This window comes from Heterocephalus glaber, unplaced genomic scaffold (assembly GCF_053883595.1).
Source record: "Heterocephalus glaber isolate CG9 unplaced genomic scaffold, H.glaber_assembly_v1.0 deba00000281, whole genome shotgun sequence".
NCBI classification, from domain to species: Eukaryota; Metazoa; Chordata; class Mammalia; order Rodentia; family Bathyergidae; genus Heterocephalus; species Heterocephalus glaber.
Window position 1 is genome coordinate 29,105,868 of NW_028258139.1, and position 71,661 is coordinate 29,177,528.

Here is a 71,661-nt window from a genome sequence, read left to right on the forward strand (position 1 = left end):
GCAGCCTCAGAACCTTGGTGCCCCGGGTACCTAGTGGTTATCTGGAGCAGTGCCTTCGAGTGGCTGATACTGAAATGGCCCAGCGAGAAGCCACTCTCCTTGACAGGTGAAGGGACACAGGAGGACACGGTGTGCAGGCTCTGGGAGGAAGTGGGGCCCATGGGGTGCAGCCGTGGCAGAGAGCAGCCCCGTGGGGCCAGGGATCCATGCCGGACCTGGAGCCATCCACCCCCAAGTGTGTTGGGCGCTAACCCTGACCTCTGGATTTGAAGCAGACCTAACTTCTGGCAAGCAGCAAAGCAATTCCCCGCTGTTCCTCCATGTCTGGTCCCACTTCTCCTAAGGAGATGTCCGTGACCTCCCAAACTGCATGTACCCTCCAGGCTGAGGTCCACACCCCGGCAGGCAGAGTCACAGAGGATGGAAGGAGAAAAAGCCACCAGTTCATCCCAAGTCCAGCCCAGCTGCCGGAGCCATGTGTGTGCTGCGCATCAGGTGCACGTCTGACAATCTACGTCAGTCCTGATGTCCATCCAGGAACTCGGAGTTTCAGTTTCGCTTGGGAAAGGACAGGACCTCAGCCTGCAACAGTTCACTGTGTGCATTTTCTACTGTGGCTGTAAGGAATGAGCACAAACCTAGCAGGCTACACAACACAGATCTGTCATCTTAGCGCTCTGTGGTCCAGAAGCCTCACAGGGGTGTCTTGGGGCTAATGTTGAGGTGTCAGTGCAGCTGCATTCCTTTTCAGGGCTCCGAGGCAGGATCTGCTTCCTCACCCCTTCCAGACTCCAGTGGCCATCTGCACGCTTTGGCTCAGGGCTTTCTTCCTCTGTTTCCAAAACCTGCTCCGGGTGGGTGAGTCATTGCTATTGCACATCTCTCTCTTCTTTTATGACAGCCCTGCCTCTAACCATAGTTGGGAAAGGGTCTCGGTTTAAGAATCATGTGATCAGATTGGACCCATCATTTCAAGATGCACAACCCTAAGCCAGGCAGGGTGGCACACACCTACAACCCTGGCACTCAGGAGGCTGAGGCAGGAAGACTGCCATGAGTTTGAGGCCAACCTAGGCTACATAGTGAGTTTAAGGCCAGCTTGAACCCCGTCCCAAAAAACAACAACAACAAAAAAAAAACAATTCACAACCTTAATCATATCTTTGAAGTCCTTTTTGCTACATAAAACACTCGCTGGTTACAGGATTCTGGTGGGGATGTCTTTGGCAGACCTGCTCCTGACAGCCGCGTTCTCTGAGGTTGGCGTTTGCTGCTAACAGCTCCAGACCACCTGTGCTCCCCCCACAGCTACCTGATCGATCCGGGGCCTCTTCCTCCTGCACTCTGCTCTCCCATGGTCCCAGTCAGAGCCGTTTATCCACTCATGTGAGCAAATTAGCGGATTAACTGTTAGTCCGTGCATGAATGTTCTGAGCAAACCAGCGCTCGCGGGAGATTAGCGGAAAGAACAGGCTTGGGAGTTGTCAGTCCCAGATCTGGACCCGAGTTTCGCCCTGCGTGAGGGACGTGGCCTGGGCGAACCCCTCACCTTTCACACGGCTTCCCCCTCTGTAAGGCGGCTGGGAGTGCTCGTCTGGGCGCGGAGGGGCTAACGGCCTGGTACCAGCGCCAGGGACCCCGGGACCCTCGTGTCGGTGCGCGTGGGGACAGCGACAGCCCAGGAGCCAGGGAGGAGCAGCAGCCTGGAGCCCGGGCGAAGGCGACAACGCGGGTTTGGGGCTACACAGCCCCGGGGAAGCAGGCCGGGCCTGAGGCGCCTCGTGACGGCGCAGACTGAGGCAGCGCGCCGCGGGGTCCTCGCCCGGCGTGAAGAACAGGGAGGCGTCTGGCCCTGCGGAGACGGCGCCCGGGGAGGGCAGGGCTCGGCAGCGCGCACAGCGGCACCGCAGGCGGCAGGAGCAAAGCCCTGCTGGCTGCCGGGTGAAGGCAGCGCCTCGGACGGACCGAGAATGTGGGACGTCCCTGCGGACCTCTTGCCCCAGAGTTCCCGGTGGTGGCCGGAGAAGAGCCTCAGCCCTCGGCAACACTCTGCTCTGCTTTCCTGCTCCACGCTCGTCCCAGGCCTTCTCCACAGCAGCCTGCATGAGCCTTCGCCCCTACCATGCCCCTGCTTCCTGTTTCTCTCTGAGTGAGTTCAGATCCATGCCCATGGCCTTCGAGGCCTGGCCAGACCTGCTCTTCTGCCTCCCTACCTCAGAGCCAGCCAGCGCCTCCCTCATCCCCTCCTACCATGGGAATACTTGCACTCGCTCCTACCTCAGGACCTTTGCACATACTGCCCCTTGCCTTATGGGGCCTTCTCCTCATGCGCGGCCAGCCCCTGGTCAAATATCACCTTCTCCATATATTCTCCATGACCACTCTGGGTAAAATAACCCATGCACTCCACCTTCCTGCCGCTCATCATCCCCTCCTCCTGTCTCATTTCCACCTAAACATGCACCGCCACGGAGCCACTTGGGATTTGTTCAGCCTCTGTCTCTCCCCCTGAAAGCCCAAGCTGCCTTCTGCTTTGCTGGGCCCTTGCTCAGGGTGAGGCCGGTGGATAGCAGGCACCCTACGCACACCCCTGCCTATGCCGCGGGCCCCTCCGGAGCCCTGGCTGAGGAGGGGAGAGCAGAAGGCAGCCAGCGAGCCTGAGAGGCTGGGGGCCGAGCTCTGCAGGAGGAGCTGTGGGGCACAGCTGGACGCAGACGCTGGCCTTCCCTCCCTCCAGAGGCCAGGGCCCCAGAGCGCTGGAGCCAAGCGCCCCAGGGAGGCCGGCAGGGGAGGCCGGCAGGGGAGGCGGGGCTGGGGCTGCACCCGGGGAGAGAAGCAGGACGGAGAGCAGAGCTGGGCAGGTCACAGCCCACCCACGGTGCCCGGGAGGAGGGTGGTGCAGGCGTCTGCGGGGTGCGCGGCGTGTCGCACCCGGGGAGAGCCATGGGGGTCTCAGAAGGCAGCCCCCACAGCCAGCAGGGCACAGCTGCTCCCCCATCTCACCCTCTGCCCTCTGCCTCTGCCCTCCAGGCTCCAAGCGCAGATTAGGCTCACGTGCGTGTTTGTTGAATGACTTTAAGAGCGATGCTTCCAGGCACCCCCACCAGGGCAGCTGCCAGTCTCCTCTGCAAACCGCTTTGGCCCCACACTCAGCATTGGCACAGAGGAGCTCACAGGCCTTCGCACTCATACACACACACGCAGCTTGCTCAGCCCTCGCCCGCACATGCTGACACACAGGCACTCTGCCACTGCGGACCCTGCGTTCACACACTCATGCTGTCACTCCACTCCCTTCACATGACACATGCCTGCACACTCACACATACACCATGCACACTCAGCTCCCACACCCAAACTCACGATCACTCCACGCAGACACACCGCACTCAGACCCAAGTACACTGAACTCTTCTGTGCGTATTTACACACATCTGTGCTCACATGCACTCAACACACAAACGCACGCACCCACGAATCTGACAGTGAATTAGAAACCTTTTCCAGGTTTCCCGTGAGCAGCCTCTGTCCCCTGAGGACCTGAGAGCGGCCGTGCTGGCTGCGGTGAGCCCCGTTGTGTGTGGAGGGTGACAGGGGACACCTGTGGGGCTCTACCAGAGGCTCGGCCCTTTACCTCAGCATAGCGCTTACTCCTGTGAGGCCAGAGCTGCTGTCCGTCTTTCAGAAATGGAAACCAAGGCTGAAGAAGGCAACAAAACCAGTGAGGGGAGAGCCTTCTGCTCCACTGTGGACCTAACCCAAGGTCCAGCCCTGCCAGGTGAGGGACACTGAGAGCTCGGGTCTGAATGTCAGCTGTCTCCAGTCCAAAGTCACATGGAAGAAAATGCCCTCGCCCTGGGCTTATCGGAAATGGGCTCCACAGGCCTGAGGAGGCAGAGCAGGGAGGATGCATCCTGGGATGCCTGGGGAAGCGCTCTGCTCCCTCCTCCTTCCTGCAGATCCACAAGGACAAAGGACCCCTCCAGTGCTAGCCCAGGGCCTCACAAGCAGGCCAGCCAGAAGTTCAGTCCTGCAGCTGGACAGTGGGGGGTGGAAATGGGGAGCGGGATGTGAGCGCTGCAGAAACCAACCTATTCCAGACCCAGAAAATGACCCCAGGAAGAACACAGCATGATGGTGCAACACTTGTCTGCCTACCATTTGACTTCTACCAGGAAGCAGTTCTGAAGGGCATTTCCCCCTTGCTGGTCAGTTCCTCATTGAGAAATTCTCTTCTGTTGACTCTTGGACATCTCAGCTCCCAGAGTGATGATGAGACATTTTTTTAACATCCACTTCCAGGTTTGGATTCACTTCTCCATTCAGCTGGAAGAGCACAGAGAATTTCCAACCATCTCCTCTGGGTTCTGAAGACTGACCTTGTCCCCAGGCCCTCGTGGAGCCATGCACCCCAGGACAGGGCATCCGCCCACCTACTCAGCCCAGGATGGCCATCGGCCCCTTCAGGTCCCATCTCACATTAGGAAACAGCATGGTAAAATCGCCTGTGAGGTCTAGTGAGACCCCAAAAGGAGCCCAATGGTGAAGCCACAGTGGCTGCACAGCAGAACGGACCCGTGATTATGCCAGAATCTTCCTTACACCCTGCTCTCGCTGTGAGCCAAGATAGCAAAACCCATTGCCTGCTATGGTGGCCCGCAGGGAGGTCCCACAGATCCCCGCATCCCAGGCCCCTATGGCCTGGGCCTCCCCTCTGGACGCCGTGCAGCCCCTGCCCACTCTGCCAGCTTCCCTTGTCTTGCACTCTGGCTCCTTGCTCTTCGGCCCAAGTTCCCATCATGCCTTGCACAGGAGAGCTATCTCACCACTCTGCCTTTGCTCGCGCCCTCCGCCGGGGATGGCTCAACCACGTTTATCTGGCACCTCCTGCTTGTGCCGGGAGACTCCACTCACACGGCCCACGCATGTTCTGCACCCCAACAATGCTGTGCTCCTCCTGTGAGCTCTGTGCCTCCACGGCCTCCACATGCATCATCTGGGGTACAAGCAACTCACAGTTTACCTCCCACAGTGGACCCTGCTCTGGGAAAACACAGGGCCCGAGACTTGGGCATCCTTCCCCCGCAGCCCTACATGGCCATTCCTTCCCCAGTCCAGCTCTACACCTTGAGCTGATCCCCATGGCCTCAATGGGCGCAGGTCCAGCCAAGAGAGACAGAGCACAGAGACACGCGCCCATGGCCAAGTCCCTCAGGCAGAACTGAGCCAGCCACAGAGGCAGGGCTGGGACATGGGGGGTCAGCACTGGGTCCCCAAGAAGCTGTTGGTGCTGGGGATCCCCAACCAGCAGGGAAGCAGGGGCCCCCCGGAAACTCTAGCAGCAGCAGCAAAGTCCCCTACAGCTGAGCTCCCCCACCCTAGTTAAAACAGAAGCCCCGTGGCTAGCATCTCCATGACGCCTTTATCTGCTGTGCACCGGAGCTATCTCATCTAACTTCATAACAGTTTTATAAAATCCATAGTAGTTTCCTCAGTCTCTGCATGAAGGAACTGAGGAACAGAGAAACTAGATAAATTGCCCATAATCACAGGTCCCAGAAATGGCAGAGCTGGAATGCAAACTACCCCTGTCTGGCCCGTGGCCCTCTGTCTTCCTTGAAAGGTTAACTTGCCTACGGGAGCAGGGGGCAGTGTCACTGAACAGGGCCTGAGAAGCCTGCCACATGGCCTGGGTCTGATCACCCTGAACTTGACTTCTCCATCATTTCCCTCTGAGCCCAAGTTTACTCATGGCTGAAGACTCGGCTGGCATCATTTCCTCAGTGAGCCTGACCCAAGCACTCCAAGTCACAGTCTGCAGAGAGGCAGCCCATCCTGCCTTGACTCCTTGCCTGGCCCCTTAACTCTGGCCCCTGTGTATCTGTTGGTCATTGCTGTGTAACAACCCATTCCAAAACTCAATGGTTTCAAGTCAGGGTCAGCTGACATCTTAAAGGGTCAGATAGAAAATATTTTAGGTTCTGTGTGTCATGTGATCTCTGTTGCAACCACTCAGCTATGCCTTTTAACTCTGAAGAAACTGTAGACACTGTAAATAAGCAGGAATGGCAGTATTCCAATAAAACGCTGTGTATCAGCCAGGCACAGTGGCTCAGAAGGCTGAGACAGGAGGATCGCCTTGAGTTCAAAGCCACCTTGCACTATAATAGTGAGAGCTTGTCCTAGAAAACCTCTCTCTAGAAAAGAAGGTGTCTCTCTGGCCCCTGGGCCATGGTTTGCCAATAGCAGCATCAAGCAGTGAGCATTAACCACTTGCTCTGCTGAAATTGGTTGAACTCACTCATACATCTGTGCTCATCAGGTATCTCAGAGTCCACTCAGCTAAGGTGTTCGCTTGCATATGTGAGTCCTGCTCTCAGCTAAGGTGACAGGGATCACGGGGCTCTGTGTTTCTCACTGAGGAATCATTCCTGGGTTCACTCTCCCAGAAACTCTGCAAGTGTCTGAGGTACAATGGAAGCTCTAGGCTCGTAGAGGCCAGGACACCAGTCTGCACACCCCCACTTCTACCACATCTTCTTGACCAAAGCTCATCACAGGCTGGCCGAGGCCTGTGGCAGGTGGGGGACATCTCAGTCCATGGATGGAGAGAGCAGGAAGTCACTGCAGAGGAAACACATTGCATCCTCCCCACCGCCACGCATCGAGGCACGTGTTTGTTCACGTGTGCCTCCCGCTCTAGAGTGCGGACGCCTGAAGCAGGCTTTCCCTGTCTGAATGAAGATGTCTTTGTGTCTCCACTTCCTGTTGTAGCACCAGGAAGGGTCGTCGAATCTGGAGCAGTCCCAGACTGCACCAGCACCAGCCCACCATGGTCAGAGGCTTTGTCCCCTTGAACCTGGCCCAGATCCCTGGCCACAGGACTCATCACCATGGACCACCCTCGTTCCTCCCAGTCCAGTCTCAACTCAACAGCAAGAGGATCTTTTGTTTTGTTTTGTTTTGGTACTGGGGATCGAACTCTGGACCTTGCACTTGCGAGGCAGGTGGAGGAATCACTGAGCTAAATCCCCGGCCCAGCAAGGGGATCTTTTAAAACTACAGTCCAGTTACAGGAGCACCTCACCGACATCCACCAGATTAAAACTCTCCAGGGCTCCACATTTCCCATCGCTGAACTTCACCCCGAAGTGGAGTCAGGACCGTTTGTGCCAACACCTGCCCGCTCCTCCAGCCCTGCCTCTCACATCTTGCCGTTTGCCCTCCGTGTTCTCATGTCACCAGAGCCCCTCCCTCTGCAAGGGCCTTTACCGGCCACATTCCCGCTGCCCCATTTCACTCACTAATCCCCCTCTGCCTTGCACCCCACAGCTCTCTTGAGGAACCCTTCCCTGACTCCAAGTTGAGTCAGCTTTCTTTACGTCTCATTCTCCCAAAATCATGGCTCATTTCCCTCAGGTAATTGTCTCAGGTTTAGTAAAGGTACATTTATTAAAGGTGGGAAAAGAAACATGCTCTGCAGGGTGAGAGCAGGCCAAAGAGAGCACTCCCGGGGGCCGCAAGCTTAATGGCCATATCCCACACTCCTCAGGTGGACATCGGACCTAGGCAGTCCTATCGGCCTAATCTCCTGCCTCGGCGGGGGCTCCGCTGGCAAGGCCACGGAAGTGTTAGGGCATCTTATTTGCTAGGTGCCATCAGTTAGCACGGGAGAACAGGGAAGTGCTGGGGAAGGGTGGAGGTGGCCTCCACCAACTCAGGGACAGGAGCAGAGGGGGACCCTGGGGAGCCCGTGTCGTGTCAGGATTCAGCCCAGTGCTGGTCCTGATATAGTGCCTGACAAACACAGGGGGTCAACAGTGGGGGAAAATCCAAAACTCTGGCCCAGGAAACCAACATGTAACAGCCAGGAACGATCGAGGTTTGGCAACTAATGCCCAAGATCAAAGCCCAGCTCTGCTTCTTTACTGATTGAAGACAAAGATCCCCTCTGGGCCTCGTCGCATCGTCTGTAAGGTGGGAATGGATATGAGCATGCCCCGATTCTGTCTGGGATCAGTAAAGAAGCAGAGCTGGGGTTTGATCTTCTGCCCCTGGACAGAAGCTAACCTTCTGCTAACCTGGACATTCATGTTAAGGGAGAAGCTTGGGGAGAGGTTACCATGAGCACCGTCAGTCATCTGCACCAGAGAGTGAAGAACCGCTGCTTACTGTGATAAAAACAGCATGGTACTGGCAAAGAAACAGACTTGAGGACCAGTGGAACAGATTAGAAGACGCACAAACAACGCCAGACACACCCAGCCACCTCATCTTCAACAAAGGAGCCAAACTCCCTCACTGGAGGAAAGATAGCCTCTTTAATAAATGGTGCTGGAAAAATTGGGTTTCAACTTGCCAAAGATTAAAACTAGACCTATGTCTCTCACCATACACTAAACTAAAATCAAAATGGATTAAAGATCTAAATATTAAAATAGAAACTCTGAACCAGTTGGAACAGAGGTTATGTAGAACCCTTGAAGACATCGGTGTAGGGAAAGATTTTATGAACTAAACCTCAGTTGCCCGTGAACTAGCACAAACAATCAACAAGTGGGATCTCTTCTTATTAAAAAGCTTCTGCACAGCAAGAGAAACCACCAGCAGTGTGAAGAGACAACCCACAATGTGGGAAAAAATCTTCACCTGCTCTTCCTCAGACAAAGGTCTACTATCTTGAATCTATAAAGAACTTAAAAAGATCCCAAATTTAAAGACCCAATCCAAAAATGGGCATCTGAAATGAACAGACATTTCTCAGACAAAGAAGTAGAAATAGCAAATAAATACATGAAAAAATGTTCAACATCACTGGTCATTTGAGAGATGCAAAAGAAAACAATGCTGAGATTCCACTTCACTCCAGAAAGAATGGCTGCTATCATGAAATCAACCAATAACAAATGCTGGCGGGACTGTGGGGGAAGAGGAACCCTGCTCCACTGCTGGTGGGAGTGTAGACTGGTGCAACCACTGTGGAAGTCAGTATGGAGATACCTCAAAGAACTAGGACTGGAAGTCCCATTTGACCCCACTATTCCACTGCTGGGGATCTTCCCCAAAGAATTAAAAGTATCACACCACAGTGATATATGTGCACCCATGTTCATAGCAGCACAGTTTGTAATAGCTAAAACTTGGAAACAGCCCAAATGCCCATCTACTGGAGACTGGATAAAGAAAATGTGGTATTTTTATAAAATGGAGTACTACTCAGCCATAAAAAATGAGAAATTAGAGACATTTATAGCTAAGTGGATGCACATTGAGGCGATACTCTTAAGTGAAATAAATAGGACACACATGTGTAAATACTGAATCGTTTCTGTGGTGTGAGAAACTGAAAGTGTAAATATGGACTAAATGTATAATAGGTCATGTGAAATAGGAAGAAAAGGGGCAAAGGGGAAGGAAGTGGGAGGGCTAAGGGAAAGGATAGAAGGGAATGGGATTAATATGAGAAAATGGAAAAATAGGAACAAAATCTTTGTAAATAGGGAGGACTGGAGGGGTGGAAGGGAGGGCTGGGCAAAGATGAAAAATAAGAACCAAGAGAGACTATGTAAAGGTGCAAATTTCCAATGATGAATGTCATTATATTGTATACCTAAAATGTACCAATGATTAGAATGAATAATTGATAATGCAAAATAGGAAGAAAAGGTCCAAAGGGGTAGGGGTAGTGGGAGGGGCAGGGGAAAGGAAAGAAGGGAAAGGAAAAATGATGAGAAATGGAAAAAATGGAAATAAAGTCTTTGTAAATAGGGAAGGGTGGAGGGGGTGAAGGGAGGGCTAGGGATGGGGAAAAAATAAGAACCAAGATGCATCATGTAAAGGTACAATTCCCAATGAGAAATGTAATTGTGTTGTATACCTACAATGTACCAATAAAAGAATTTAATTTAAAAAAAAAGAACCACTGCATAGCAGATAGAAGAGAATTATTGTGAGATGGCGAAGGAGAAGAGAAAACTTTGCGTGACAAAACACCACAGAAGGTGGGAAGTGGGTAGGGACAGAGGACAGGCACACACCAACAATAAACTTTCCCTTTGTCTTGAGGTGCCCAAAGTCACGCAGTGGCTGAGTGGTGGGGCTGAGATTCAAATCCGGACAGCCTGGTTCGCAAGTCCACAATAGTGAACCCTACCCATAATACAGAAGAACACAATGCCATTTTATTCTGGCCTCTCTAGACCAGCAAATGAGAAAACTTCTGCAAGGAGTTGGTCACTCTCAACATTCAGCTAAAGAAGCACTGTCAAGACTGCCGGGCCGTCACCTGAGCCCGGCTGGACAGCCTCTTGACTCACTCCTGAAATATTCCAGGCGCCTCTCCATCAGGGGCCACGCTGAGCACAGTCATGAGCAAGGTAGTCATGGCCTTCCAGGCCACAGAGCACAGCCTGGGCAGATGGGAGCCCTGGCAGATCCTGGCTGAGGCATCCAAGTGACAGGTGACCGGTGGCAGGTGCAGGACAGTGCTCTGGGAGGACAAAGCTGTGCCTAACTGGGGCCTGGGGTGGGGCTGGGGACAGGCTCAGAGAAGGGACAGCTAAGCTGAGGCCTCACAGAGGAGCAGGGCGGCCAGGGGGTGACAAGGCAGGAAATGGAACAAACAGGTGCTGAGTCCCGGAGGCCCTGGAAAGCCCAGCTACGAGGACGGAGTGAGTAGGGGAGGCTGGGGTAAGGGAGCAAGAAAGGCCCAGAGCGACTCCCCATCCCAGAGCCCTAAGGCAGAGCTGGGTCTACACTGAGGTCAAAGGAGAACAGCCAGGGAGGGCCAGGGGGAACCAGGGAAGGTGGGGCAGAGACAAACATGCGAGGTCTTGAGCCCATGGGGTGCTCAGTGCTTCCAGGAGACAAAGGCCACCTCTCCCCTTGCCGGATCCCCAAATATATAGGATGGAGTAAGGGAGATAGCAGCTGACTGCCTTGCTGTGGATCAAATGCTTCTGTTCTCTGAACGTTCACACAGTGAGTCCCTAACCCCAGGGGGATGACACGGGGGGTCTCTGGGGTGTACTGGGGTCAGATGAGGTCATGAGGTGCCCCCTTCGTGACGGGATTCACACCCTTGTAAGAAGAGGAGACAGAGCTCCCCCTTCCCACCACGGGAGGGCAAGGCTGGAGGCGCCTTCTGCCAGCCAGGGGGGCCCCACCCCAGGACCCATCTCAGCCAGCCGGGGCCTTGACCTCGGACATCACAGGCTTAGAAAAACGGAACGTGCAAGTCTCTCGTTTCAGACACCCCACTGTGGATCTGTCACTGCGCCCCAAGCCGACAAAGACAAACTGAAGTTAGTCTGACAGTTTGCCTTGGCTGTCTGCGTTCAGGAAGCAGCCACTTTTCCTTGAAATGAGATGGAGTTTGTCATGAAAACACACCCCCAAAGAAATAACCCCAGGGACAGGGAAGTCCACGTGCAGTCTTCACAGCTACAGACCAGAGGCTCCATTTCTGGTTAACTTTCATCTCCCGAGGACGAACGGGGACATGCAGGGATTCTGTCACAGGAACCATGAGTGCCCCAGAGCCTCAGCCCTCCTTCCAGACTCGAGGCGGCCTGGGGATGTCTCCCCCACCAGACAGTGCTCCCACTCGAGTCCACGACACCCACTCGCCTGCCCTCTTCCCTGCAGGCTGTCCTCCCACCAGCTCTCTCGGGCTTGTCTCCTGCTGCCCTGGTAGGCCTGTTCTGGCCGATGTTTCTTGCATACTGCAAGCTGTCTGGCATTAGAAACTCTGTGATGTGGTCACAGCAGAGCAAGAATGTTGTCTTTGAACTTTGGAAGCCTTCATTCCCCAAAACTTACTTTGAGGGTTTGCGAAATGCCAGGCACTGGGGACAAGAGGATGAAGAAAGTCTGGTTCTGGCCTTCAAATACAGCCAAGATTTGGAGAGGAGCAGCTGTCATGCTGGAGTCTCCCTTGTGGTGGCCTTTGAAGCCTGACTCCCAGTCCTGGCACAGGTAGAACGTCCCCAGAGGAAAGTTGGGAGACAACATCCCAGATGGGGGCAAATGTGAAGTACAGGTTCAGCTTTGCCCACAGCTTTAGAGAACAGTCCTGCTATCACGCAGGAGCGGACAGAACACAAGAATAGCAGCACCTGCAGGACGGGCCAGCACTGCAGAGCCTTGCTGTGGTCTAACACTCCCCATGAGACAGAAATGGGCTGCATGTGGATGGAATGTAGAAGTCACTGGCTCTTGAAATATGCCTGTGTGATGGAGACATGAATTCTTAATTTTAGTTAACTGCGGTGACTCTAAATAGCCACATGTGACCAGTGGCTGCTGTATTAGACACAGTGCAGGATATTGCACCAAGGACTTGATGGGTGATAGACGAATTCCAATAACAGACCATGAAATAAAGATGATTGCCCGTGCCGCTTTACATGTAGAAACTGAGAGCCAGAGAGGTTAAATAATTTGTCCAAGTCACATAATAAGTGTGAAGCCAAGACTGAAATCCCAGCAGTCTGATCCCAGGAAGAAGAAACGGCCCCTTCGGTGTACATTCCTCATTCCGTGCCACGTACTCTGGGTGCCTCACTAGAGTTAAACCCCTCCCAGATGACACAGAGGTAGCAAAAACTGGGACAGGGAGCAAGCAGGGTGTCAGCAAAGGGAGGAAGGAGGGAGACCCCCATGTGCACGATCATCTCGGGGTGAAGAGCACCCTGGGCCGGGTCGTGACAGGCATGCTGGGGGTCTCTAGCTTATAAATCCTTTGTCTTCCCTGCGCCCTGACCACACCCCACTCCTCTGGGAATACCCCATTTCACCTACGATGAGGAATGTCTGAGAGGGTCAGGGTGGGCAGCCCAGGCAGGAGAATCAGGTCAGTCACCCCTCTGTCCTGAGGCCCACAGGACTCTCAACAACCTGAACCCTTCCCTGACCCACCCTCAACCACAGTGGACACCGCTTGGCCACCGGGAGTCGCTTCCAGAACTTCCAAAAGCATGTCCCATAGCCTGGTGCTTGCAAGAGACCTACAGTGAAGCCATGGGCCAAGAGCATGTGGACTACTATTCAAGTCCTCCCAGCTCCACGGTGTCCCAGCCTGGGGACCTCAGGCAAGCCTTAGCCTTTCAGAGACTCAGAGTCCTGTTATGACAAATGAGACAATTTACTTCCAGAGTTGATATGAGGTTTCAGTGTGAAGCCCATGATAGTTTGTGGCTATCTAACAGATTACTGATGGTTGCTATCAATCAAAGCTGAACAGCCATGCCCCCTGGCTCTTCTGCCCTCCCACCAGGCCACCAAACAAGGAGACAACCAGAGGTATGGAAGGTGTGACTGCATGTCAGGTGGCCTGGAGTCTCCTCAGGGGTCAACCAGTTGCTGGTGTGAAATTGGAGGGCTCACACCCTGCTCTGGATCTGTTTCTCCATTTGTAAAATGGAGCGTAGGGCTGGCTGTGGTGATCGCACACACAGACACCTTGGGGTTGGGGCAAGAGTAGAGGGAACCTGAGCAGACCTGCTGTGGGGCGCTCACTGTTGAATTCCTGCGACAGCTGCTGTGTAGAGACGCTGGCTTCTACTCCTAGAGGTCTTGGCGTTCACCGGGCCTGGATGTCACTTGAACTGTAAAAGGGCAGTAACTGCTTGCATCATTTGATCTGCTGTATCCATGGTGGCATCTGCAGGCCAGACGGCCGCTGGGAGCCTCCCAGCCCCGCCTGGTGGGGACTGAGACTCCGGAAGCTCCTGGACAGCACCCTCTACTCTGTTGCCGCCTTTGCCTGCTAAGAGAAAACACATCTTTCAGGTCCCCTTTTCACTTCCTGTCCTGCTGCGTATGTCACATTCCGACGGGGCTGGGGCCAGGCCTCCCAGAACCCTGTCCCAAAGTGCTTTCTGGAAAGTTCTCCTTGCAATTCTAGGAGCGCCTGCACCTCTCAGTTCTCAGTTCCAGTTGGTGAGGGTGACTCTGCCCTGACCCTGCTCCACTGCACTCGTAGCAAGGGCTGGTGACGTCACTGTGCCAGCCCCTCTGCAGGAGCAGGTGTGGAAACCCAGCTGAGGGGATGCAGGGTATCAGGGCCATGAGGCATCCCTGATGGGGCACACACAGCCCATCATGCAGGCCAGTCAAAGTGCGGTGTTCCTGGTGACCCACACCGAACCCTGCCCCATCCAGAACTCCTGTACACTACATGGGCTGACCCCATGGACCTGAGACGCTGTGGCTGGGGTCACTGCAGCTAGCAAGCCTGGTGTCACCTTGCATCGGTTCATGAGAACTGTCAGAGCCCGGTGCCCCAGTCTGGGTAGCCTAAGAGCAGAGACTGGAGCTCCCACCATTCTGGAAGCTGGAAGTCCAAGATCCAGGTGTCGGGTCTGTGACCCATGAGGGATAGGTAGAGATGTCCAGCAAGTGGACAGCTGGGTGTCCTGGTGGTCAGGAGAGAATCTGGGCAGCATCTGCCAGCATCCTGGGGTAAGGATGCCAAGGAAAAGGAAGAGGCACAGGTCAGTGGTGGCAGCAGAGGGAAGGAGAACCACATCAGAGCATGTGCCCCCAGCTGCGTCGCTCTGCGGAAGGCACAGCTTCTGCCAGGAGGCTGCTCTTCTAGCTTCGCTCTCTAGGACCGGATAACCACTTGGTCTTCAGGCCAGGCTGGAATTGGCTCCCTGTATGTTAGTGCTGCACACTCGTTTTTCATTTCCTTAGACCTCCCATGCTTTGGGAAATAATGTCTTCATCAAAACCTCCTTAACTACAGAAATAGACAGAAGGGTGGATGAACAGGTGGACAGACGGATGGATGGGTGGATGACCAGTAGACAGAGGGAGCGGGGACAGATGAAGTCACAAGGAAACTGAGGAGGGACAGCCAGCAAGGCAGGAAGAGAAGAGAGGAGGGTCGGAGCGTCGGTGAGCCGCGCTGGTGAGGAGGAGGGCTGGGACGCACCCACTGGATTCGCTGAAGGTCGATGCTGACCGCACAGAAAGCAGTTCCACGCTGTCAGAGAAGCCAGGGGCCACTGTGGGTCAGGGTGGGGGCTGGGGGAGAGGGGGAAGTGGGAGCACTGCTTTCTCCTCATCTCCACTAAAAGCCTCGCCCACGTGTCGTCTGCCATGAACTTCTCCAAGTCTCATTTTGCCTTCTGTGTTCCCTGAGCATGCAATGAGCTGTCTTCCTGGAGGGGGCAGAGGGGCTCCCCAGATGGGGTTCATGACTGGATGGGTTCCATGGTACAGAAACCCCGGGGGCTCAGAGTCCCACCCATCCCCGCTGAGGCCCTGTGAGGAAGCACAGCCTGGCATGGCCATGGGGCTCCTCCTGGTCTCGCTGCCCCATAGAAGGAGCAGAGTCTGTCTAGCTGCCCCCAGGCTGTGGTTTCCTAGCTGTTCCCATCCACGACAGGACAGTCAGGGGCCTCGCCACTGTCCCTGTCTGCTTCCTCAGCAGGACGAGACGGGGCGCCCCATTTCTTAGGCTTGACAGCCATAGACTGCCCTCTCTCACACCTTCCCTGAGCCTGGCCTATTTCTGGGGGCTCAGTAAGGAGACCATTTGCTGCTGCTCTACCTCCCTGCACTATGACCTCCTCGGCCTGTCACTCCAGGGTGAGGCCATCCAGCCTTGGCCATCCCAGCCATGGCACCAGCTAGGGCGGCTTCACCAGAAGAAAGGGGAGCTATTTACAGCTGGCCACACAGCTGACCTTGGCGGAGCACTTGACGAGATTTAGAGCTGCTCAGCACGGCACTCGCTCAATTCGGCCAGCCTCACCCACAGCAGCCCATGCAAGGCCACGCACTTCTGACCCTGGTTTGTAAACTGGGAACCTAGAAAAGATCCATCTGCAGAATAATCGGCGTCTTCAGATCCACATCTCTCCTCTTGGCAAAATTGTGCGGGAATAAAGAGGAGGCAATGAACACTTCCCTTCCGTGTGGGGGGAGTGCTCTTTCATTTGATCCCTACAGTGCCTGGACGGGCTGTCTTCGTGGGTGGTCACTCTGAGGCCCTGGACAGCCAGTGCCTGCCTGGAGGGCCAGTGGTGGATGGCAGGCCTGTGGCTGACCAGGTCCCAGGGCAGGGCCGGCCCTAACACACTGCTTCTATTCATCTCCTGGCCATTCATGAGTCTGAGGGCAGGGAGCACTGTCCCATAGCTCAGATGAGGAAGTGAAGACTCACACAAGTTAGAACAAGTTGCCGAGGCTGCTCTGTAAGTGTGAGATTGGGGCTGGCCGTGGGGCGGGGATCCCAGGCAGAGGATGGGTGGACATGGTGTGAGCTGAGACAAACCCAGTCTCTGACTCCGGGACCTGTCTGTACCGGGCGGAAAGAGGGGCTTGGGGAATGGAAAGCTTGCTCCGGCTCCCACGGCATTCATACATACACACACACACACACACACACACCCCCCTCATTTCTGGCCCCGGCCACAGTACTCTGCCCCAGTGCCCAGACGTTGGGGAAGGGGCCATGTGAAGGGCCTTGTCCAGCCCTGGAGGGGATGGCAGGGGTGATGCTGTGCCCCAGCTCCGTGCCCTCCCTGCTCCACTCAGCCCTGGGCTGGTTCCCAAGCCAACCGGGGCCTGGCTGGGCTTCTTAGAAAGTGAGTCACTCCTGGTACATGGCAAAGAAGGTGGCTTTCTTGTTTTCTGGGCCCAGGAAGAGCTTGCCCTTGTGCAATCCTGCCCTCAATTTCCCCTGAGTAACAGCAGGTCTGGAAATCTCTGCCCTTGAGACTTCAGGACCTGTCTGGCCCTGGGTAGTCGCAATAATGGTCACCTGCTCGAGGCACTGCTTACAGGAACAGTGTACACTCCCCTCTGAACTTGGGGAGCGGCTCCACTTCCCACCTGGGGCCTCTGGCTCCTCCATATGCTGACCCCTGTCTTCACCAACACTGAGCAGGGTCTGATCCCAGGGACCAGCGCAGAGAGAACTGGAGCAAACCCCAGGGCTCCCCTGCACTGTCCTGCCACAGAGGGTGACAGAGGCAGATGTGTGGGCCCCAACTCTGGCACCAGCGGATTGCTGTGTGACTTTGAAGACCCTCACCGCTCTGAGCCTCAGTTGCCTCATTTGAAAGATAATGGTAGCTGTTATGGGTGCTGGTTACTGACAAGGCGAAGTCTCCTAAGGTTGGGTGACAATAAAGGAAACAGCATGAGGCGGGCATCTCACTAATGCCGCTCCCTGGTTTGTGACCAGATCTCCCTCAGGCCCACACCCTCGCTCAGCAACACAGCAACCCTAACTCCTGGCTGGCCCTGCACACAGGGCTCTTCCCAGATCCATTGCTGGCCATTTATTGCTCTCGGGCCTGGGTCACATTCCTTTCCCCACACTCCTTTCAGGATCATAGCCCGCAGAGAAAAACTTCTCATTGCTAGCTTCTGGCTCACAGTCAGCAAGACCTGGTGGGTTCTTCAGCCCTTACAAGGTCCCACCGCAAGTGCCTGGCAGTGCGAAGATGTGGAGAACAAGTGAGGATCCGCCCCCAAAAAGCAGCAAATGAAGCTCAGCATCCACTGACCTTCGTCCACTCCACCGGCCTCTCCGGGTGACCTGGCTGCAGTGCGGATCCCAGTCTCCTCTAGAAGAGGCCTCTGGACATAGTGTCCACTGGAGCCTAGGAACCAGGAAAATCAGTGACCTACGGACTATTGCCTGTTCAGTCATACACCCGATCTGACAAGCATGGAGGCCCCTGCCCTGGGAACAGTCGGGGTGCTCTCCTAACAGGCAGGTGACTTGGCCGCACCCCAGCCCTCGGGTCAGAATTTCCCAGGGGTGCTCCCAGCAAGTCTGTTCCTGAGAAGGGCAGGTCTGATGTGCAGCCAGGCTGGGAACCACCAAATCCAAAATTAGCCACCGGAAATGAATACCGGCACCTACCGGTGCCAAGCAATGAGTGACAGGGCGGTTAGCTCCCCACCGCGCAGGGGCAGGGAGCTCTGGGCTCCGCTCTGGGACGAGGCCAGGGTGTGCTCAGAGAGGTCAGGGCTTCCTGGGCCACAAGCTGTGTAGAGGCTTGAACCTGGGCTTTCCCATTTCCAAGCCCAGCCTCTCTGTGCCCCTCCCCAGCCCTGTGCTGGCCGGCGCGCTCTGGGGACACGGGACAGCTGAGACTCACACCCTGCCTGGGAGCTGCCACAGGGCCACTTAGCACTAACACGGGCTTCCAGAGGAGAGCACAGGGCCTCCCAGCCTCCCAGGTCGGGGCGACCAAGGACAGCATCTCCGAAGAGACGCCTTTGAGCTGGATCCTGCGTCTTCCCCACCCTCCGCTCCCTCCGGTGGGCTCAGCTCCCAGCCCCTGCGGCTCCCAGTGCCCTTTTCGGCCCTCCTGGGCACCTAGGAAACCAGGGCTCCTGGCTGAGCTGGGGAGCAGAGAGGCACGCGGCCCCCCAGCCAGGACAGTCAGTCGCACTCCAGGGCTGTGGTGAGTCAGACACACAGAGAGGCTGGCAGTGACAGGACCACTTCCCTGGGGAGCTGGGAGAGGTCAGAGAGGAGAAAGTGCTCTGAGAGCCTCAGAAGAAAGAAGCCCCAGACAGACGGGTGTTATTACCAGCACCATCAAGGGCCTCAATTACAGGGACCCACATCTGACTCCTCGAGGGTCATTAACGTGTCCGGCCACCCACACATGCTTGCATTTTAATGTAACTTCACTTTTATTATTAATAGATAAGGCTGTGAAATTCTCGCTAAATCACCCTGACGCGTCCACACTCCTCTCCGGGCTGGGTGGGTCTCTCCCTTCCCACAGGACGCGGGCCAGGCAAGGAGGCAGGCCAGGAGCTGCGCTCGGGCCCCAGCTGCACACCCTCTGCACCCACTCTTCCCCCGTGTGTGCACCCACCTCTGACCTGCTACAACTGAATGAACTGCTACGGGGACCACGCCTGGGGCACAAGAATGTCAAGCAGATAAGCATGGGCATCTGTCCGTCTGTCCATCCGTCTATCTGTCCATCCACTCAGCATTTTACTGTGTGAGGACGGAACAGCACAATGAACAGCACATGTGACTGTCCACAGGAAGTGCACTGCGATGAGACTGGTCCCCAGAAATGCACACCACAGAAATGCCCTGGGGCACTGGGCTGACTCAGAGAAGGATGAAGCCCCAGCTCCCAGGAGAAGCCGGACAAGAGCTGGCCCTGGGGTCCTGGCTAGGGGAAGGTACCACGGGCAGAGGGAAGGGCAGGAGTGAGTGTGGAGAGAAACCCACGTGCGTAGGGCACGAGAGGGCTCTGATGTGGCCACAGATCAGGGACATTAGGAGGAATAACTGAGGGCAGAGTGAGGGTGCCCTGTGACAGGCTTCTCATTCCGTGACAGCAAGAGCTGTGAACTAGCTGTGAGCAGCCACCCATAGCCCTCACTGCACATAGCCTATCCAGGGTGGTGAACCCCTCGCTACAGGAAGACACTGGGCTCTGGAGCCCAGATGCCCCACCAGTGAGAGAAGAGGAGGGGCAGCTCACAGGAGGCCTGGCTCTGAATGCCAGAGGGAGGGTTTCCTTAGCAGGAAGATTCAGGCAGAAGGGGGAGCAGTAGGCTCCTCCAGGTGGGTGGATGGAGTAACCAGGGTGGGGTGGGGACCAGGAAGGACAGAGGCTCTGAACCCAGCTAAGGGAGGGAAGAGGTGCAATTCCAGAGTGGAGAGCTGCCAGAAGCAAGCAGGGCTCCTCCGAGAACACCTGGAGTCAGCATAGGATGTAGTCCCAGGCGGAACTAGAAACACCCTTAAAGAAAGTATTTCAATGGGCAGGTCACCTCAGGCTTCCTCGTCTATCCCTTCCTCTTCTGACAGCACAGGGGTTCTCTACTGAGGAGTATCACCCTCCACCCACCCCAATATAATCCACAGCATTTGGAGAGGCAGACTCTGTCTGCTTTGCCATCCATCACCCCTCCTACATCTTGGCCACCTGTGGGCCCATGCCCAAGGCCCGGCCAATCAAAACCTTCCATCCCCCTATGGGCAAGTGACCAAGGCCTGGCCAATCAGAACTATCCACCCAGCTGTGGACACGTGACCAAAGTCTGGCCAATGACAATCTTCCATCTATCTGAGGGCTGCCAGGCCCAGTTCTGGAAATTTAGTCAAAACTTCCAGGAAAAAGTCTTTCGTGAGATAAAAGGCTAATAGAGGCCCACAGCTTCTGAAGTGCCTCCTGGAAAAGCCAGCTGAGAATGAAGATTATGTGGAGAAATCAGAGGCTACCCCTGAACTTCACACTAAGCTCCCTCTCGTGAACAAGCTTTCTGACACTTACAACCGATGAAGTCCTCTCATCTTGGTCCAAATGTTTAATTTGCTGTGTGAGCCTCCTGGAACCCAGGACACGAGTGATTTCCTGAGACCAGACACCACAGCAGGTCCTCATCATGCAGTGCTTTCTCCTGACACTGTCTGTCAATCTGGGTCACCAAGGGTGAAAGACAAGACCCCCCAGAGCTTTGGACGAGTCCTGCTCCATCTCCAAACACGGTCTCCCTTGAACTCCAGCTTTCTCAGTTTTCGATATACGGTTGTATTCAAACTAATGTTCATAATGGTGCATGCCTACAGTCCTCCACTGGGAAGGCTCAGGCAGGGGGCTTGCAAGTTCGAGGCCAGCCTGAACTACACAGCAAGACCCTGTCTCAAAAAATGGAATATAAGGGCCGGGAATGTAGCTCAGTGGCACCGCGCCTGCCACTCAAGTCCAAGGTCCTGAGTTCAATCCCTAGTACCAGAAAAACGAATAAATATAAAATTAATGTTCATATTACTATCAAGTGAAAATGCAGTGTCATTTGCCATGAAAATGCAGGCAATCGATACACCTCTTGTGTGTATTCAGTCAAGGTCAGATTGCTTTGATTCAAGCTTGTCCTCTCTCCATTAATAAAAAGAGATTAGAGAGCATTGATGAGATGCCTGCAGGAAGAACTGGGATGCCCTGGGGGCCAGGCCAGCATGCCCATCTACCAGCTGTGGGGAGGCTCGCGCCAGCTGCTCCCACTGTGGGGGGGTCCTCTGTGGGCAGTCAGGCATGACCACACAGGGGAATGTCGTCTAGTTTAATGTGGAGGGCGAGCATAGCCCCTTTCCTCTAGTGGGAGCCCGCTCCATGCCACCATGTGTGCTCGAATCATGCCTCTGCTCTCTCCCCTGAGCCCTGTCCAGCGTCCCACACTCCCTGTGCATTTCTCCTGGATCCCTTCCTCAGTAAGTCAGGTGCACAAGGGGCCCCACTCAGATGCTGTTTCTAACATGAAAGCAGGCCCCTGCATCCAGCCACAAGTGTCAGAGCCTTCAGGAGGAGTGCTGGGAGAAGTGGAGAGAAAGCCTAGCTTTGTCCACTTCTGAGCCCCGTCCTCAGCCAGGGCAGACACTGGAGGTCCCACTAGCTCTAGGGAAACTCCTGTTCACTCTGGAAAAGAGGAAACTGGAGCTTAGGGGTTGATAACTTGCCCAGAGTAACACTAAGCGGAGCCAGGCTTCAAACCCAGACCTGTGTGACTTGAGGCGGAGTTCTTGGCTACCACACCTCCTGCCGTGTCTGGAAAGATGGGTCCCATGGGAGGCCTGGCACAACCCCAGCAGAGGTGTCAGTGTGGGCCTTGGGACTGGGCTCCAGCCCTGCCTCTGCTCCTAAACACTGTGACAACTCTGGAGAGTTACTTCTCTGCTCTGAGCTTCAGTTTCCACTTCTGAAAAACAATAAGAAATTCAATTTGAATGTCCTTGCTTCTTCTCCCAGGGTACTCCATATACCCTTCTGTAAAATGTCTGTGTTAGCTCTCCCATCACTAAGACAAAATAGCCGACACTTGCAACTGAGAGGAGAAAATTAATTTGGCTTGTGGATCGGGTGTGTCAGTCCATGGTCGGCTCACTTCAAGGCAGGAACATCACGGTGGAAGGGCCTGTCAGAGAAAAGCTGCTCACCTCAGGGCAATCAGGAAGCAGAGAGAGAAGGAGGAGCTGGGACAAGCATACACCCTTCCAGGTCCCACCCTCATGACCCACCTCTTCCAACTAGGCCCTGCCGAACAGCACAGTCAGCCACGAATGGCTCAGTGGATCAGTATATCACCTTCCCAATCCAATCCACTTCCCAGAGTCCCACCTCTGAACACATGAGACTTCTGGGTGACATTTTAGATCTAAACTGTAACAGTGTCAAATTTTATTTTGCACTCTGTTTCCCCAGCGATCACATTCGCCATGAGGACAGAGGGATGGTTTCTTGAGTGTGCACACTGGATCCCGAGTAGGCTGGCAGAAGGTACTGATTGAGTTAAATAAAACTAATGGAATGGAATGGAATGATTTCCGTCATTCCAGCCTCCCAGTGAAGCCTTTAAAGGTGGGGACTGAGCAGAATCTACAGCAGCCTGCCCTCTGCAGGCTCTGACCTCACACCCTTCCAGCAATCCCAGAAGGGCTGGTGAGACAAAAAGACCCTGAGCAGCTCAGATCCCAGGAAAGGAAAAGATGAGTGAAAAAGAAGAATGTCTTATCTGGGATCCAGCTGAGATCTTCAGCATCCCCCATGGGGATCTCATAGGCCACTCAGACCCGAGTTTGTGAGTCATGTCCCTCCAAGTCTGCCCCTCCTTGCCCTGACCTCTGTCGGCGGAAGGCCCACCTGACCAGCCTCAAGCCTCCTCCTCCTTCACCCAGAGGTCCCCATCCTGAGCATCTCTCCGGCACTCAGCCTTCGCTGCTTACACCCTGATTCTAGCCAATAGCATCTCTCGCTTAGACCGCACTCCACCAAGTCCCAGATCCCCACTGAGGCCCAGAGGCTCTGTGTGACCTTGCCTGGCAGCAGCCTCACCCACTTCCTGTCTTCCTGCTGTGTTTCCTGTTCTCCTTCTCCCCACCCTAATTCCCACACTCCTGCTGCACCAGGCTTCAAGGCTCCTTTCTGCCCCTGCAGCTCCACGATGGGACTTCGCCTTCCCCATCCCTCGTGTTCCCTGTCCAGGGCTCAGTCCTCGCTCCCTCCTCTCTTTGAGCCCTGCCTGCCCGATGCTGCATGACACCCAGTCCTTCTCCAGCCAATGCTTTTCTGACATGTAATACTGCACATCATTACCTGGCCTCAGCATAACTCAGCTAGATTTGCCCATGGCTCTGTCCTCGAGGCTGAGAACCGTGCCTGCACAGAGCAGGGCCTGTGAAACAGAGAATGGATGAGTGAATGAGAGAAAAGGCCACAGACAAATGTTCGGGCCCTGTGCTGCTCCTTGCCATGCCATTCCACCCTGGCATCTGTCACACAAGGTGACATTCCTCCTCCTGGAGTGGGGACACACATGTTGTCTGAGGGACATCAGAGTGCCCAGGAAGCCCCTGAAGCCTGTGCTCTCGTTACTCTGAGTGTATAAATCTTGCCTCCGCTGCTGGAAGACAGCAAGCCAAGGTGGGCACTGCTACACATGGACAAGGGTGCCAGGTAGGGGAGCGGAGGGGGTCACATGCTCGCTGACTCACAGTGAAAGGTTTTGGACATGATGCAGCACCAAATCAATGCAGCCCGAGCTCAGTTCCTTTCAGGCCTTTATTGGACAGCACCTACGCACCCTGAAGCCTGCCTGCTAAGAGTTCTGTTGCAACATAAGACTGAGTCGAGCGTAATCACCGCAGCAGACCATGAGCTAAGTACTCTGGAGAGCCTCACCTCCAGGATTTCATCTCTGCGCACTGAAGCATCCCCACGCCCGTGAGGCACCTGGCACCCAGCTCCTTCTCGCTCACCGGGCACACTCCTTTCCATAATGCCACCCTTCCCCCACTCTTCCCACCTCCCGCTGAATCCTCTGCAGTGAGACGTGTGCAAACGTGGGTTACAGTGAACTCACCCCAGACAAAGTACATGGCTCTAAAGCCGTTCCTGGGCTGTCTGCAGAATATGCTGTCCCACAGCCTGGGAACTGTTTATGAAGCTTAAACTCAGCAGCCTGCTCCCAGTAAACGCCTCCAATTGGCCAATGCAGCCAAACAGCCAGGGAGAGGGTGACTGCTGGACCCGGAGTCCGAGGGTCCCCAGGATAACTTCCAGGATCCCTTCCTGGTACAGGCATAGGTGTGTTAGATGCACGCAGAGACAGAGATGTCCCCGATACCGAAGAAAAGCAGATGAGCTAGGAAAGGTGACTCTGTTGGCACTTGGGACTGAGAAACAGGAGTTGCCAAAGTCTCTCGGATTCCACCACCCCCACCTTGAGTCGCTGGGATGTTGAAATATTCTGAAGAGTTTGAGTTGCCTACACGGGTGAGATTAGCCAAAACCCAGCATGCCTGCCTACCTCCTGGGGGCCACTAAGGCCTATGGCTGGACTGTCCAAGCCCCACGGGCCCTGGGAGGACCAGAGCACAGGTCCTCATGCGGCAAAGGCTCCATGTGCCAGCACTGGAAGTTACTTCACCTGCGAGCTGGCAGATGCAATCCCAGGTGGAAACAAAATGTTGAAATACAGAAATAGGCGATCTCCACCCCACAGAGTGATGAAACGTTTGGAAGAGCCCTGCACAGTCACTCGGCTCATGCCTGGGAGGGCAGGGGAGGTAGGTCCTAAGGCTGGGGAAGCCCGGTGCAGGGGCCTGACGTGAACGCGCCTGCAGTCAAAGGGGCAGAGGGCAGGGGGAGCGTGCAGCTGCCTCGGGGAGAGAGAGCCTGACAACTGTGGCGGCAGCCAATCACTTCGGCTCTGGAGCTCCTACAGACTCTCTTTACTCTCTGGTTGGCTGTTTCAACCTGTGTCTGGCAGCCCTAAAATTTTCCTAAAGCATCATGGCCAGAAAAGGAGGGGAAGAGTGATCTGGTCACAGAATAGGAAGAAAAGGAGAGAAGGGAGGAAGGCAGGAGGGAGAAAAGGAGAGAGGAAGGGAGAGACAGAAGGAGAATGGAGGCTTTGAGGTTGTCTTGGCATTACTGCTGCCTCAAAGTGTTCAGAGTTCCAGAGGTGTGAGCCCAGTTTCCCCATAAATGGAGTGATGTGTGTGTGTGTGTGCCAGTGCTCGTGTACTGGTGTGGGTGTGTTAGAGTGGCGCGTGTGCATGCACCTGTGGGCGTGTCTGAGTGTGTCCATCTGGTGTGAGCACAGTGGATCTGCATGGTGTGAGTGTGCACGTCTGTTTCTGCTTGTGTGTTCACACATGTGTGAGTGCATGTCAGTGTTAGTGCACATCCTGGAATAGCACAGCCCTGGAATAAGCCTAAGGGGAGGTGGGAGCACGCACCAGCCCCATCCTACCCTGGCCTCAGTCTCCTCACACGTTCTAGTTCCTAGGACAGCACCTAACATGTGATCCTCACTCAGCAAGTATGGACTAGGTGCTCGTTATTTGGGGGTGATGCTCCCTCCTTCTGCAGTTGAGGGGATAACACCGAGAGAGACCTTGGGGCTTGGCACCGAATATACACTCAATCACTACCAGTCCTTCCCTTCCTCACCTTCATATTTTTCCCTCTGAAAGGAGCTCAGTAAGGGAACTGATTCATAAATCCGCTGGCCTTTGCAGCCCCCTCCCTGGGCTGAGCACATGCCACTGAGCACCCACAGCCAATTCCTGAGCCAATTTCTGGGGGCTTCTGCCTTCCCATTCCATTATATATTAGCCAGGTTTCTTCTCCCGCTCTCAGTCAGAGGTTGACAGTAGTTCATTTGCAAGAATTAAATGCAAGATTGAATTTTAATGATTTGAAAATCTGAGGCCAACTTTGCAGGAAGCCTGGGGAGTGAGCTGACCCCCGACCTTCTGGCTTGGTGCTGTGCTGTGGGTCACAGTCCGGAAGGCAGGGGTGACTCTCCTGGGAGGAACTGAAGCTCACACAGAGCAGGTCCATAGCCACAGTGGCCATTCTGGGCCACCAGAGCTGCTTCCCACCCCAACAAGAGATATTTAAAGTCAGGGAGGTAAAAGTCTCCTCTCCCTGCCAGGGAAAATGAGGTCTCCAAGTTCTAAACCCACAAACGCCTCAAAATCTTGGACCAGTCGGCCCCAGTTGAGTATTGGTGGATGGAGCCAGCACCATGTAGCAATCATAAAACTAGTCAGGTGACACTGGAACAGTGCCTCTGAGGTATTTCACAAACAGGGGGAACAAACACATTTAGTGTCGCAATCCTGGCCACCCGGAGCTGCCGCGTTGGCTGCTTTCGAGAACGGACTGTGGATGAGGAGTTGAGGGCCCCCAGCTCAGGGCGCCTGACTGGCAGCCATCTTGGAGAGCGCAGCTCTTCCACCCCCAACCCCTTACAGCTACTCCTCCAAGTAGCAGGAGTTGCACTCAAACCTCAGGGAGACACTTGAGGCCTTCCACAGTCATCTCGTCCCACTACTCTCCTTGACAGACTCATGGTGTGGGCTAACAGCCTCCCAACTGGATCTCAGACATGCCTGTTCTTCACCACCTCCGTGCTCAGGAAGCATGCTATCCCTCCCTTCAAAGGAGCTATTCATCCTGTAATCCTCCAACAGCAGTTAATGAAGACCGATCTCCCTTGGCATTTCACAATGCCCTCTGGGCTGGGTAGGCCACCTGGTAGGAGGCGCTCTGCAGACTCGGAGCCCAGCGTGGGCACTTTCCACTTCTTCCCCCAATTAATCTCTTCACCACCTTCCTGAATTCAAGCAGGAAGTCCAGAATCTCCTCTGAAGGCTTCTTCCTTCCCCCAAAAAATTATCCCAAATCCCCACAGAAGGCTAAGGGGAAAAAAAGGACACGTACATTTCAGACACCAGGCCTGAAGGAACCAGCAACTGTGCAGTTTACAACTGCCATGGATTCTCCCTGCCAGGATTCCCTCTGCCTTGAAGCCTGTCTGCCCTCATTCTGTCTGTCACGGATTCTCACTGCCATGAGGGATCACTGTCAAAGTTTATTTCTACCTAATACTTCCGAAACAGACACATTCCAAAACCAGATTCCTGACCTGCAGCCAGGGGCCCCCTGTTGAGCTCTGCAAGTGAGATTCTCTTACTTCCTTTCTTCTGCTCAGCTGCTTCCCAAGGCTCAAGCAGACATGGGGAACACTAACGCCACCACTCTCAAATCCCTTTCTCCCTGCCCTGTGACCACTGCGGGGAGCACCTTGTCTCTTTTAAATCTCCAGACAGGGAAATACTGTGTAATATACAGAGAAGCAGGAAGCTTGCTCTGTGCCTCCCCTTCCGGGGCAGCAGCCTTCTCCCACCTGTCCCTGGATGCACTTGGCCACCTCCTGACCAAAGAAGAAGCCAAAATTTCTAGGGATGTCTCTAGCAGGATGCCTTGTGCTAGGGCACCTGCAACATTCGCAGTGAATTCCATGGTGTCTGTCTGCACTGCCCACAGGGGTAGCTGGGGTGGTATTTGAGAAGGACCTACTGTCTGCCAGGCATTTTGACACCAATGTCCCCATCAACAGTGAAAGCAGAGTGAGCTGCATTTTACTGTGGAAATGAGGCTCGGCATGTGGAGGGGCTGAGAACTGCACAACTCTGCGATGCTGGCGGCCTTTCCCCTTTCTCCCGCCCTGGAGTCCCGGCTTGCCTTCCTGACCTCCAGTAGTTTACTACACGTAAACACACTCAGCAGCCTTAGAGAGATGAGGGAGTCGTGGGAGGGCAGCCTCTGGCTCACGGAGGGTGCTGTGTTACAGCTGTGACCAAGGTTAGGGATGTTGGCCCTACTGTGTGGGGGACAGGCCAGGAAAGCACAGCGGTGATTCCAGCACAAAGCCTCGGGTCAGAACTCACCACGACGGAAAAGACTCACCTCACAACTCTCTAAGCCCATGTTGGAAGAGAAATGTGGAGTTGAAAGGGTGCAAAGAAAGGCCAGGAAAAGAAACACGCTCTGCCCTGTGAGGCAGCCGGGAAGACTCCCCCAAGGAGAACTTGCTCGAGCGAGGCCTTCGAGTGGATTTAACAAGGCAACAGCTGAATCCACTAACTGCCGCTGACCACGTGCTCTGTGCCCCCATCTGCACCCGTCCCAATAAGAATTGCCTCATTCAATTCTTCCGCTAGCTGCAAAGTGGATCCTGTTATTCCCATCATCAGATGAGGATGCCGAGCTACAGTGATAATAAACCAGTAACTGTCAAAGCAGGAATTCGATCACACACAGACCTGGAGTCAGAGGTGAGTCTGGGTCCAAGAAACCAGGGGGTTTGCCTCCTCTGGTGAAGGGCTCTCCTCCAGGGGTGCCACACACAGGCAGGGGAGGAGGACACAGCCCGCTCCTGCATCTCCCTGCCCACAGCTAACAGCTGCAGCAACTCAAGCCAAATAGATAAGATTCTCTGCTTTCAGAGAGCAGTTAAAAACAGAAGCAAGTGAGACTGTTTGCTCCAACGTTCCTCAAGGGTGAGCCTAGTAAGAGAAATGAACTGCAGGACCCAGTTTCCCAACAGCAACAGCCACCGCTTACTATGTGCAAGGCATGTGTTGGGCTTTTGCAAGTAAAGCTCATTTTAATTCTTATACAAGTACTCTAATAATTAAAGATAATAGCCCTCAATTCTGAATCGTGAGCCAGGCACCATTCTTGATGCTTCTATATCTTTGAAGCCATCAAATCCACACAAATCTTATTATTATCTCTATTATTATCATTATTATTATTATTATTATTATCTCTATTTGGCAGAAAAGGAAACTGAGGCATGGAGAGCAGTTTTCACAAGGTACCATGGATGGTAAATGGAAGACACGAACTCAGGCAGTCTGGCTCCAGAATTCAAGTTATTCATCATCAAACTTTCCCTATAAAATAGATATTGTCTACATTAAATTAAAAAAGAAAGGGAGGCCTACCGGGATGTTATGAATCATCCAATCTTTTTGGCGGCAAAATCAAGCTTTGTACCCAACAGCCGGGCTTTGACCAGGGGCAGCAGCTCTGGTCCTGCTGCTAACTTGTGGTTTCTGGCCACAGCTCACCTCTCCCCATCCCTTTGTGTTGTCACCTGGAAAATGAGAGGTTAAAAACCAATCAGTGCCAATGTCCTGGTCAGGCATTCCCAGAAACAGTGGGGAGCCTTAGCCCCCATGGTACCTCATCTGAGAAGGAAAACCACAGCCTAACCAACCCTTAATAGTTTGTTACCAGCATGAGGATAATCTGGGCCTCCTGCCACTATTCCTCGTCCCCCTGTGTGGTGGAGACTCTTCAATATGGCTACCAATAGTTTCTCCCATCTTGGTCCACACATCCCTCCTCATCTCATGAGGTATAAGTCTATTTTCTCTCCCCTCAAATGGGGTTGGGCCTCATCATCTATTTTGTCTAAATGACTGTGATAGACATAATGTCCCGGGACTTCTGAGCCTGGCTCCCAGAGTTTGGAAAGCTTTCTTTGTCTTCCTTTTAGAACCCAGCTGTCAGACTGTTAAGAATCTTGGACTAGACCACAAAGATGAGAGATCTCCTAGAGAGAAAGAGCCTGAGAAAAGCCGCCATTTTGGATGTTCCAGCCCTAGGCAGCTCCCAGCGGAGGCAGCCATTTGACTCACCTTGGTCAGGAAACTACCCAACCGCTGGGAGAAATAATAGCTTCTGTTTTATGCTGTTACACTTCAGAGCGGTTTGTTACCTAGTAATTGAAAGGACTCCATTTCCTCCACCTTATCTTTTTATCACCACAGAAGATTACTCCATAGCTTATCAGTGTCAATGTCCACTGGACTATGGCTTTTAAGGGTGCTCATGGCTTGGTGACTAAGAGGTGACTTCAGACCTAAGGCAAAGGGCAACAATGTGGCTTCATTCATTCAGTGTGAGCATCTTTCTGGCCAAGAATGTGTGGAGGTCTAGAGCAACAACTGTGCCTAAGGAAAGCCATGTTTGGGGATGAGCTAGGTGAGCCTGGTCACAGAGGGATGGGCTTAACTTGTCCAATCATTCAACATCTCCTGAGTGCCTACTATGTGTCAGGGAGTCTGCTGCACCAGTGAACGGAGACACTTATGTGCGAGGAGGCTTTTGTTCCAATAAAGTCAGGGATACAAGTGAAAATCTATGAAAGCAAAGGGAGCTACATACTGACATGGTCAGGATAATGACTGATTTACTTGTGTGTTTTAAACAACATACATGTATTTTCTCACAGTCTTCCAGTTTTGGAGTGTGGAAGTCCAAATCAAGGTGCCAGCAGGTTCGTTTCTTCTGAACCTGTCCTTGTCCTGCAGATGGGCACCTTCCCCATGTAGCTGCACATACTCTTTCTGGGTGCATGAATCTCCGACGCCCCTAGGTGCTGTGCTTTATCTGCATTTTACGGATGAGGAGTCTGAGATCCATCAGCTGTGTGATCTTGGACAAGTACTTAGTGTTTTGGTTCTTTGTTTTGCTTACTTATAAAATAGGCTTAATAATCATATTTCTGCCATGGATTGTTTTAAAAATTAAAAGACATAATATTGGTAAAGCACATAAAATAGTTCGCAAGGTTTATTTTTTTATTAGAACATGTTTGCAGTACAAAATAATTACATTCACAGTGGGGAGTTGGTACATGAACATAGCACATGTCAATTCTAAACATCCCATTTACCTCTACTCTTTTTTTTAAACTGCCTTTTCCTTTTTTGTTTTGGTCAGCATCAGATTCATTTATTTATTTTCTAAGTCTTTATCAAATGAATTATAAAAATAGGTTAACAGCCAGACTTACAGACCAAAAAACATATAAAACACAGAAGGCAATTATACTAAATCAAGGAACTCTTTTAGATACATTGATCATGCTGAATTACAATAACTTTTTTCTTTTTTTCAAACTATCTGAATTCTTTTTTGGTACTGGGGATTGAACTCGGGTCCTTGCACTTGTGCAGCAGGCAGCGAAACCATTGAGCTAAATCCCTGGCCCAAAATGTCTGAATTCTTATTTTGCACTTTAGTTATATATTTCATTTCTCATATAAGACAAACCATGCCATATTTAAGCTTGTGTGTCTGACTTACTTCACTTAACATGATGGTCTCAAGGTGGATCCATTTTTCTACAAATGACTTGAGTTTATCCTTCTTGGTGGCAGAGTATAATTAGGTACAAGGGGCTGGGAATTTAGCTCAGTGGCACCACGCCTACCCCACAAGCCCAAGGTCCTGAGTTTGATCCCTGGTACCGAGAAAAAAAAACAAAAACAAAAAAATAATTGCATACAAATATCACCTTTTCCATATCCGTCCATCTGTACAACACTTATTTTTAAATTATATTAACCTTTGTTAAATGAATTTTATTTTTAACTTAATCTTTTATTGGTAAATATTTGTCACATATATCGATCCCATTCATCAATTAATATATCTTAATTCTCTTTTTCCAATTTCTCTCCCCTCCCTTCAATCCTTTTTTTGCCACTTACAAAAGCTTTGTTTCTATTTTTTGCTTCCATTCTTTTTTTTTTCTTTTTCTTTCCTTCCCTTCTCTCTCCCTCCTCCCTTGTTCCCCGTCCCATTTGAACATATTCCTTCTACTTTTCAATATCTATTGTCCATTATGCTCCTTATTTACACTTTAGGTGTCTCACACAAAAGAAACAATGCAATATTTAAACTTGTGTGTCAGATTTATTTCATTAAGATTATGTCTCAAGGTGCACTAATTTTCCTACAAATGACTCAAATGTATCCTTCTTTATGGTAGAGTAGTACTCCATGGTATGTAAATACCACATTTTCTTTATCCATACTCCTTTGATGGGCACATGGGCTGTTTCCAAGATTTAACTATTATAAATTATGCTACTATAGACACGAGGATGCATGTATCATGATGGTATGATGACTTTAACTCTTTTGGGAAGATACCTAGAAAAGGAAAAGCTGAGTCAAATGAACCTCTAGTTACAGTTTTTGAGGAATCTCCATACTGCTTTCCACAGTGGTTGCACCAGTTTACACTCCCAACAGCAATAGAGAAGTGTTTCTTTTTCCCCACAGCCTCTCCAGCATTTGTTATTGGTTGATATTTTTATGATAGCCATTCTCTGTGGAGTGCGATGGAATCTCAGTGGTTTTTTAATTTGCATTTCTTGAAAGAACCGGTGATGTTGAGCATTTTTCATGTATTTATTTGCTGTTTGTATTTTTTCACCAGAGAAGTATCTATTCATTTCAGATGCCCATTTTTGGACTGGGTCTTTAAATTGGGTGGAGTCTGATTTTTTTGAGTTCGTTATATATTCTAAATGTTAGTCTTTTGTCTGAGGAGTAGCTGGTAAAAAAATTTTTCCCATTCTGTGGGTTGTCCCTTCACTCTGTTGGTGGTTTCTCTTGCTCTGCAAAAGCTTTTTAATTTGATGTGATCCCAGCTGTTGATTCTTTGTAATATTGCCTGTGTAATAGGGGTTTTGGACAAAGTCTTTGTCTATACTTATATCTTGTAGAGTTTACCTATTCTATCTTCCAGGAGATTAAGTGTTCCTGTTTTTATGTTTAGATCTTGGATCTGTTTCAATTTTAGCTTAGTGCATAGTGAGAGACATGGGTCTAGATTCAGTCTTCATCATGTAGAAAGTCAGTTTTTCCAGCACCATTTATTAAAGGGGCTATCTTTCCTCCAGTGGAGGTGTTTGGCTCCTTTGTCAAAGATAAGGTGACTGAGTGTGCTTGGAGTTGATTCTGCCTCTTCTATTCTATCCATTGATCCTTGAGTCTATTTTATTTTGGGGGGTCTTTTGGGGGTGGTTTCTTTGGATATTTTATTTTGTTTTTGTTTTGCCAGTACCGTGCCATTTTTATCCCAGTAGCTTTGTAGTATGACATCAGATTAGAGATTGTGATGCCCCTGCCTTGCCCTTATTGCCCAGAATTGCTTTTGCAATTCTAGGTCTCTTCTGGTTCCATATGAATTTTAAGATTGTTTTCTGTAGTTCTGTGAAGTATGCTACTGGTATTTTAATTGAGATTGCATTAAATCTGTATAACACTTTTGGAAGTATGGCCATTTCCACTGTATTGGTTCTGCTGTGATTCTGATGGGTTTTTCTTTACCGGTGATTTCTTTCTTTCCTCTAACAGCTTTTAATATTCTGTTATTGTGTTGAGTTTCTGGAATATTGACTATTATATTCCTTGGTGTCATTTTTTCTGATCATGACTATTTGGAGTCTATTTGCCTCACATATCTGTATCTCAAGTTCTCTTTCCATTCTTGAAAAGTTTTCTGCTATTACTTCTGTGAACAGGTTTTTTATCCCCTTCGTGCTATCTTCTGATTTTTCATTGATTCCAATTAATCTTATATTAGTCTTCTTTGCATCATCTAGCAGCTGTTGGATTGACTTCTCATGGTCCCTTGCTATTCTTAAGAAGTATTTCATTTGATGACCACCAACCACAACCCTGTCTTCTGGATCTGATATTCTATCTTCACACTGGTTGAACCTGCCGTGTACACTTTCAGTAGAATTTTTAATCTCCTGGATTTCTACTTGAGTCTATTTTATGGAACCCAGCTCTTTTCTATGTGGAGCATTTATGGTTTCCAAATGACAAACTGTGATAACTATTAATTTGCCACCTTTAAACATAGGTAGAAGATTTATAGTTATATAACAAGATCCAAGACTGAGCATAATATTATGTATAGTAAATATCCACTCAGTAGAGCAATTTTACCCTAAGGGGAGAAAATTTAAAAGGGATAAGAGGAAAAATAGAGAAATAAAAGAGGAGAAAGAGATTAAAAGTAAGACTGAGAACAAAAGAAGACTATCCAAGCCTCAGGAAACTGGTGAAGAAGATAGGAGGGAAATAAAGAAGAAGAAACAACAACAAGAGTAAAACAGAAAAGCTAAAAGTAATATTCACACTTATGAAAAAACAAAACTAGCGATTTTTTAAAAACCAAAAGCCAAGAAAAAAGAAAGAAATTTCTCTGTGATTTCAAACCTGTAGCATCTTCTGGGGTCTACAGTTTTGCAGCAGTGTCCAATTCAGGGTGTGACTCTGCTCTTGCTGGCAGTCCAAGGAGGCAGTCAGAGCCCAGATCCATCCTGGATAATCCCAGCAAGCCTGCAGTAGGACTAGCGAAGGGTGCAGGTTCTGGTACTTTCAAATCCACAGTTCAGGCTGATCCTGGCCTCTGGTTGTGGGGTTGGGGCCTGAGTTGCTCAGCTTACAACATTCTGGGTGTCTCTTGCTGCCCTGACCATGGTTCCCTGACCCTGGATGTCTCCCACACTTGCCCCTCACCCAGTCACTGTGGGATTTTAACCCTGGGAGCCCTGAGATGAAACCAACCCACAGCTGCTCTAAGTCCTGGGTTCAGTTGGCCTCTACCTAAAATGGTGTCCAGGGGACATGGCAGTCACTTGGACTAGAGACACTCGCCTGCTGTTATACCACACAGTATCCACTGCTTCCTTCCACACATGCATTTCTTCCTGGAGGCCTCTGGAGTCACTTGCCCTACTGTATCTCCAGATTTAATCTTCCTCTCTCACACTATCAGCCAGGAACCAGGGAGAAAGTGCAATTTGCCCCCTCCTTTTTTCTGTGTTGAGGTCTGTCAATTTGCTTTCTCTATGGACTCCAATTTTCCCTTCAGATACTTCCTGGGTCCTGGGGATCCACCTCCCTCTTTCTTTTCTTTCCCAAGTGGTTATTTTCCAGTGTCTGGATTCCAAATCTTGGAGAGGTTGATTTGTTGCTGTTTACTGTTCTGCCATCTTCCCAGAAGCCTTGTTAAATGAATTTTAGAAATAAAACAAAATGAAATTACATGACTAGCTCAAGTTCACAGAACTGAGTGGGTGACAAATTTGTAACTAACTCCCGATCATTTGCAAATGCATGTCCAGAATCATGTTCATGCCTGAGTGTGTTAGGTTGGCCTTGAAGGATTAAAAGGTCTATGATGCAACTAGGGATACCTGGGGCTGTGACTTCCTCAGATATTTCCACCTTCTAAGGTCTGGCCATCCTAGAATCCACCACCATGAGGTTCACTGATGAAACTCAGTCCCTGCAAGAAAGATGGTGTCCAGGCTCTCTGCAGTCAGCATTGTCCCATCCATCAGAGGAGAAAGCGAGGTGATGGGAAGATGTAGTCTCATTTGCGCCTGGCTCCCACCCATGTTCCAACAATGACACAACTCCTTTCTCCATCAAGCACTTTCCAATCTGCAGTGAAATCTGTTGGATGAGCAACCAGTTTCCATCACAGCCAAGCACAGGCAGCTGCGGGTGGGGGTGTGGATGTAGCAGTCTTCTACTCTGAGATCTGGGAAGAGAGAGCTCATCTCTTCACCAGCCAGAAGCCCAGCCAAGCATAATAGGGCTGCTGCTAAGGGCCTTGAGGGACCGAGTGGGAAATGGCCCAACACCCTAGACTATGGAAGCCAAGGTCATCAGAGAAGCATGCTCATCTACCCCTGCTGATGGCCTTGTCCCAAAGGGAAAGATTTAACTTGTTTTAGGAACTAGTCAGAGCCTGGCTCGGGCATGCTGCCAGTGTATTGCGAGAACAATCTCTGGGAAACGGGGAGCAGAGTTTTACCAGTCAGATTGGAGATCTGGAGCCTGACAGTCTTGGCCCCTGATACTCAGCCAGCCCCTTCTCCTTGGGACCTCCCTGGCCGAGCCAGTGCCAGACAAGCTGACTGGTGGTTCCCATTCCTCAGTGTGCGTCGCATCCTGATTACTGTACAGTCAGGTGCCACCGTGGAAGCTGGGGTGAGGTGCAGCTCTGCCCTCAAGGACTTTGTCTGGAGCTCAGTGATAATTGCAATACAGCACGACAGACGCTGCAGTGGGTGCTGTTCAGGGAGTCGAGAAGAGGGGCGAATGGTCCTGTCTGGAAGATCCCGGAGGCCTCAGAAGAGGGGACACAGGGGCCTGGCCCTGAAGGATGACTCCGCTCAACTAGTGAACTAATGCCAGGGCCAGCCAGGGAGAGTGCAGGCAGGGGACACCACAAGGCCTCCCCACCCTCCCACCAGGGCCTGCCCATAACTCAACACCTCTTAACTGGTGAAATTGGTTCACCCTCTTCATGAACCAGCAGAGAGACATTCCACAGAGCTCCTAGGAGTCACTTGGTGCCCCCAAAGCATTCTACTGCCTGTGCTAGGCTCCAGGAAGAAGAGCATCGCTCCACCCTCATGCAGTGAGCACTGCCTTATGAAATAAAACTGCAGGCCCACTGGGCATTGTATGGAATGATCACATGTAGAAGTCCACAGAAAATCAAGGACAAAGTCAGGGACGAAGAGAGCTGTGCCCTCCTGGAAGGTGCCAGAGAGGGTCTTGGCCTGTGTCAGATACGAGCAGAGGCCCAGCATGGAAGCCATGAGCCTCCTGAGAAGCGTTTCTCACCTCGCCCACCTCACATGTGACTTCTTAGCGGGACACCCACAGGCCTGCTGCAGAATGGACTCAAGGAAGCCTCATGGGTGGGACAGGGAGTCCCTCAGCAGAGCTGAGTGTCACCTTGCCAACTAAGAAAGGTCCTCCGGGTGGGCTTGGGATGCCCCCAAGGAGCCTGCATATGCCATCCATGTCAGGGCCAGGAAGTGGGGCAGCGGGGGAGGAAAGCAGGGAGGGAGGAAGGGAGGGCAGAAGGAAGGGTATTGTTGTATTTCTTCCCACTTCCACACAACCCTGTGAAAGATTTCTTTGACTCTACTTTACAAATAAGAAACGGGGCTGAGGGAATTTAAGTAACTTGCTGAAGGTCAAATCCCTAGTAAACGGGGATTCAATCCAAACTGAGGACTCAGAAGCTGGTGCTTTTTCTAGATGTCCTGGATAAAAATAACTGCCAGGGACCAGGACTACATCAAGTCTGGGGAGGCACTTTATGAACCCAGCAGCACCAGCCTCTCTCTGAGCAGGCAGTCCTGGCAGAGCAGCCCAGCCCAGCTGCTCTTCCTGCCCAGGAGGTGACAGCCAGGGACCATATTAGTTGGCACCCAGACTGCAGGGTTTGAAAGCAGTGGGGTGGAGGCACTATAATCATTATAGTGAGCAGTGGGTACCAGCAGTCCTGTCCCCAGTGGTCACCCAGTTGTAGCTCATGTCCTGAGCAATCATGGCAGAAGAAACTTGGTCTCGCCCTCCCCGAAGCCATCTCCTGGTGTTCTAACAAGAGGTGACCAGCCATCCCAGGGCTACACAGATGCTCAACAGACAAGTCCACTAAGCAACATAAAAGAAATTAGAGCAGTGTATTTAACTCTTTAACTTTTCTATAAAATTATTCCTTTCAAAGGCCTTGAGAGGCCATCTATTTAAATTTCTTAAGGCCAGAAGTGTCATTTCTTTGGATTGCATACTGGTTACAATGGTTTTTAGTTTGGCTTTTAATGCCTTTGATGGGAAGAACCAAAAGTTGGTACCATTAATGTGTTGATTTGTTGGTTTACTCTTTCTTTACCATTCTAACCAGCTTTTAGTGTGCAGATCAGTGGTGTTGCTATGCTCACATTGTATAGCCAGCACTTCCTGCTCATCTCCAGAGCTTTTCCATCATCCCAAACTGAAACCCTGTGTCCATTAAACACTAACTTCCTCTCCCCTCCCCAGCCCTCCCAACCACTGTTCTACTTCCGGTCCCTATGAACTGGATGGCTCCAGGGACCTCTTGAGGGTGGAATCACCCAGCATTTGTCCTGTTATTTCCAGTGTATTTCACTCAGCATAATGCTCTCATGGTCCATCCAGGTTGTATGTGGGGTCTTAATTTCCTTCCTTTTAAAGGCTGAGTAGTATCCTGAGGTGTGGATATTCCAAGTGTTGTTTATCCATTTGCCCATCAATGAAGCTTGGTTTAATTTTGTAGCCCAGAAGTCACTGACCCAACCTCCTCACATGACCAGTAATGGGCACTCACTCCCTCTCAGACCAGGAAATACACAGGTATCTGTCAGCAGAGAAAAGCATAAACCTCTGTGCTTTTTCAATCACAACCTGCCTAAGCTCCATCTCAACTGACACCATGAACGAGACAGTCTGACTTCGGGAACTTATGATCAACCGTACCGAGATGTGCCAGTGACTTACAGGGTAACAGCTGGCCAGGAGCTCAGCAGGGCCCAGTGTCTTGCCCAGCATGGGGCTTGGTGGGCAGAAAGAAAGTGCTGTTATCTCCCCAAGGAAGGATTGGCTCATCAGCATGGCCTTTCACACCACCCAATTGTTAGGTTAGGCAAGGACCAGCAATGTGAGGGGTCAAACCGCAACAATTCTCCTCCTGAGTGACCCAGTAGGGGAAATGTCAGCTATGCTCACAATCTGTCACCAGTCAATGACAGGAGGATTCAGCACCCCACTGTGTCCAGTGCTAGGCTAGGTGCTGGGGCTGGTGCAAGAGGGAGATGAGCTGCCGTCCTTGAAGAGCTTGTGCAACTCTGCGATGTGTAGATGGGCAGTGGTGGGTGGTTGCATCTGACTCGGGAGCAGCAGTATGAAGTCCACGATGTGCTCAACTTTTCCTGGGAAAAAAGTAATTTTTTCTATCTCTCTGTTGGTTCTGAACTCAGGAGGCGAAGGACTGAGTGTTATTTTTGGCCCTTCACAATAATGATTGCTGGTGGCTAATTCCAAACAGCACTTGAACACATCTTATCTCTACCAAAGTCTGACATTTCCCTAGTGGTGCTGTGGCTGGTCTGTGTAAAAGCGTGACTCGGGGCCTCAGTCACAGACAGCCAGAATCCTCCAGCCATGAGAAGGGAAGGCCTGGACGACCTCACTGCAGAATATTTCATGGTATTTAGACAGCCAGGCCCAGAAAAGGCCTATGTCATTTTTCCCACATCCTCTGGACAAAGTCAGTCACACGGCACCTGGTAGGGGCAAAGGGGGCTGGAAAACATGGCCTGTTCACATTTCCAGAGAGGAAAAGACAACTCGGTGGTGACGGATTTTGGCATTTGCTACCAGTTCCGCCATGGTCTAATCCTTCGTCGTGAGGGTAATGACTTTGGGCCCGAGTTGCTCAGAGCACACAGCCACTTAGCAGCAGAACTGGAAAGCAGATGGAGCCTCAGAGAACCTAAACAGAGGACCAAGGAGAGGTGGAGGGTCCAACCTGAAACGGCCCAGACACAGGAGACCCCCACTCTGAACCATGGAGGCTGGGTCCCTGACACTCAAACGGGCCAGATGGCTGCATGCTTTGTGGGAGTGTTAGGAACGAGTCCCCAGCCGACAACCGACAACAGCAACAATTCCCACACTTCATCTCTCTGGGGCCCTTTCATAATTTTTCCCTTTGGACCTCATGTTTTGAAAGATTGTGTCTAACAAACAAACTGTACTTGTTGAGTAATAACAAATACATTTCCCCACTTCTTAATCATCAAGGTTGTTTGTGTGTGTGTGTGTGACACCATGGTTTTGATTTGCTGCTGCAGCCAGCAATGCTTAGGGTGTCACCGACAGCTGATCCACACTTCTGATCGGCACAGGACACTCGTCTACGACGTAATTCCAGCCAAAGCAAAGCAAATAAGAGTTTAGCTAGCCTAAGGTGTCCTACCATGGGCAAACCGACAGTTTTTAAAAAGAGTGCTGAACAGCAAGTGGGACCCTCTGTACTCTGGAGGACTCTGGTCACGGGAGAGTCTGGACCAGCTCTAAGACGCCCCTCAGCGTTCAAACCCGAGGGGCCTCCCAGGCCACTTCACCCCAAATCCCTGCGCCCCTTCCCACAGCCAGTGCAGAGTACACTTCGGGCCTGCACTGAGCAGGAAGCTTTGAGGACAAGCACCATGCCTTTGTATCATCCAGCCCAGTGCCAGGAAGTTGCTCAAGAATTACCCATGAAAACTAAAAACCTATGGATGAATGATCAAGTCCATTTCTACCTTTAAGGTCAGGCTTACAGATCAGAAGGAAAAAGAAATAAAAGGCCTCTCTGAGCTGTCCTGGAGGGCAACCCCTCACCTCTCCTCCTCTTTGTGTATTAGACCCTGACAAATACGTGACGAACTGCCAGCACCCTCTGCAGTATCAGCTCCTTTCTTCAGCCCCAACATTCTGGCTTTGGTCCCTTCCTCCTCCTCTTGCTGCCAAGGTGAGACCACAGGTCCTTTGGCTTATGCCTGGGCCTGGCACAAACTTGAATAATTAATCCCAGGCCTGCCTGGACTCATACCATCACCTGAGATCTCGTGAAGCTCCTAGTATGGAGCTTAAAAGCAGCTTTCTGGCAATTTGTCCCCAAATCTGTGTTGATGGATTTATCCTGTGTGCATGTCTTTGTGTCCTGCCTTGTCCCACCGTGAGCAGCCTTGCTCTCCTGCAGGCTGTGCCCTGCTCCCGCCTTGTCTGCTCCCCAGTGCCCAGCGCCCCCAGCACAGTGCCTCCCCATGCAGGAAGACAGCCTCAGGGCAGGGCCGTGGAGGACATCTTCACCTCCATCCTCCTCCTGTCCTTCCAAAGCCCTGCCCCAGCCTGGAAACACTTACTTGGGTGTGAATGACTTATTTTCTGTCTCCCCATTAGATGGTAACCAGGCGCCACGTCTGTGTTGCATCCTGTGTCCAGCACAGAGCTAGGGACACAAGAGCTGTGTACCGCGCGTTTGACAAGCAAATGCATGGGGATGATTAAACTGACTCTGCTCAGTCCCCTGAAGGCCAAGTTAGAGCCCTGTCGTCGCCCCACTGTGCTCCAGGGAGGAGCGCACTGCACTGGAGCTCATAATCCACAGGGAGTGAGGCGGCCAGGGCTGTGTGGTCCTGGCCGACGCTGGGTGTATGACTTCGGGTGGCCACTAACCTTGACCAGCCACCACGTCCCCAGATGAGCAAATAAGGGAGGCAGAACTGGTCAGTTGTTCGCAAACTCTACTCTCCAGGAGCCCAGGGCACTGCCCATGGAAAGGGGAGCACTGAGTGGGGCAGCACAGGCCGCCCCCTACCCAGGGGCTCTGCTTGCAGCCGAGAAATCTTCCTCCTGGAGTTGGATCCAGCCCCTGGGCTCTGGATCACAGTGCTGTGCTGTCCGGCAAGGCGGGATCAAGATAAAACCGGAAGTGGTGAAGGCATCTCGCGTGGGAAGAGGGACGTGCAGTGCTAACAGAACAAACCCGTGTGCTGCGTGCATAGAGTTAGCAGCAGAAGGCCCCAGGGGCGAGTGCACGAAGGCTTCTTGGAGAGGCGACGCTGGTGCCGTCAGGTTGGAGGAGTAGGAGCTGGAGCGAGAAGTCAGGATCGCCGCTCCGGGCGGAGGAGCGCGGGGCAGGACTCTGGGAGGCGCAGGGTTACGAAGTGACCTGTCCACAGCGATCTCTCTGGGAAGTCAAATGGGAAAAATCCCTTTTCTTTGGTCTATCCTTTGCTTTTGAATTTCTACCATGAACATAAAATTTTTTTAATTGAATTTTTAATATGTTCAGGCTTATTCGCCTACAAACTAGCCTCATCCGTTGATTTTAGTAGAGTCTGCACCGTGGACACGAAGTCTGTTTATGAACCTCTTCGATGGATGGTGTGCAGGCACCCTTCTGAGGGAAGCGTTGGGTGCTGGGCTGGCCACCCCCAAAGGAGGGGAGACTGAGGTCTGCCCCCTACAAGCTCATTGCCAGAGAAAGAAGCAGCCAAGTACTTGTTTACAACAGGAAAAATTAGTGCCACCTGAGAAAAGCCCTGAAGTTTGCAGCTGATAGGGGTGACAGGGTAAAGATAGCATCCCGGAGCAGGTGCTATCTGCAGTGAGTTTTGAGGGATGAGTAGACGTTAATCACAAAGAAGGAAGAGGAAGAGACATCAAGCACTTGGGACAATCAGCAGAGGCAGGCAGTGTTAGCAAACATATACCTTAAATGTTTAAGATTTTTAAATGCTCTCATAGTGAAATACTACACAAGCAAGATAAAGGGAAGTGCAGCCGATCCTAACCAGAGTCAGTTTGGCCAGGGTCTAGGAGTGTGGGCTTCAAAGCTAGATATTAGGTCTGATTCCCATCCCCTCCACCTGTGTGGTGTTCCTTCACCTCCCTCAGCCCAATTAGCTCCCCACATTCTTCACAGGGCCCAGTGAGGCGTAAATAGAATACTGCTTGTAAAGACCTCCCCACGTCTGCATTTCATACCACCAACGGCCCCAAGCACCGAGCAGTGCTGGCTACACCCACGCAGTGGAGACCTCGGAAGCTTCACCAGACAGCAGGTGCCTTGGAGTCTTCCGTCTGCTCTCATCCTAGCAAGCAGGGGCTTTGCTGCGTTGTTCACCCATACACAGCCTCCACCATGGAATAAACGGATGGCTGAGAAGGAAACACGCCACAGCATTCACTAGCACATACATTAAAACAGGAACTGAAATAACATTTCCCGAAGTGTTAACAGGCATTAGCTCTGGAATGGCAGGATTTTGAAGCATTCAGCCTTCCTGAGCCACGCTTTTCTCTATCAAGTATTTCCCGAGGAACTTAATTGCCTTAAAAAGAACAGGAAAAGCACAATAAAAGTCCAAATGCAAAGCAAGAAAAAGGTGAGCATGTTAGTTGTTTGGTGTCCCAGGCTCCTCTCAGGTATTTTTCAGACTTTGTCACCAGTCAGCTGCCTGAGCTGTAGTCACTGATGGTACTACACAACTTTGTCTTTTCTTAATGAAAAGTTACCTGGCGGACTGACCCAAGCCACTGCCCCCAGCTGTACCTCGCTGGCCGCCCACTGGCTGCCCATTGGCCAGGCCTCCTCAGCCATCAAGGGTTTGTGCCTTGATTCAGTCAATGGAAAAGCAGAGGATGGGACCCAGTCAGGGCCCAAAAAGGACTGGGATGAGGGGCTTTGGCACCTGGCAGCCCGGGCACCGCCGGCCACAGCTGGCAGGAGTTTCTGAGCCGGCCCAGCCCCGGGTGCAGCCCTGAGCGCCTGAGGAGCGCTGTTCCCACTCAGCGCAAGGGAGGGCTGTCTGTGGTGACACAAATTTCATTAGTCCTCCTAAACAAAGTGCAGACAGCTTTCTAATTATAAAAAAGCAAATTAGCCATTTTCTTTCCATTTGTTACGCAAATGCAAAGCAGGCCCAACTCTGAAGACAGCCTGAATTCATAAGGGCTCCAGCATTGTTTTTTTTTTAATTCATAAAGTTTACTGGTACATTTTAGGTATATAATATGATGACAGTCATCACTGGCAATTTGTACCTTTACAAGGTGTATCTTGGTTCTTATTTTTCCCCCTTCCCCTGCCCTCCCTTCACCCCCTCCATCCCTCCCTATTTACAAAGACTTTGTTTCCATTTTTCCTTTGCTCATATTAATTTCCTTCCCTTCTCTCCTTTCCCCTACCCCACCCACTTCTCCTTCCTCTTCCCTTTTGGACCTTTTCTTCCTATCTCATATTATCTATTATACATCTTGATCCTCATTTACACTTTCCATTTCTCACACCAGAGAAACTATTTGGTATTTACACATGTGTGTCCTATTTATTTCACTTAAGAGTATGGCCTCAATATGCATCCATTTAGCTATAAATGTCTCTAGTTTCTCATTCTTTATGGTTGAGTAGTACTCCATTTTATTTATTTATTTTGGGGGGGGGGGTAGCAGGGATCGAACTCGGGACCTTGCACTTTGCAAGGCAGGCACCAGAACCACTGAGCTAAATCCCTGGCCCTGCATTTTATTTTTTAAAAAACACATACATCTTCTTTATCCAGGGTCCAGTTGATGGGCATTTGGGCTGTTTCCAAGTTTTAGCTATTACAAACTGTGCCGCTATAAACATGGGTACACATATATCACTGTGGTATGATTCTTTTAATTCTTTTGGGAAGATACCAAGAAGGGGAATAGCTGGGTCAAATGGGACCTCTAGTCCTAGTTCTTTGAGGTAGCTCCATACTGATTTCCACAGTGGTTGCACCAGTCTACACTCCCACCAGCAGTGGAGCAGGGTTCCTTTCTCCCCACAGCCCCTCCAGCATTTGTTATTGGTTGATTTCTTGATAGCAGCCATTCTTTCTGGGGTGAGGTGGAATCTCAGCATTGTTTTCATCTGCACCTCTCGAATGACCAGTGATGTTGAACATTTTTTCATATGTTTATTTGCTATTTCTACTTCTTTGTCTGAGAAATGTCTGTTCATTTCAGATGCCCATTTTCAGATTGGGTCTTTAAATTTGGGAGGTTTGATTTTTTTAAGTTCTTTAAAGATTCTAGATAGTAGACCTTTGTCTGAGAAACAGCAGGTGAAGATTTTTTCCCACATTGTGGGTTGTCTCTTCATACTGCTGGTGGTTTCTCTTGCTGTGCAGAAGCTTTTTAATAAGAAGAGATCCCATTTGTTGATTGTTTGTGCTAGTTCCCGTGCTACTGAGGTTTTGTTCATAAAATCTTTTCCTATGCCAGTGTCTTCAAGACTTCTACCTAACCTCAGTTCCAGCCAGTTCAGCGTTTCTATTTTAATATTTAGATCTTTGATCCATTTAGATTTTAGTTTAGTGCATGGTTAGAGATATAGGTCTAGTTTTAATCTTTGGCAAGCCCAATTTCTCCAGCACCATTTACTAAAGAGGCTATCTTTCCTCCAGTGAGGGTATTTGGCTCCTTTGTTGAAGATGAGGTGGTTGAGTGTGTCTGGAGTTGTTTGTGCATCTTCTAATCTGTTCCCCTGGTCCTCAGATCTGTTTCTTTGCCAGTGCCATGCTGTTTACCTTTCTGACATCAAGAAAGTTCACCCTGGCCCCATACTGTTGGGCTTCCTCATGAGATAACACAGCATGTACTAGTGAGAGTTCGATTAAATTTCCAGAAACATATTTTTACAACGAGGTCATTTCTGTAAAGATGAACCTGGATCTTCTTTTTGGGTATTAATGAGGCATGAGGAGGCAGCATCAGGCTCCAAAGGCTCTCCCACTCACCACACCACCTCCTTTGTCCCCATGTGAGCCCAGCTGTGGTTAGCCCACCTTCCCGCTGTGACCAAAAAGCACAGAAACTTCAGGGGTCCACCCAGGGCCACACAGCTCGAGAGTACAACCAGGCTCCAGGCCTGGTTCCGCCTGGCTCTCTTGCGGGATCCTCCATGGCTCATGCTCCGGCAGACTGGCAGTGAGTGACGTTAGATGGGAGCCAAGCATCTGCCTCTCCTCTGCCGTCCACTGATTCTAAGACAGAACAGGAGCAGCTGACGTTCATGTAGCACCTGCTGAACAGCAGGCCCTGTTCCCAAGACTGTGAGCAAATTTCCTTCACAGCAGGCCTGTGAAGAGGGTCCCCGACCATCCCCATTTTATGATAAGGAACTGCGACATCTAGTGAGGTGACCGCGACCTCATGCAGGGAGTGACAGAGCAGCCACCTTCAGACCTCAGATGGGAGCCCCAAAGCGGATACCAAGCCAGTCCACACTGCCTCACTGCTCTCTGGGATGCAAGGTCACCAGGGAAGCAGGACCTCCCAGGATACACAGGATGGTGGTCACCTCCCGGGACAGATAGTGCACACCAGCAGCTCTCAGGCCTGGTCCAGCCCTGCCCTGTGCACCACGAAATAGTCAGAAGCAAAGTTGGGCTAACACTTAAAGCTCATCATGCTAAAGATTCTTGGGGGGGGGGGGGGCTGGGAATCGAACTCAGGGCCTTGTGTTTGCCAGGCGCTGAGCTATGTCGCTGCCGGATCCTATTTTTGTTTAATGGGGAGATCCCGCCCCTGGGGTTTGTGCATTCAGCTGCGACCACCCATGGGCCACAGCTCTGTAGGCCCTGTCCCGCAGGGCTGCACCGCTGACCGCGAGGCCCTGTGCACTGCACCATGGCCCGGATCAGCCCTCCCGACCCCGGGCCGGGGCCTCTCCACCCTTCGCTCCCTGAGTCCCCTGCGGAGGCCTGGCACAGGCCTCGCCCACCCAGAGATGAGAGTCTGCGGGGCTCTCAGTCGGTCTGCGGAAGCCTGCAGAGCTCTAACTCGGGCAGGAGGCGAGAGTCGCGGCCCAGACTTTGCGGGGGGGGGGGGGGCTGGCCCGGCCCCTCCCCGAGGAGGTGACCCTGCGGGACCAGGGCGACCTGTCAGCAGCGCTCTTCCCTGATCAGCACCAAGGCCCGGAGAGGCGCAGTGAGTGGCCCAGGTCACGCAGAATCAAGGACACCTACAGCCGGGTGCGATGGCACCCAACTGCGATCCCCGCGCTCTGAGAGGCTGAGGCAGGAGGCTTGCAACTTAATGAGATGGCCCCAAAATGGAGGGGAAAAGAAATTAAAGGGCTGGGTAGGGGTCGGGCAGGCAGCAGGGGTGCCCAGCAAGGCGGAGGGGCGGGAGGCTCTACAGGGGCCGCAGCTGGGAACCCCCCCCCCCCGACACTCGTCGGGCCTGAGTCACAGCCTGTGAGCTCAGCCTGGGCTGCCGCTGGAGGGTGAGTCACAGGGTGTGTAGCAGAGAGCTTGGCCCCGGCCAAATAAGGGCTCTGCTCGCTGCATGGCCCCGCAGGCCGCCCTCCCGCATCTGCCCTCCCTCGCTGCCAAGGGAGCGACCTCGCCCTCCCAGGCGCCACACCACAGGGGAGCAAGGGCTGCGCTTCCCTCCCAGCCCCAGCGGGGTCCTGCAGTGCCCGGGCCGGAGGCCGCGACCGGACTGGGCGGGGTTCAGGGAGGGAGGTGAGGAGATTTTGCAAAGGAAGCCTTGGTCCTGCCGGACCTCCGGGTACACCGAATACATGAGCGCGCAGTTTCCCTTGAACCCCGAGATTTGCGACTCTAAACAGACTGCCGAGGTGTCGGCCGCCCCGGCCACAGCGACTCCCGCTGTCTCCCAGCCTGGTCCCCGCGCTGGCCGGCCTCCTGCCCCCTCTCCTGCTCCCCTCAGCAGGGTCGGTCTGTCGGCACCTTCTCTCTACGTTCTTTCTTTTGCAAAAATGCAGACGGTTCAGGGCCTGGACCGCAGAGGCGGCGGCGATGGACAGTCAGGTCGGTGGGACTTTGCTGCTCCCCACCCCAGTCTCTGCCCCAACCACAGTTTTCAAAGGGAAGAAAAGACTATGCCCACGAAAGTCACACATACCTGAGACTGTCTTGGCCAAGCCACTTGGGTCTCTGAAGCACAGAGCCATAGTTAAGATTAATTTCCAGCCCAGCCAAAAATTAGCATGAAATGAGATAGCACATGAGTGTCCAGCGCAGTGCCTGGCACATAGTAAGTAACACATACGGTGTGCCATGTTGCTTCCCTTCTAAATGGTGAGATGCAATCCCTTCTAAATGGTGAGATGTACCTCATATTTTTATTTAATCCATGACAGTCTTACTCTAATTTTTCATCACCATAGCAAATACGAACCTGGAGCATATTGATATGTCAAGGATTAGGACACTTCAACAAGCCTGGCCCTCGCTCACATACCCGCTGCTCCTCCTGATTATTTTTAATTTACCAGCATTTTGCATCTTTCAGTAAAATGTTAAAAAAAAACTTTCTCCCTAGAGACTTTTGATATTTTAAGTATAATAAATGGCACTTTCTTTCCTGGTAGCTGTAATTACTAGAAAGAACAATTAAAGGGCTAATATTTCTCCACAGGACTAGCTAAGAGCTCGTGTGGCAAGCCACACGGCAGGGCTGGCGCTGGGTGAGTGGAAACTCCTGGCCCACAGTGAGCCTGACTGTAGCTGGGCCCCACACAGAGGCGAACTCCTAAGCTAAGGTACAGCCACGCTGTATCAGGGACACTGTGCCTTCAAAGTACACAAAGTTCAAGGCAGAGATCCTGGAAAATGGGCTCCTGAAGCTGGAATTTAATAGCATTCTACTCTTCAGACTGAATGAGCTGCCAGGAAAATTTAACAATGGGAAGATGGGCTTATTTCTATTGCAGGAATAAAAACTCTGAAAAACTCCAGATAATATGAGAGAAACAACACTGCAATTACATAGTTAGTTCTGACTTCTAGTGAGACTATTCAGGGAAAAATACCACCTGCTCAGCCAAAATAAGTTGAAGGAAAGAAAATGATTTTTTTTAAAACCTGTTAGGAGCTGGGCCGGGGATTTAGCTCAGTGGTTTCGCCGCCTGCTGCGAAAGCGCAAGGAACTGAATTCAAATCCCAGTACCAAATAAAAGCCCTGTTGTAGCTCAGTGGTAGAGCCCTTATCTAGCATGCACAAGGTCCGGCACTGAAAAAAAAAAAGTTTAAAACAGGAACCAACAATAATAACCCCCAGGCCAAATCTGAATGTCTTGCTGTTCTTTTCTATAAAGTTTTACTGTCCCACAGCCATGCTCGTTCACATCTCTGGCTGCTTTGGGACTGCAGGAACAGTGAATACTCCTCCAAAGGGATCTGATGGTCACAAAGCCTAAAATATTGATTATCTGGCCCTTTCTAGAAAAAAAGATTCCTGCCCCTGTTTTAACACGGAAATCTACATAACTGGGATAGCAAAACAACCTTTAAGACTATGTTCGAGATCAGTGTGAGCAATGACAGCAAAGAGGAGCTTCCTTTGTTCATCACACAAATACTTAATGAGATGTCTAGCCATGCATCATTGTCATCATCATCACCATTAATATATTTAGTTCTTTAAAAACCAGACAAAAATCTCTGCCCTCATAGAACTTACCTGGACTGAGGCATTTAGAGGTTGATCATATGAAAGCACACGTACTTTGAAAGTGGAATCTTGAAGAGAATAGTGAAGAATGAAATGTTTCAGGGCATTACAAATGAGATCAGAGTTTCCTCAGCTTAGTCAGAAATATGGGAAGAGAGAACTGCTGTCCACCAGGGCAGAGGAAATCCAGGAAGACCTCAAAGCCTGGCACAAGGAAAGAAAGGCTGAAAGGCATCACCGAGCTTGAAGGGGGAACTGGAACAGATTAGCACATGGTTGCCCAAAAGGATTTGCCGCACAGAATTGAATAAAATTGGATAATATTCGTGCCCCGTCTTTCACATTGTCTGTCGCTAACAGGGCAGAAAGTTTAATTCGTCTGCAAGCGGTGTGATTGCAAGAAAGCTAAGCAGTTCCTGCACACACGGTTACACCAGGTTGGGAATCAGGGTTTGGGTTTGTGAACAAAAAAATTAAAAGAACTCCAAAAAGCTTTCAGTTCTGTTGATGCATGCGTTGGAGAAAAGGCTGATGATTTTTTCAAAGCATATCCATGCAGTGTAGTTGAAAATGGTTCTGGGCTACCCATTAAGGTATGTAATTTTCTCCTGGGTGTGTCACCCTTTTGGAGCATGGCACTCAGGGAGCGGTATGGAGTGATTCTTAAAGGATCAAGTATCGCTCAGGGTGCTGGGTTTAATTGCCAAGTTTAAATTTGTCTTGTGTGCGTTATATATTAAGTATTTCAGAAATTTTTTTCAGAGAACTTCAAGATGAAATTAGCTATATTCACTCTTCTTTTCTCTATTCATTATTTAACATCTGAGTAAAACAAAATAAAAAATTCAAAAACATTTAGAATAGAGAGAAGACTCAGGTTGAAAAATAATTGCTGTTAAGAATTTGTAATGAAGGGGGCCGGGGAATTAGCTCAGTGGTTCCACTGCCTGAATCACAAGTGCAAGGACCCAAGTTCGATCCCTGGTACCAAAAAAATAAAATAAAATAAAATAAAATAAAATAAAATAACAGCAAATCTTTGGGCCAGGGATTTAGCTCAGTGGTTTCGCCGCCTGCTGCGCAAGCGCAAGGACCCGAGTTCAGTCCCCAGTACGAAAAAAAAAAAAAAGAATTTGTAATTAAGAAATCATCCTTTCAAATGAGCATAAAAAATTCACAGGAGAAAAAAGATCTTGGGAGTTTAGATAGATCTTTCCTACAAAGTTTAGACAGCTTTTTCCTTTTCCTTCAGAAAACAATCTAACAATAATGCTCATGACTGGTGATCAGATTTCTGTTGTTTTGTTTTGTTTTGTTGTTGTTAGGGTCTCGGTGTGTAGTTCAGGCTGGCCTTAAACTCTCAGTGACAGCCTGCTCAGTGCTGAGATTACAGGCATTGCCCCCATGCCCAACAAGAGTCACGTTTTTAGTAAGAAAATTTAAATCTACATTTTAAGAACATAAGACTCTCCCAGCACCTGGGAGGCCGAGGCAGGAGGATCACCATGAGTTTGAGGCCAGCTTGGGCTAAATAGTGAGTTCAAGGCCAGCTGGGACTACATAGAGAGACCCTGTTTCAAAAGAAACAAAAACAAAAATATAAGATTCAAACTTCTGCTAACTGAAATGTATTGTTATTGTGAAAATAAATGTGATCAAGCTTTATAATTATATAGTAAAGGCCTGCAAAGCCATACCATCAGTTTTGCAAAATTAAAAATGTAATAAGTATACATGAAAGCTTAAAAAAGAATATGGGGGGAGGAAGGAGAGATAAAAAGATGTGTTATGCCATGTACCAACTCCCACAGTGAATGTAATCACTGTGCACTGTGAACATGGGCTAATGAAAGTTTTTAAAAGATAATGTTCTAATGCAAAAATAAAAAAGAACCTGGGGACAACAAATACAAATTTAAGATTTTGTATATGTATGTGTGTACACACACACACACACACACACACACACACACACACACGGGCATGGACATTTATGAAACAAACCACTAAGTGAAACAAGAGGCAACCATTTTCCAGAATACAGATGACACACGTGCACTGCGGCCCCAGAACCTCACTGCAAGGGAATTACACCAAGTTCAGACACACTGAAGCTGCGTCACTACGACTGGCCAGGGGGGTTGAACCTGATCCTCATAGAGGTTCTGCTGGTGCCGATCCATCGCTTTAGCTCCATCCTCGCTAGAGCAAGCAGAAAGGCTCTCTCTCTGCACTAACACCAAGCCGTACATTAGCTCTTTCGTGGCTATTGAGAAGGACTTGGTAACAAAATGATGGAACTTCAAGGACGGAGCTACAGTGGAGCCCTTGAGTTGCAACCAGCCTGACATGAACATCTTGAGTTATGACCAGAATGTTAGTTTTAAGACCAAAGTCTTGAGTTATGACCTGAATGCCGGCCACTTGTGCTTCCAGGTGATCTCAGATACAGATTTAACCCTTCAAGAGTTCTGGAAGGAGCATGACAACCCCCTTCCCTGTGTGGGGTTAATAGACAAATCCTGGGCCAAGTTCTCTCCAAGGACACTGAGATCTGCCTGTGTACAGGAGAAAGACTTCATAGGCTGTGTAGAGGAGCCTGAGCCCCCACTGACCAACTTGAGTTACAACCAGCCCTTGCGAACGAATTGAGTTTATAAGCCAAGGGTGCACTGCAGTGGTATTTAAAAAAGTAAACCAGGCAAGATGAGAGGCCGTGGAATCTGCTATCCCATCTCCCCAGGAGCAGTTTCTCCTCATGCCACCACTGCTACACTCCAGTCTGAGCTCCGTGTGCGTTCCAGGGCATGCCACCCTGACGACAACTGGGCACTGTGCCTGGGATGGAGGATGGTGACATAATAGAAAGTACCTTGCTGTTTTTATTAACTTATTCCTCCATATTCAAAGATTTTTGAAAACTGCATTTGAAAGCTATTACTCCAAAATCTCCCATAAAACTTTCCTGGCTTCGCCAAGTTCCCTCCTGTGAAAATCTGCTAACAAGATTAAGCAATCGGGGCCCTCCGAACACAATCTCTCAGGCTCCACCTATTACAAAACCCATTTTACAGATGATGTAACTGAAATTCAAGAAGGCTACGTCACCGGCCCTCTGGTTTCCCAGGCCTCTCTAAGGGCACGGCCTCAGTAGGTATCTTTGTCACCCAGAGTGCAGGGATTTGTGCAAGGCTTGTTTATTTACACAAAGGCAGTTGTGCTCTGAGTGGGCCCCTGTGTGACTGGCATGTTTACGGCCCTGGAGATCTTGGGGACCCAGGGCGACAACAGGCTGTGTTTCACGGGTGGCCAGGTCAGCCGCGACACCTGCATGCCTCCCCCTCGGTCTGGACTCCTCCACATCCTCTCCAGCCACACCGGCTTCCTCAGTTCCTGAACCCATCTGAGCACTCTGCTGCTGTCAGCATTTCTGCTTCCATCCCGGGCGCAGAACTGTCCTCACACCGGGGCCACCGCTCACCCTGCAGCTCCTGGGAGTCTCCTCTCTCCAGGAGGCCCCTCCCTCCCCTCTGACCCCAGCTGGATTGGCAAGTCCTCGGTTCCTGCAGTATGGGATTGAACCGAGCTTCACCCTACTCCCTTTCTTGTTTTTGTTTTGAGACAGTCTCCCCACGAAGCCCAGGCTGGGCTCAAAGGTGTGGCCTCCCCACTGCCCCACGGCTCACAGGCATGTCTGGCTGTGCCTGGCTAGGATCCCTTTCTGTGCTGGGGAGTGACACTGCACAAACTGTCCGGCTGCATGATTGAGAGGTGGCATGGCGTAGCGGTAAAGGCTTTGAAGCCCATCTGCCTGGCTTTCAATTGCAGCTCTGCCTTGTACTTGCTCTGCGACCTTGAGCAAGTAGCTTAATCTCCCTATGGCCCTATCTCTCCCTCTGTAAAATAATAATAATGTAGGCAGCCTCCAGCACTTACAACAATGCCTGGCACATAGCAATATTGATTTGTATTACTGCGGTAATCAGCGATTCCCCGTCCATCCCTTCACCAGGCCGAGTCTGTGATTGCAGATTGTGCCTTAACTGTCTTTAGCAGAGCATCTGGCGCATAGTAAATTCTCAGTAAATATTTGCAGGGTGAATGAATAAACGGTAGGGGTCACAGCTGCGTGAAGCTCTGCCCACACCCAGGTTACCATAGACTTGGAGCCTCCTGGATAACTTATTTGCTCGGCAAAGACGCCCGGAGGCAGAGGAGGCCTGCCTGCGGTGCTCCAAGGCTGGCCATCGCCCAGCACAGCTGCTCATCCCACTGGGGTTGGGCAACTCGGGATGACACAGGACCTCAGGGACTGGTCCTGGTCTCACAGAGGGTTGACCTGTCTTCTTGGAACTGGACCCAAGGAAAGTCCCAACCCTGGGGCTCGGCTGAGGACCTGCCAGCTGCTCTCCAATCACCCTGGCTGTGTCCTGTGGGCCGCAGCTGACAGGCCTCTCGGCTCTGCAACAGCTCCAGGTCACCTCCATGCTCAGAGGCCAACCCCTCCAGAGCTTTTGCACATTTCTGAGCAGAAACCACGGCTCAGCGCTCTGCACTCCCAGAGCCCTTTCTCTCTCCTTGTTGTTTCACCTCTTGGAGTCAGAGTTTCATTATCTGAAAAATAGTTCGCAACGCCTACTTCACAGGAGGGAGGCAGTGACTCAAGCAAGTGCTTCGGATCACAGGCATTTGCTTATTTGCTGTTCCAGAAGTTTTCTGAACCCAAGGAGCCACTGTTTCATTATCTATGACCCTGTTCCTAGCACTCAAATCTTGAGTCATAGGCATTCGACACACTTGCACAATGGATCAGTAAATCAAAAGCCAACCAACAAACAAATAAGTGAAGGCAGTGTAGCAAAACCCTGCAGAGATGGCAGAGCAGTTGTCTTTTGAGGATTTTCTTTCTTTTTCTCTTCTTTCTTTCTTTCTTCTCTTCTCTTTTTTATTATTTTCAAACCAGGAATGTCCAAACCAAATCAATTTTTTTGGTAAGTGAATTCACAGCACACAGTATATTCAAGTTTCCTTTCATGAGCCAGAGAACTTGGACTTGGGTGTACAAACACGCACACATGTAATCACACCCTGGGAGTGGTTTTCGGAAAGGTGTGGGTGTACAACGCGGGCAATCAATACAATCAGCCATCTCTGTCCTCTCTTAACCCATCCTGTGTGCTTCCCTCCCTGACACACACCAGCCACCACCTGTCCCCAAGGTCACCACACTGAGTGACCATCGCCTGCTCTTCCCCACAGACAAAACCCCTGCTCCCCTCTACAGACTCAGGGGGATGCCTGCAGAGTGTCGTACCCGGGAGTTGAGGTAAAGGACTGGCTGGCCTCATAGGCCCCAGGCACGGGGGAGCAGTGAACACCCTGCTTTTGAGACCCCGAGACTCTCAGGGAGGCACGTCACGATCCCTGAGCAGAAGTTCCCCACCCATCTCTCTCTTGCCCGTGTGCTGAGCCATGGGATGCAAACCCAGACTCCCTCCTTATCAGACCCACTTGCATGCCTGATGCAGGGCTGTCCTGGATACAGCCAAGGGTGGGGCTCAGCCCAGGTAGCTGCAACTCGCTCAGGTGAAGCAAACCGACTTGTCTGAGGGCTGAGGGCCAGCCAAGATCAGGCCACCCAGGGAAGCTGGGGGGGGGGGGGGCTGCTGAAGCAAGAACACAAAGGCCTGGCTGTAGGAAGACACTGTGCCAGCTCCGGGAAGGGCCTCAGCCTGTCTCCCCCATCCCGCCTCCCGAGGTGCTTGCTACAGGGAGCCAGCTGCTCTGACAGCAGCTGGCAGGTGAATAGGCTAGCACCACTAGGATGCAGCAACTGTAAGAGGCATTATTATTTTATGTACCTTTAAGAAGGAAAAAAACTACCTATTAAACCATGACAGTGGATCTTGATTATCTACAATGTACATTTCTACTTCCTGAAGGCTCTTTCAGATTCCTTGAAATGAATTTTTACTATATTAGCCTCATGCATGCATGAAATTGAGATAAACTGCTTAAAGTTTTCCTAAAACTTGGACACATGCAGGCTTCAGCTCCTCTGGGTCACTTGTGACTCAGAGCTGTCTGTGGGCATGCTTTCCTCACCGTCCTCCTCTGAGCTGCATGGAGCCAGTGGTGACCACAGGAAGGAGGCTGCTGCTCTTGAGGAAGTGCCTCGCTCTTGTCTCAGGGTTTCTTTCCATGCAGCCACCGCCATCCTACAAGCCTGATGTGCAGAGAACAAAAACTACATCGTAAGTGCCTGCTTCCCAAGACGACCAGTAGCTGCATCCCATCTTCAGAGATGGTAGAAGGAGAAAGAATGTGCCTCTGACTTGATAAATTATGGTATAATGATGACAGGAAGTATTAAACAGCTAAAATATGCCAGGAATCAGGCTAAGTATGTAGCTGACAAGCGTTATCTCATCCCAGCTCCCCTCTGAGGTATGTAACATGAGCTCACCTTCTGTGGTGCTTACTGTGTGCCATGCACTTGTGACGTGCTCTGCCTTTAGCCCTCCTGGCAGCCCTACACAGGGAATAACACTGTTACCCAGCTTTGCAGATGAAGAGGATGAGAATAAGTCACCGGGACAGACTGCTGCTGCATGCAGAAAGACTCGGGGCTTAACTCAGACCCAGCTCTAGTGCATGCGTTTCCTCGCCCTCTGTCTGTGCTATGACACAAAGAAGGGCACTGAGGCCAACACGGCTAAGCACTCCATCCAAGGTGCACAGTGCCAGGACCGAGGCTCAGAGCCGTGGCGTCTGCCTCTCCCGCCCATGCCGTGGCCGTCTCGCCAACCTGTGCAGGGAGGACAAAGGGCAAGTGCCATCCGGGTATTTAGACGTCCTTCTGCGTTCAGAGTCCCATGTAGCATCATATCAAGAAAATTAACTGGCTCTTTTTTCTCTCAAAGATGTGAGTGGTGCAGTTCTTTGCGGCCGTGATCGGAAGGGCTCATTCATCTGTTTGCTTATTGGCTGAATACCTATTTTTATAATGTTCACAACGGGCCAGAGCCTGAGCTAGGTCCATCAAGGAACTCGCCATGAAGCAAGAACAACGGACCATAGGAAGTAACTTTAAATGTGACCAGGGGCAAATGCTACAACTCAAACAGCAGGAGCCTCTCCTGCCACTCAGGAGGACGGGTCAGGACTCAGAGATGCAGTAAGTACGGGAAAGGGGCTGGTCAGAAAGTCGTGAAGAGTGGCGAGGGGTAACTGAGTCAAACTTAGCGCATCCACACGGCCGCTGCACAAAGCACCCACCTCCCTGAACCTTTAGCCAAGTGTGCTGCATAGCCATCCTCTAGGGATGACTCATAGTGGGTTGGGAGATGAATCCCCGTCCATGTGAGTGTGGGAGGTAGGGAAGAGCACACAAAAGAAGCACTGAACTGAATTTGGGGCGTGGGGAAGTCCGCTGCCCAGGCACAGGCTCAGACTCTGCTGGCTGCTCACCCAGGCTAGCCCCAGGCTGAGCTCGAGGCAGACTCCTCATCTGTCTCGGTCCTTGTGGGAAGCCCACAACCTTGAAGGATGTCAGGCCCGTAACGTGTGCTCAGGAAGCCATTTTTGTTGCAGTGACTAGATGTTTCCTTTCAACATTCTCTGATGTGCCTCAAGGCTCGCACGTGGTTTAGTGAGCGGTAAAGGACCCCTGACTTACAGAAACCTTTCCTGTAGCCTAGATAATCTCCCTGAACTAACCTCTGGTGAATTTATCAGATCAGAGACTGGGGACACAGACGGGCTTGGAGTTCCAGGTTCCTTCTGGCCCAGCAGTGTAGGCGAGCACCCAGGACTTCTGCTGATCTCATTCAGACCTTCTCCACTTGCTCCCTACAGAACAAGGGTAGCTGAGACCCAGCCCTCCAAGCTGGCCTTTGGCCATCTCACCTGGACGCCTGCAGAACTCCAGACTGAGCTCCCGTACCTTTCTCGGGGCCTCCCTTAGCAACTGGACACTCCTTCCACAGAGCAGAACCCAAACACAGTTGCCCTGCTGCAAACCTGCCTGCTTCTCCCTTCCGGCTCTCCACTCACGGGGCTGGGAGACAGACAGTCAGGCATCCTCCTGATCTGCTCCTGGGCTCTCCCTGTCCATCCCGCCTCCCTCCTCCGATTCATCCCACACACAGCTCCAAATGTGACTCTGGTCTGCCTCACTCCAGAACTTGGCTCTCAGCCTGCAGAATGATCCTTCTGTGCTGCTGCTGGGACTGAGCCACGTCAGGGTTTGTTGGCTGAGTTTTTTCTGCAGTGTCTCGGAGCACAGGTTTGTCAGGACCTGGCCTCCACAGGAGCTCCTACACATGTGCTGCGGCCCAGGCACGGGCTGAGCCTCTCTTTCTGACGTCACCTCGTGTTGTCCTCATCACAACCCATAAGACACACAGGATCTGACAGCAAAAAACAGAGAACTGGCCCGATGGGAATGAATGACAGCAAAGGACTTCTCCTCCCTTCTCCGGACACGGAGCGCTGTGCTCGCGGCGCATGTACCGACCACTTGTGCATAACAACTATTGCACCATGGGCTCAGAGTAAAAGGCATCTGCACTACCTTCCCTGGCCTTCCAGCATCACATGTTGGGAAGTCCTTCCAGGTGTCTAATCTAAATTCCTCTAGCTGCAGCTCAGGCCCACTCCCACCTCCCCACCCCCACCCCATCCTCAGATAAGCACAAAAACAACAGTTGCTGATGAGATCACGGAACTTCAGTTGCTTCACAGGCCCAGATAAGCCCCACGGAACAGGCTTCCTATCTCCGCAGGAGTTGCCTCCACCCCACCTCACTGTTCAGCACCTACACAGAGCCAGCGAAGGCCAATAGCTTCAGGGGACTCCGAGGGGCAGGGACGAAAGACTGAGAAAGCTGAAAGCTGACAGCTTCCCCCAGTGCTCACTTCCTGGGAGGTGGCCACAGGTGACATCCTGTGGGAAGATGTGCTGCCTCACCAAGAGCCTCCCCATCAGGAAGGAGTCACAGTGGCGGCGGGACTTGCGCTGGCCTCCACAGAGGATGGACAGCACAGTGGTCCTTCTACAGTGGCTTATCGGGGAAGACAAAGACTCCAGCAATCCTCCTGTCAAGGTGGAGATTGCTGCATCCGGGTCCCCGGAACACACAACAGGCTCCGCAAATGTTTGATGACTAAATAACTGAGGAAAATGAATGAATGCAAGGATGGGAGAATGAGCAAATGAATTAGCAGATGATTAAATGGAGCTATTGAAGAATGAACAGAAGAATGAATCAGAATGAATAAATAAATGAGTGTGCAAAAGAATAAACATCTTAGTGACTGGCTGAATGAATGAGAGAAAAGAGTTACAAAATGATTAAATGGTATATGATTGAGTATGTGAGACATATGAATGTGTAAGTCAATGTAATTATGAATGTAAGTCAATTTAATGAATAGGTGGATGGATGCTGATGGATGAATGGATAGATGGATCGATGGATGGATAAATAGATGGGTTGGTGATAAATGGATAGGTAGAGAATGGATAAATGGATAGATGAACAGATGGATAATTGGATGGATGGAGGGATGATTGGATGGATGGATGGATGGATGGAGTGAATGATTAACAGCTTCACAACTTCTCAGGAGAAAGACTAGTAAGCTAAATTATGGACAATATGACCCCAATAACTAAGACTGTTTTAGTCCTTGCACTATGCCTACCACCTAATTCAGTGTCCTACACATAGGAAGAATTCTACTAAGTATTTGTCAATTGAGTAAGTGGATAGATAAACAGATATCCTCCTGGGTACAATATGAGGTACTAGAATCTTCATTTGATGGAGACTCTGAGTTAAATGGGTCTGGTTTGAAATCCAAGTTCTGATTCCCGAAGATGTATGATACATCAAAAAGCACTTATGTTCTTGGAACTTGCTCTCTCCTCTATGAAGTGGAGACACTCATACTTTATAGTACAGTAGCAGGGATAAAGAATATGGTATACAAGTCACCCAGGAGGTATATAGCACCCAGAAGCCAACTGATAGATGATCTCCTTTCTTTCCCTCCCAAATGCATCTTCTTTCCTTATATATTCAAAGCCCACCGACACCAATGTCTTTTGCTATCCTGCAGTTTGTGAACTTATAGTGTTTTAGGGAACAGACACAAGTGGAAGCAACTCTACTAGGAAGTGAATGATGAAAGCGTTAGGGTAAAGTATATGAAATTACCACAACTCAGCTGCTTTTGACCTAAAACGTCAGCAACTTTGTGTTTCAACTACAACTGAAAATAGAAGTAATGCATGTGGGAACACAAAAACGGAAGAAAGGATTCATGCTAGAGAAAGTCAAAGAAACCTTAAAATATAGCAGAACTTGAATATTTTACTCTTCACAGTGACAAGCAAACCAAACTCATTCTGCTAAAACAGAAAAGGTAACTTGGAAAGCTATGGGGAAATTTGATGCACAATATCACTTGGAAGGCTGAAGAACTTGAAGAACTTGGCTCAGAAAAGAGAAGGGAACATGGCAAGTCCTGCAACCAGAATCAGAGCCAAAATCCTGCCAGGAATTAGCCTAAACCTTTTGGTAGTGACCTGAAGAAGCAGCCGGGCCCCAACTGCCGCCATGAACCTCACTGTCCCTTTTGCCATGGATGAAATGTCTGTGCCACCGCACCACCAAAGAGGATGTGTCATCTTCCTGCTTCTCCGTGGCACTGGCTTCCCGTTCAGGGGTGGGGGAAACTTATCTAGCAGTCAAGGGTAAGTCAAGTAGAAAGCAGAAAAATTTCCAAAACACAGTAAGGGCATTCCAATGCTGAGAACCTCCAAAGTTCCATGTGATGAGTGGAATTTTGTGTAAACGAGTAAAAAGTAGCACATTCCAGTTGAAAGGACAATGTGGCCATATTCAAGGGGCAGAGAAGTTGGCCTGCACCACACCCGGGGGTGTGGTGTCACTGGATACAGAATGGTAGCTGAGAGCTGATCAGCAGACCCTTAAACATCTCCCAAGGTACCTGGGCTTAATCAAGAGACCAAGGAGAGCCATGGGAGTGTTAGAGGAAGAGACACGATGGTATCAGATCTGCTAGGAATAAGAAGATAGGGGAACACCAGACAGAGAAAGATGAGTCAAGGGGCTGTGGGCTGGACTCAGAGCTGACCACAGGGATGGAGAAGGGTGATCTCACCGATCAAAGGCGTGGAGAGAATTGTCTCTAAACCAAGAGATCCTGAGCCCTGGCCCAAGTGCAGAGGCAGTAGGTTAGCAGATGGCCTACAGCTGGGCGTCTCCTCTGATCCTCCTGAGATCAAGCTGAAGGGAAAAGCCAGGTGATGAGGAGGAAAGGGAAATGGAATTTGGTAAATGGAAGAGCCACTTTCCCATTCTTCATGAGAATTCTCATCAGAAAGAACAACACCAGGGCTAACGGAAAAGATTTTCAAAGTGAATTGGTTGGTTCTTCTTTTTTTCCTAAAGAAAACACAAAAGAATGGAAGAAAGAGGAATTGACTTCACATTGATTTCCTATTGCTGCTATTACAAATTATCATAAATGTTGTGGCTTATAACGTCATGACTATTATCTTGCAGTTCTTCTGGAGCTCAGAAATCTAAACTCAAGGCTTTGACAAGGCTGCATTCCTACTGGAGACTTGGAGGAAGCCAGGCCCTGCCTTTTTCAGTTCCAGAAACAGCGTGCATTTCTTGGCCCTGGGTCCCTTTCATGTCTTCACGGCCAGTAGTCCTGACACTCCAAGGTGCTGCGTCTGTCATCACCATCCTCCTCAGACTCTAGCGAAAGTGATGACACTGAGCCACCGGGGCCACCTCTGCTCCTCTGTGCACTTGGCTTTGCTGTATGAGGTAACATGTTTTCGATCTTGGGGACAAAGACCTGGACATCTTGCAGGAGGGAGGCATTTTGCTACTCGGTACATCTTCCAAAATGATCATCATCTTCCCTAAGGAAAATGCAAGGAAAGAAGGAGGAAAATTTGGGACCCAACCCACAATGCCAGTGGCTGCCTAAAGGAAAGGCAGTCAGCATGGGCTGAGTCCCTACTGCACACCAGGCATTCACATTTCTTTCCTTGTCCGGTTCTCATTTAACCCAACGTCTCCAAGTCTTCGGGCCTGCTAGGAAACACCTGAGTAACCTGAGAAAGCCAAGTGCCAGCCCCAGTGTTTCCAAGGATACTGGGCTGGGAATGCCATCACAGTTAGGGTCCATCCCTGCCACGCAGGCCCTATACCACCTATCCCCAGACTCCATTCTTGTTCATCTCTTGCCATCGTGTCCATATTTCCATTATTTTAACTCAGTCGATTTGTGGATAATAAAAGGTGAGACCTCCCCGATACACAGACTTTTATAAAGATTTAGAGATGAAGAAGGGGAATTATTGGCACAGCGGGAAGTGGTGCTGGCCACAAAGAGGGGACAGCAGACTTGCTGAGCTGGTCAGCTGCCCCCGCAGGACCCCTCCTGGCCTTCCTGGCGCCTGGAACCCAGCTCCAGCTGCCTTTGCCCTTGCCCCCCACCCAGAGAGTGGGGCTCCCAGCACGGGTTCCAGAGACAGCTCACCGTGAGCTGTTCTGTGGACGGTGAAGCCTGAAGGCGACACCAGGATAGCTGGGGCTCCGGAGGGCCTTGGGCCGGGAGGCAGAGGCAGGGGTACGGGAGAGAACCACCCTGCCCTCCACCTGAGGGGTTCAGTCCTGTAAGAGGCAGGCGTACAGCACCACCCGCCCCACCTCCCGAAGCGTTCAGATGCCACCCCAGAGCACAGGGCCTGGGGCCGGTGACAATGGAGAGCGACCGGGAGGGATGGGAAGTTTCCTGCTCTTCAGTCCCAGCCAGAGCCACCTCCCAGCACCACATCTTTCCTCTAGAATCGAGCAGACCTGAACTCAAACACAAGGTCTGTCACCTCCTGCATGGTTTAGGTCCACTCCTATTCCATTTGACCCAACTATTCCCTTTCTTAGTATCTTCCCAAAAAAGTTAAAAGCATCATTCCACAGTGATATATGCATACCATGTTTATAGCAGCACAATTTGTAATAGTTAAGTCTTGGAAACAGAAAATGTGGTTTTTTACATAGAATGGAGTACTACTCAGCCATAAAGCATGATAAACTTGGGACATTTTTAGGTAAATAGCTGCACCTTGAGAATATAATCTTAAGTGAAATAAATCAGACACACAAGTTTAAATATCACGTTGTTTCTCCTGTGTGAGAAACTGAGGGGTAAATAAGGACCAAAATGGATGATGGATATTGGGGAGTAGGAAGAAAATGTTCAAGTAGGAAGGGAAGCAAGGGAGGGGGCAGAGAAAAGGAAGGAAGGGAAAAGGAAAAAAGAGAATAGAAGGAAAAAATGGAAACAAAGCTTTCGTAAAAGGGGTGGGAAAAATGGTTGAAGGGAGGGGAGGGGAATGTGGACAAAAGAAGATATTGTGTGTGGGTACAAATCCCCCATGATGAACGTGATCATTATGTACACCTAAAATGTACCAATAAACTTAATTTTTACAAAATGTTAGGACCAACCAATGGGCTTCCTGGTCTGGTGAGGAGGGTATGGCTATCGACTCCTTATTTGTTTTATTGTCTTGGTCTGGCCTTGATTCCCTGTGCCTGGTTTCCTCCCTTCTCCCCACTGCAGAGGAGCAGGGGGTGCCAAGGAACCTGGAGAACAGGCCATACAGAGGGCAGGTGGATCGCTGTGGTCTGAGATGCCCTCACCCATGAAGGCTGCCTGCCCTGTCTCTAAAACTCAAAGCACACAGCATGTCAAGATGGGTACAGGCTGCTAGGTGACTTTTTGTTTTGCAGAAAGGTTTTGTTTCTTAAGTTAGTGCCATTTCTTCACTTAGTTATTGTTCTTCTGAGGCACGTGTTGAGTACCTGAGGTATTCCAGACTCTGCTCGGGAGATGAGGAAACATCTAGCACTACCGGGCCTCCGTACAGCCGGTGGCATCATGGCACTTCCGACACACAGGGTCCAGTGACCCTCAGCACACCGGGTGGAGCCAGTACCTCTATCATATCCATTTGTCAGATGGGAACACCGAGGCACGAGAGCTATGGCTTTGGGCACCACGATAAAGGCATCCTATCACAGGTGTAATAAAGCTCCGTGGATGTCAAGAACAAGTACTGGTAATAAGGAGCCTGGGGGATTTATGTCTCTAATCACAGCTGCTAAACCACGTGTCTTCCATCTAGGCCTACATCTCCCCGAGAAAACTACCAGCTGCTATGTGCCCCATCCTAACATATTTAGATCATTTAACTCATTGAAATTGCGTTATTTTGCCTCGCTTTATGACTGAAGAAACTGAGGCATGGTGAGATTGCGTGGCTTGCCCGAGATCATGGGGCCGTGTAAAGACCATGTCTGGGGCCAGATCTGCCTGGCTGCAGCACCTCCCCCTGGAGCAGCAAGTCTCGCCCTTCCCCAGTCCACACGCCCAACATCCAGCAGGGTGTCCAAGGCCGCACCACAAGTCAGCCTCAGAACAAGGTCAGTGCTGTCAGGAGTGGAAGGGAGGGGATGTGGAACCAAGACACGGTGCCTGACCCCACTGGCACGTGGGCAGCTGGCTCTGCCGCAAGAGATTTCTGCAGAACTCAGTCATGCAAAGACCTGTCTGTCTCCGAGAAAGACAGCTGCAAATACAAACCATTCTCAGAGCCGCACATGTCTGCGTGGAGCTAGGGGCCCATGTGCTGCGAGGCCCAGAGAGAGATGCCCGTGTGGGGACAGATGACGCACAGGAAGAGAACAGTTCCACCTCGGCTGGCCTCAGAAAATATGAATAACAACATGCCTTCCCCCAAAACTGATTCAGTGAAAGCTAAAGGCAGGTTATTTGAAACTCAAGTGATCTTTTTAATTTCACTTTTATGTAGTCAAATAGATACACTTTTCTCCTCCTTGCAAATGCCTGGTACCGTGCTTATAGAGCAAATCCTTCGGCTGGTCCCCTCTGTTTTCCTTTACGTCATCATCATTTTCTCTTTCATCTTCGCTCTCTCTAACTGATTACTTAGTTTTTACTGCATGTCTCTAAGCCACAGCACCACTTGACCATAGCCAGACCCAGCTGCTTCTCCTCAGGCTTGGCTCCCGCGTCTACCCTGTGGGGGCGCCACACTCCCCCAGGGGCTTCGAGCCGCCTCCTTCGCTAGGGACGCTGCCACGCCACTGCCCGCTGCCCACCCTCTGACTGTCTTCGTCCACCTGCTCGCTGTTGCTGCCTCCACTGCACACCAGAGGGCTGTGCCAGGCCCCACCCGAGCCTCCGCCACCTTGCGGGGTGACCCGACTTCTACCCTTACTTCCACGGAAGTCATTTCCAGGATCACTTCTGAGCCACTGACCCAGCACCAACGGTCCCTTCCTCCCACTCAGAGTCAGCGCGGCTTCCTGGAAAGAACCAAATGAGACGGATTTCGGTTTTGCAGGCCATGGAGTCTCAATCACAACTACCTAACTCTGCTCACATGGCACAAAAGCTGCCGTCAACGTTAGTAACTGCATGTGTTCAAATGAAGCTTTGTATAAAAAGCAAGCCATGGAGCAGGTTTGGCCTGCTCCAATTCTGCACCCAGACTTGCCCGGCACGTTCAGTGGGCATGCCCTTATCTGAGTAAATGTCATGCCGCTGGTCTCCCAACTCTGCTGTGCACGGGACCACCAGGGAGCTTGGAGACTGCCCAGTCCCAGACTGTGCCCAAAGCCGCTCCAGTCAGGCCTCTGAGGCTTCCACACGGGCGGTTCTGAAAGCAGTGAAGGCCAAGAGCCGCGGGACCATCCCGCCCAGTTGGGAGTGTCCTGGCCTCTTCAGCTGTTCACTGATTTAAAAGGCAACCCCTACTTATTTAAGTTACATCATCCATCACACAGGCAATCAAGAAGTATCTTAAAGACCCCTTTCTTCCGAAAAGGTATGTATTTTTTACTTTTTAGTACTATGCAGTCAGCGTTTTTGTCACGGTGACAAAATAACTCAGAAAATCAAGCTAAAGGAGGAAAGATTTATTTCTTCTCATGGTTTTAAAGGATTCAGTCCATGGTCGGCAAGCTCCATTATTTCTGGACCTGTGGTGAGGAAATTCATTGTGATTTTAAAACGTGGAGAAGTAAACTGGTCGCTTCATTGTGCCTGGAAGCAGAGAAAGGAGAGAGTCTCAGCTGGGGGCTCCTCCTTCCACTTTATCCCATCTGGGCCCTGCCTACCGGGTGGTGCCACCCACATTCAAGCTAGGTCTCCCCTTCAGATCTCGGGCCCAGTGCCAGCTGTCTCTGGAAACACCTTCATACACACCCAGAAATCCGAGGTACTAATTTCCCAAGGGTCTCTGAGTCCAGTGAAGCTAACACTCTGGATTAACCGTCACAGATGCCCTACCCAAAGGCAAGGCAGCACAGTGAAAAGAGCACTGGCCGGCAGTTTGGACATCCCTCATGCAGAGAACTTGGGCTCTCACCGCCCAAGTGCCTTTGAGTGCACCACTCACCAGCCACAAAATGCAGATCCTATACTTGATTTCTGATGTCCTCTGCAGCTCTGATGGTCTGTCATTTTCCTTCTCTACAAAAAGTTCTGGTTATCATTGAAAGGTTTCATTTTATCATTACTATTAAGCATAATAGATGATTCATGAGGGCCAGGGATTTAGCTCAGTGGTTCTGGCGCCTACCTCACAAGCGCAAGGTCCCAAGTTCGATCCCGATCCCCAGTACCAAAAAAAAAAAAAAATAGATGATTCATAATACAAAAATAACAAACATTTGCATAAGGCTGTTGGCATTTACAAGGAATTGTTTTCATAAACACTGTGGTGTTTTCGACCCCTAATGATTCTTTAGTGTAGGTATTACAATTATCCCTGAGATGGTCTCCAGTGATCTCCCCCTCCCACTACTCCTGCCCTTGTACAATCCTTTCCTCTTGCATTTGGATCTGGTAACTTATCTCTAACAACCAGAATGTGGCAAAAGTCTGAATCACCAGTTCTGAAATCCAGGTGAAAGTATGATGATTTCCATTTCGCTCGTGCTCCCTTGCCTGCCCTTTACCTTGCTCGCTCTAATAAACCAGCCACCACTTTTTCGCAGTGGGTTTGCTGCAAGAGCACAGGTGTCATGAAAACAACCGCTATATCAAAGCCAACCTGGGGTCCAAAAAGACTCCCATCACATCAACATCATGGTGACTCGGGCACGCGGATTCGGGCAGGTCCCCCACGACTGGCCATCTGATCTACAAATGTGACGGCATCGACAAAAGAACCACTGAAAAAGTTGAGAAGGAGGCTGCTGAGATGGAACAAGTTTCCACCACCATCACCACCTCCCTGTGGAAGTCTGAGATCAGCAAGTATCATGCGACCATCACCGATGCCCCAGGACGCAGACTTTATCACAAACACACTTATAGGCACTCTCAGGCTGACTGTGCCGTCCTGGTTGTGCCGCTGGTGTTGGTGAATTCAAAGCTGGTATAGCCAAGAAGGGGCAGACCCGTGAGCATGCCCTTCTGGCTTACACACTAGTGTGAAACAACTTACTGCGGTGTGAACGAAAAAGATTCCACTGAGCTGCCCCACAGCCAAAGGGATATGAGGAAGTCGTTGAGGAAGTCAGCAGCTACATTACGAGAACTGGCTACAACCCTGACCAGGTGGCTTTTGTGCCAATTTCTGGTTGGAATGGTGACATCATGCTGGAGCCAAGTGCTCACACCCCTTGGTTGAAGGGCTGGAAGGTCGTTCATAAAGATGGCAACACCAGCGGGACCACAGCACTTGCAGCTTAGGACTGCATCCTACCACACACTCGCCCAACTGACAAGCCTTTGCAGCTGCCCCTCCAGATGCCTACAAAACTGGTGGTATCAGTACCATCCCCATGGGCTGAGTGGGGACTGGTGTTCTCAAACCCAGCACAGTGTCACCTCTGCTCCAGCCCATGCCACAACTGAAGTAAAGTCTGTTGAAATGCACCGTGAGTCTTTGAGTGAAGCTCTTCCTGGGGACAATGAGGGCTTCAATGTCAAGAACATGTCTGCCAAAGATGTCCATCATGGCAGTGTAGCTGGTGACAGCAAAAATGACCCAGCATGGAAGCAACTGGTTTCCCTGCTGGGGGATTTTCCTGAGCCATGCAGGTCAGGTCGGGGCTGGCTGTGCCCGCGCTGGATTGTCACACAGCTCACATCACTTGCAAGTTTGCTGAGCTGAGCGAAAAGAGTGATCTCTGATCTGGTACGAATCTGGAAGAGGGCCCCAAATTCTTGAAATCTGGAGATGCTGCCCTTGTTGACAGGGTTCCAGGCCAGCCCATGTGCTGAGAGCTTCTCTGACTCTCCTCCACTGGGTCGTTTCGCTGGTCGAGATCTGAGACAGACAGTTGCTGTGGTGTTGTCAAAGCAGGACAAGCAGGCTGGGGGAGCTGGCCAGGCCCCCACGTCTGCCCAGAGAGCTCAAAAGGTAGAGGAACATTATCCCTAACCCCTGCCACCAGCCCTCATCAGGGGCAAGAGACCCAGTCTCAGAGCTGTGTCTCCAATTGGCCATTACTTTCAGAGTAAAAGACTGGTTCATGATAGCAGTGCATCGTAAAACCTTCAGAGGAAAGGAGAATGCTTCGTGGGCCATTTGTCGTGTGTGTGTGTGTGTGTGTGTGTGTGTGTGTGTCAGTTTTGAGTTGCTAGTTTTTAAAATCAACACTTTTCAATGGAAACAACTTGACCAAAAATCAGTCACAGAATTTTGAGACCCACTAAAACAAAGTGCAATCCGAAAAACAATAAAATAGAATAAAACCAGCCACCACATTGCGCTCTGGGGAGGCCCTTGTGACCAGGAGCTAACACAGACCTGCGTCCCTCTGTTCAGTGAGCCGAAGGGATTGAATCCTCTCCCAGCCACAGCAGTGAGCCGGAAACAAAGACTTCTGCAGAGACAACCGCAGCCGACAGCCTGACTGCAGTCCGGGAGACCCGGAGCCCAGTACACCCGAGTGGACTCCGGGCCAGGCCCATGAGGCAATGAACATGCGCTGGGTTCTAAGACACTAAGTGTTGGTGCATGTTATTATGCAGCAACAGAAACTAATACACGCCTATCTCAACTTGAGGAGAGGGAGTAAGAACCCGGCTCCCTGATGAACGATGTCTTCACTAAGAACGCCACAGAGCCGGCATTCAGTTCCGGTTTGGCAGACACCCTCACCACCTCCAGGCTCACAGAGAGCTAGCTGTTCTTTCTCCTCAGCTCTGACACCACACTCCCAAACCCTCGGAACTTCCTGCCTGGGTGATAAGGCTGATACGGGCCTCTTTTGTTCTAATGAAGCATCTCTCGCGTAGGCCTCGGATGGTCTAGGGTGGTCTAGGATGGCCAGAAAGACCAGCCCCGAGAGCTCTGAACTTCAGCCCAGAGAGCTTTGAACTTCAGCCCGACTTCCAGTGGCCAGGGTGAGAGGAAATCAAGATGCCAAGGTTCAGTTAATCACCAAAGGCCCACTGATGATTTCATCACTGGGGCCCGCAGCAGGAATGCTCCTGTGAGACCTGACACAGCCTCTGCCTTCATTCACACGCCAGAGGAGAGGCTGTGCTGGCTCCACAGGGACAGAAGCTCCTGCCCCGGATGCTTCCCAAGCAGGGCCCATGCACCTCTTGGTCTGGCTGTTCATTCATAGCCTTCATAGCAAGTCATTGATCATAAGTAAAGTGTTTTCTGGTGTCTCAGGAGCTGCTCTAATAAAATACCCAACTGGGACGGGTGTGGGCAACCTCCAGCTTCTGCAGCTGAGCAGGAGCCTTGAGCACCTGGTACCTGCCACCTGCATCAGAAATGAGGGCATCTTGGTCCAGGGATTTAGCTCAGTGGTTTCACCACCTACCCTGCAAGCGCAAGGACCCAAGTTTGATCCCCAGTACCAAAAAAACAAAAAGAAATGAGGGCATCTTGTGGGACTGAGTCCTCCAACAGAGGCGCGGATGCTAACTGCAGACGGCCACTGAACCAACTGATTCAGTTGTTTGACGCCCCACTGATGCCCAGCAACTTGGAGAATTGGTTGGTGTGAAGAGAAAGCCCACGCATTTGGTGGGTTTTCAAAAGTGTTACAAGTAAAAATAGCTCAGCGTGCCCCACACACATCAGAGTCTGGGGGAAACAAAAATATTGTTGCCTAGAATTGGCAAACTCCCAAGCCCATGGTGTAGTGAGTAAGAAAGAGGCTGAAAACCAGCACAATCTTTAGGAAACTTCCCATGAGTCATTTCCAGAACCTGTGGGCTCAGGAGCCTTCCACAGCAGCAAGGGTTAGAGCCACCCCTCCACCCTCTCCCTCTCTTCCGGTGCATCTTCCTGACATGTGGAGGAGGGAGGGGCCAGCCAGAGCTGGGATCGGGCCTCCCTTTCACTGGAACCCCACGTTACACCTTCTCAGGTGCACCGCAGATCCCCACCACCCCAGAGCTCAGGTCCCTCTCCCAGCAGGTGAGGGTGTCCTCTGCCTCCTCTGGCCTTCTGAGCTCACAGAGCCCATGCTGGTTACTTTAGATCATGCAGTCAGAGCCAGCGCCAGGACTGGAGAGCAGATTTCCTGCCCCATGATGATCCAATGTTCTTCTCACAACACCAGCTATGCATCTGCTCCCAAACCTAAGGAGCACAGGAAGGGAGACTTTAAAAGAGAAAACTCCAGAGCAAGAAAAATAAGTGAAGACGAAAGATGTTTTGAGGCTATAAAATTATTCTATGCTACTGGAACCATGGAGCCTCCTGTTGTTCATCCTCTTTACTGCTGAACTTAAGAGTATCCCTGACTCTGAAAATCAATTTCTTGAGCTATCTTTTCCCTTCCCTGAATTGGGGAAGAGGAAGCATGGCACCACACATTTTTTTTGAGACAAGTTTTCACTAAGCAGCCCAGGTTGGTCTCAGCCTCTCCATCCTCCCACCTCAGCCTCCCAAGTGCAGGCCTCACAGGTGTGAGTCACCATACCCAGCGAACTGCATCTTGGGTCTTGGTAGAGGAGCAACATGGCATGGGCTCTGAGCAGGGGGAGAGAGAGGGCATCGTTTCACAGCTACAGATTTTCCATTTGGAATGATGCTGAAGACCTCGAGACATGATGGGAATGATTGCACACTAACATGAACATACTCAATGTCACTGAACTCTGTCCCTAAGAATGGTTAACGTGGTACAGTGCTACCAATGTTAAAAGAGGGAAAGAGAGAGCACCAGAAACAAACTGACAAAACTGCCACAAGATGCCTGCTGCTTCTGTGGGAGGCCTCCGGTGCCAGTCCTATGTGGAATGAGGGTTCTGGGAGACGTTCTCAGACCCAGAGCCCACCAAGCAAGCCATGCCTTTACCCCAGCAAGGCTGACGAGCTGCTGCCATTCCAGCCTCTAGGTCCCACGGCACAAGGAGATGAGAAACCAGCTGCCCTGCCAGTGTTCCAACATGGTGGCCCACACTGTCAGAGCTGAGAGGCCTCCTGAGACCAGCTGACTTTATGCAGGGAGGGACTGAGTCATGAAGAGGGGAACATTGTCCCGCCCGGCCTGTCAGTCCACCTGTGAGCCAGAAGCCCGACAAGACTTTGGAGGACGGACCCGGGATTCAGTCCAGCTGTTATGGGTGTGCTGTGTGGCACTGATCAGACTTCAGCTTGGTCACGCATCTCAGGAGGGCTCAGTGCTCCTTCACCATCTCAGACCCGGTTCCTCCTTCAACCTGACTCTGCTGTCACCATGGCAGGCAGACCAGCCTGAGTGTCACCACAAAGCGGGGACAGAGTCATCCACTGAGCTACTCCTGAGTGGAAAGCAGCATGCTGGGCCTGGGTCCAAAAGCAGCTTCCGTTTCCTGAGTCACTCGGCATATTTCAGGCCCCACTCCTAAATCCCTCCCTCCCTGTCTCCAGCCTTCCCAGGAGCTGGGGTTTCCATGCCTATGAAGAAGGACAGTGGGTCCCCACAGAGGCCAGGCCATCTCCTCAGAGCCTCTGAGTGTGTCACTCATTCTGTCCTCACGCCAGCGGGATGAGTGAGGTGGCAACACCTTCAAGCTGTAACTGAGGAAACTGAGGCTTAGCCGTTAGGAACTTGACCAGACTCACAGAGCTGCAGCTCCAACCGAGAGTCCCTGGGAAGAGGAATGAGACTGGACTTGGGGTTCTGACAGAATCATGCTTGGGTCCCACTCCACACCTGGGCGTGTCCCTCTGACTTTAGACTATTTCCTCCCATGTAAAATTGGCATGGTGCTAGGGCCTCACCCAACAGGTGTGAGGATCCTCGTGGAACTGTCATGTGAAAGCACCTGGTAGTACACTAAGAAACGGCCATTTCTCCTCCCTTCCCTGAGGAGTCATCCCGACACTGTCCCACGCCCCAGCCAGCAGCCAGCACCTGCCCTGTTACCACATCCGGTGCTGCGTGGTGTCACCATCTGCATAACCCACACCTCACTGGTGACATAACTCCCTGCACACTTAGCCCAGCCTGACATGACCAACCTCTGCTGACGTGTTCCAGGTGAAACTCAAACCCAGGTGCTCTGTGTTTGTTTGCTGGTTTCCTGGAAGGCAAAGCCAATCCCAGCCCCATTCTCTCTCCTCTTCTCTTTTCCTCTCCTCTCTTTTCCTTCTTGCTCTCCTTCTCTTTGCTCTCGCCCAATCCTCTCTCCCTCAGAGGCCTGGGAAAGCTGCACGAAGCCAGAAGCTGGGAGTGGACAGCCAAGGTAGGAGAGCCAGGTCCAGACCATCTGACATGGGACACATCAGGTCGGGTTTTGAGGCTGGACAGCATGAGCCACAAGGGCTCATGAGGACATGGGCCTGCCCACTGAAGCCCATTTCTGTGTAATGACAGCCAGAAGGGGCTGGACAACAAAGCTAGCCTGCATTCCTGGGAGCAGGTCTCCACTCACTCATCCATTCAGAAATATTTTTGAGTACTATGTGCTAGAGCCTGGCTGGAGATACTGTTATGATGAAGGCTGGACTGTAAGTGCGAGTGGAGAGCGCAGACAACAGCCAAGTAAACTCAGCCAACCAGGAGAGCTTCATGGTGCAAAGAGTGCTTTGCAGGAA

At 51.0% G+C, this 71,661-nt stretch overlaps 1 long non-coding RNA gene across 1 annotated transcript; it reads right to left on the bottom strand.

Moving 5' to 3' along the window:
* Positions 1-10,682: 10,682 nt before the first annotated feature.
* Positions 10,683-29,661, bottom strand: LOC101706791 (uncharacterized). Its single transcript, XR_204885.4, has 4 exons — positions 29,507-29,661; positions 28,808-28,959; positions 17,526-17,621; positions 10,683-13,768 (listed from the first exon to the last, which is right to left on the bottom strand). It is a non-coding gene; the product is annotated as an uncharacterized LOC101706791 (long non-coding RNA).
* Positions 29,662-71,661: the final 42,000 nt, after the last annotated feature.